Source organism: Rattus rattus, chromosome 5 (assembly GCF_011064425.1).
Source record: "Rattus rattus isolate New Zealand chromosome 5, Rrattus_CSIRO_v1, whole genome shotgun sequence".
In the NCBI taxonomy this organism is placed as follows: Eukaryota; Metazoa; Chordata; class Mammalia; order Rodentia; family Muridae; genus Rattus; species Rattus rattus.
The window spans coordinates 57,581,892-57,642,839 of record NC_046158.1 but is presented as its reverse complement, the minus strand read 5'-3'; the positions used below and the strand labels follow the sequence as shown (position 1 = coordinate 57,642,839).

Sequence of the window (60,948 nt, the reverse complement as noted above, 5' to 3'; positions counted from 1 at the left end):
TTAACAACCTCTCCTGTTCATCGTTCACTTTCAAATTGATCACAAATCCCTCTTATTTCTTTTACCTAATAAAGCTTCCAAATATTCTTCTATTGACTGTTTATAAGTTTCCCCTTCAATATTTATGTGTGCTTCGCCATTTTTCATTGACTTAATTTATATAACTTTTGGCTTTGTTGTCTTATCTGACACCAAATAATTGTAAATCAGGCATAGTTTATTTATTAATCAAATGGCTCCCTAGCCGCCATCTGTTGTTGATTTCCTACAAAGTAGACACACTTCCTTCCGAAAACATTGAAGTCACAAACCGCTGGTAATGATCATTTTAGAGATAAAAATTCCATAAACTCAAGTCAGCCACTGACATTCCCTAAGTGCCATTGAGCCGGGGCAGAGGATTAAAGCCGTATCCTACTGTGTGCTCTCGGAAGTACAGACTGACTTTAGCTGCCTAATATTGACAGCAGGGGGGTGGAGAGGGGTGGGGAAGGCTGGGTAAATCAGGACCGGTCTAGTGACGTCCGGCTTTGTTGTAGGGTTTGCCTCTGTGCTCCCGCTGTCTTCTGACACTGCAATCCCTCTGCTCAAAGATTTTCCTCAGAAGGGGCACAGTGGTTGGGCCTCCGCAGGACTTCCCACGTACAATGCTCTGAAAGCCAAGGGGCGGCCAGGGGTGGAAACAGGAGACTTCTGGAAGGCGTAGCCTGGGAGGGATCTGTTTTCTATTTTCTCCTCTGTATTGAACTCATCTGGATGAGAACCGTTTTCCTGTTTACTATTATCATTACCTGTGTGGGGTATTTTGCTTGCGCGTTTATTTCCCCTGTTAGATGAAACCGCCCGTGGGAAGAGTTAGATAATAAATGCAAGTTTCAGCGAGAAAACTCTGGGGGTGGGGCGGAATCCAAGTGCTTTAAAGTAGGCTCCACTGTTCGGCTTGAGAAAAAGAAAAACTCAAAAGTTCTAATTCTACAGGGCAGAGAAAAACTCGGAAGGAAGCAGGGAGGGAAGGAAAGAAGGAAAAAAAACTCCTTTTCATGTTTCTGTGGGTCTATTTTTTTTTCGTGCATTGTTTTTTTTTTTTTTCCCCTTTGTGAAGGTCATTTTCTCCACAGTTATTCCAATTACAGACCCCTGGAGTCATTAGCCCTCGCTGGATAGGGCCCTGCCATTGCTCTCAAGAGGCTGCGGTCTCTGCGACGTAGACATTTAAAGTGACTTTGCTCGCGCCTCCCAGCCCGACTTTCTGCAGGCGGAGGTGCGCTCCGGTTTCCTGGGAGGAAATAGCTGCGGGGAGCCAGGGACAGCGTGGGCTCGCAGGGCGGGATCGAGGGGTGTGCATCTCTGTGGTGCGTTGAGATCGCTTCTCCCGTGGGGACCAAGGGTTCGTCTATGGAGCTGGAGCCAGGAGCGGCGTGGGAAAAGTGCGCGACTCCTGTCGGGAGCTGCCTGGGGCTACAGCATCACAGCTAGACAGGGTCTCACACTCGAGTCCTCTGAAAACTCACTGCCTTCTCGGAAGGAGGAGCCGGGGGGCAGGGGACCGCGGGGCGGAACTCTTGTCAGCCGAGGTGGGAAGGCGCAGCTGCTAGCCAAGGCTCTGACCTCCTCTGAGCTCCTCCGGTCGCTCGCAGGATCTTCCCGACCCTGCAGGACTTGGCAAACTCCAACCTCCGCTCCCATTAGTTCCCCCACCCCCATCAAATCTCCTCCCTCAGGGTCCCCCATCCATCTCACTCTGCAGAATTTATCGCTGCTTCCAACACCTTTTTGTAACACCCCAGAACTCCGAGTTCCCTTAACTGAATTTGACTTTTGTTTTTATTTCTCCCTGGCTTCCTCTTCTGCCCCCTCATCTGATTGATGTGCGAAGGCTGATGTCTCTGCCAGAGCGAGAGGAATAAATAGATGCTGCCTCGTCTAGAGGCTTAGACTCTCGGGAAGAGCAGCCAGCGGAGCAAGGCACCGAGCTCCGCCAGGCTCGTGGACCGGACCTGGGAGGACTTGGATCCAAGAGTACTGTGGTTGTCCCGGGGGACGGCTGCTCACCCCTCCGGATCGCAGGAGGAGAATCCAGAACGCGCCTCTCGCGTCCATCGCCCGGCTGCGCCCTGCCCCATCCATCCTGCGGGGACCATGGTCTGCCGCGGCCCGGGACGGATGCTGCTACGATGGGCCGGGCTGTTGGTCCTGGCTGCTCTCTGCCTGTTCCAGATGCCCGGAGCCCAGGCAGCAGCCTGCGAGCCTGTCCGCATCCCCCTGTGCAAGTCCCTACCCTGGAACATGACCAAGATGCCCAACCACCTGCACCACAGTACCCAGGCTAACGCCATCCTGGCCATCGAACAATTCGAAGGGCTGCTGGGCACCCACTGCAGCCCGGATCTTCTCTTCTTCCTCTGTGCCATGTACGCACCCATTTGCACCATCGACTTCCAGCACGAGCCCATCAAGCCCTGCAAGTCCGTGTGTGAGCGCGCCCGACAGGGCTGCGAGCCCATCCTCATCAAGTACCGCCACTCGTGGCCGGAGAGCTTGGCCTGCGAGGAGCTGCCGGTGTACGACCGCGGCGTGTGCATCTCTCCGGAGGCCATCGTCACCGCGGACGGAGCCGGTGAGTCCCGGACTTTACCCGACCTCTGAGGAGAAGTTAGTCGTTTGCCTTTATCCTCTCGCTCGCTCTTTGCTCTTCTGAGCACTTAACTTTCCTCCTCTGTTGACTTTTATCATTCTTCCAGACAAACTTAGTGTCTTCCAACAGGTGATCTGATCCACCCATTGGTTCCCTGTTCTTCACACCAAACCTCCAAAGAGGCTCTCCTTCCCTTCCCACTCTTTGCATGTGGGAATTAGCTGCAGTACACTTAACGACATCTAACTTTCTGCTCTGTTTCTTGGTGGATTCTTTTGCAGTCTGGACCATAGGGTTGCTATATCTTTAGTTGTTTTCACGGCTTACAATTGGATGGAGGGAGACATTAGGAAAATAAAAACCCTCATTTTCTTCTAATCACTAAAAGTGCTAAGATACTTTCAGTAAACATCTGACACAGAGATCTGTTAGTGACCTGTGTTTGCTCAGAGCCCAATCTCGTCAGTTACCATCACCTTTCAACAAAGCCCACCCCCTTCCACAAAATAGGTGGTAATTCCAGTCCAGTCAGAAACAGCTATGAAATATTATTTCTATGCCCTGCTAATTAACTTCTGCTGCTCACGTCAGTCAAATAGCCAGGGAACTGAAATAGCAGGCCCTTTTCACATGCCCACGTGCCTTCCAGTAATTCTGTATATGGCATATGGGTGAGCGGAGTTATATTTGGCCATGTCATCTTCATAGCCTTATATAAACTTTGCTTTTAATCTCAATCCCACCGATGCTCTCTGTGCATACACGACCCACACATTCCCACTTTTCCCACTGTAAATCTGTATTATAGTTCTATGTTTAATGGATTTAATCACAATTCATTTTCTCACAGATGTTTGGTCTATTTGTGACATTCATAACTTCCAGAATCCCCCTTCCCCCTACATACACACAACTCAGTCCAGTTCAGTGTGGCATATTTTCAATACACTCAACATTTCCCCACTAGGTAACCCAAGACTCAGATTGTATCCTTCATGCTCTTAAAGAGAAAGCTTGAACAAACAAAGTAGTGACCCTCCCTCAGTACCTCCCAGGATCAACTGTTCTTAGTGTGTTTCCCTTGGTTCGCCCATCTCTGTTCCTTTCCTTCAGTTTCTCAGCTTGCTCAAGCCAGGCTCCTGTCCTCAGTCTACAGTTAACGAATCAACAGGGCTGACTCATTAACTGAAAAATGACACATTAACTAAGAGAGGGTCAAGGGAAAGGCAGGGATAGTTGAAAACCAAGACACACAGACAGATCTCACATCTTTCTCAAGGTCAATATACTTAGAGTATTACCACGAATATAGGTACTGTCTTCTTAATATCAATGACGAATCAAAAGCTCGTTTATAAGGCAACCTGGAAGAAATGCATTCTGTTTACTGTTGGGCAAAAGGGAACTCTGAGCCCTTGTACTGACTGACTGACTGACGTCCCAGGCCCTGAAAACACTGCTGTTTGTTACAGCTCAATGCTGTTGCTATCCTGGCTTGACAGACACTGTTAAAGTCATCTCTGGACAAGCATTAGGAGCAATGCACTCCACACTGAAATGCATGCTCCCCTTAGAAGACCCAAGCCTAGAGGAGGACCTGGAAGGGGTGAGTTTTGGCAAGGCTAAGAGTTCTTGAAGGCCATAGTGAATTTGGATAGAAAGCAGCTCATTTTGAGTCCCTGAGTTACCTGTCCCCTCGGGCCAAAAATGACACAATTGGTCTCCCTGAAGCACTCAAATAGACAGCTCTCCACTCCCAGGGAATGATTGTTGAGAGTCTCTGCAGTTCTGGAGCATTTGTTTTTCTGACAGCAGTGCTGGAAGCCAAGGGCCTTGTGCAGGAGGTAGTCAGCGTGCTGCCACCTCTCGGTTACCACAGGAAACAGAAACCATGAGCTAAGGACGAGGTTGGCTTAAGAGGTCACCTGGCTTCCAGTCTGTTGAAAATTACACATTTCCTCTGTTCGGTGAAACTGCCAGACACTGGAATTACTTAATATGGTGACATGGGGCTGGAGAGATGGTTCAGTGGTTAAGAGCATCGACTGCTCTTCTAGAGGACCTTGGTTTGATTCCTAGTAAACACAGGGGAGATTAATAACATCTATGACTCTTGTTCTGGGAGATTTAATGCCCTCTTCTGGCCGCCATGAGTACTGCACACATGTGGTGCACAGATACACCCAAACTTAAGAGTGCAGAACCAGATGCTGTATATCCACTCAAACTGCATGGGCACTGCATACATGTGGTGCACAGACATATAAGCAGGCAAAACACCCATGTACATACAGGTATCACCATTTTAATTAATTTATTCTTTGGTTTATTTGGATATGATAGTTTACAAAACAGAGTTTGTCTGTTTCCCCTTCAGGTATAAGCAGAATTCCTGTGTCTTAGGACAAGATCCTATCTAACCAGATATGAAAGTGAGATCTCTCTTTAAAGAGTGGTACAACCATTGGGTCCCCAATGGAGGACTTAGAGAATGGACTGAAGGAGCTGAAGGGATTTGTAACCCTATAGGAAGAACAACAATATCAACCAACCAGACTCCCCAGAGCTCCCAGGACTAAACCACCAACCAAGGAGTACACATGGAGGAACCCATGGCTCCAGCTGCATGTGTAGCAGAGGATGGGTCTTGTTGGGCACCAATGAGAGGAGAGACCCTTGGTCCTGCCAAGGCTGGAACCCCAGTGTAGGAGAATGTCAGGATGGGGAGGTGGGAAGGAGTGGGTAGGTGGGTGGGGAAACACCTTCATAGAAGCAGGGGGAGGGAGGATGGGATAGGGGATTTTCGGAGGGGAAACCAGGAAAGGGGATAATATTTGAAATGTAAATAAAGAAAATATTCAATAAAAGGAAAGGAAAGAAAAAAGAGAATAAAATATTACCATTATTAAAAGAAAATAAACAGGCATACAACATTCAGGGTGAAAAATTGGCATCAAACATGTAAGTCAAACACTTTAGTTATTTATATTTTCTTTTAAAAAAAGAGTGATACAGGAGAAGCCGTGGCAGGACAATATGGCGGGTGACGTTAAGATTCCACGCTGTACCTTTACAGGTTGTTACAAATGTTCTTAAGGGATGGATGGTACTGGGCTTTGTATGTTTAGGTGGGCAATTATATCTTACCAGTTGGGTCAAAGGAAAAAAAAAGAGTGGTACAACCATTCCCATTCCTGTATCAAGAGGATTTTAGTTCATTCACACCATTCATGGTTATCTGTTTGCACCTGAGATACTGTGACTCAGCAAATAAGCTTAGGGCGTTTAACAGAGCCAAGTCTCAGTGAAACAAACACACTGACGCTCCAAATCATTTTTTACTTCCAAAACACTAAGAATGGACTTAAAGAATATGTGGCACGTAAACGATCACTAGTAATTTCATATTAAGTTATTTGTGTCTTTTGTGTTTACTGTACAGTGTGGCTTTGAGCACTGCTGTTTGGGAAGAGCTCAGTTTGGCCACTTTGCCAGTTCGTTGAGACTCTTGGGCAGGTCTGTGGTATGAACCAGGTGCTGAGTCTCTACACCAGCCCACGTCGGACGCTCGCTACGGAGGAATGGCATAGCCTCTTCAACCCTTACCTGTTAGTAAAGGCACAAGTGTTTGCGTCTTAGGGGCACGGTGAAGACTAGACGCTGTGTGAGCCGACTGGCTGAGTCGGACCTGGGCAGAGAATCACTGAACAAATCCCTGATATTATTTTTCCTATTTTTATTGCTGCTTTCTCAACTTGACCAACGCTTCCTTTTCCTTTGTGTTTTTGAACTTGCTAAACGCAGCAGACACAGCCTCTTACTGCATTATCCCTGGAGATAATTTTACACGTGGATCTAACTGGGGAAGCAAGTTTTATCTTTCAGGAACGCAGAAAATTAGTATTCCACTTCATATAAATCAAGCTAGAACTCAGGTTAAGGAGCTTACTCCTATGGGACTAATAGAAAGAAAAGAGTGAGTTCGATGTCTGTTAACTAGAAATAGTTTGTTAGGGGAAGAGACCCGCAAGCCTCTGCCCCTCCCCGAGGACTTATAAGCAGCCAATGGGGGGTGGGCAAAGGTAGGGGTGGAGGGTGGAGGCGCCCTTTCTTTGTTATCACAGGTTGTGATAGGCAGGCAGGGGAGACACATTTTCTCCAGTAGTGGGGATGCCCCACAGTGCTATAAGTAATCCTAATTAACGTCACTGGTTCATCAAAAAGAAAAAAGAGTCAGTATTTTTAAAAAGTTTAAAGATGTATTGAATGTGTGAGAGAAATGGTAGGGTGTTTCACAGCGGTTTCTAGGACTCCTACAGCTTGCTAGGCCAAGGGCTCCATAATCACCCTGCTATTGCTGGCTTCCCGTTAGGACCAATATCCCCGCCCCCACCAAGTTCTTGTGCAACATATTCTTCGGGCTCTGGCCTGGCAGAGTCCTGCTACCTTTCACATGCAGAAATGGCTGCTTAATCAACTCTCCCTCTCCAAGGACCAGGCTGCCTTTGCTCTAGTGTTAGCCCTGGTTTACAAATATTTGAGGGGTCAAACGCCGAGAAGGAAGGATCCAAATGAGAACATCAGATGGAAAGAAGTGAAAATTTAAAGTTAAGACCGAAGAGAAAAACATAATTCTAAGGATCTTTCATCATGTCCATACCAAAAAAGCAGTCTGCCTGGCTTGGAGAGAGAACCTGTATTATTAATTTTATTTAGAGATAACCCAGCTGTCAGTGCTAGCGAAATCTTAGACTGTCCCTAGACTATTTTTTTTAAAGAATTATGTATTTTACGTTTATGAGTAGTGCACCATAGCTGTCTTCAGACACAGCTGCAGAGGGCATCGGATCCCATTACAGATGATTGTGAGCCACCATGTGGTTGCTGGGAATTGAACTCAGGACCTCTGGAAGAGCAGTCAGTGCTCTTAACCACTGAGCCATCTCTCCAGCCCTAAACTATTATTTTAGTCAGTCACTTCTTGTCTTCTTTTTACCGAACTTTGAAATAATTATTTGAAGAGCAACTTTGACCATGCTCTTTCTGGTCTTTGTCTTTCTGGCGGGTGTTTAAAAGGACACAAGAGCCTCTGTGTAGACAAGTATTGAATGATGGGGCACTAACTTCAGTATACAAACTTAAGGATCATCACAGCTTTGGAGCTGCAAGCCCTTAGTCAGTTTTGCCCTTCATTTTGTATGACATTAGCATTGGCCAGCATTGGTGTACACCAAGGGGAATGAATGATTGGTACTTGGTAAAAGACATGCTCAACAGCAACCACACCAGGGAGAGAGGACCTGCAGTCTTAGGACTTTAGTGTTGACAGAATAAAAGCTCAGCACATACCATGCTCTAGGTGTTGCCGCACGAGATGTACACTTGCGTTCTCATCACAGCTACAAGCTGAGTATTTTTACTCCCAGCTACAGGAGAGAATGGACAGGCACACAGAGAAGTGACTTGTCAAGTTGACTCAGTGCGTGAGAAGACAAGGGTTCAGACCAGAGTCTGTTCTACACTACCCATCTTCCTTTGCTAAGGAAAGGGGTGTTGATCTTTTTGGAGAATCTGTGTCTTTTGTTCGTGAGGTTAAAGTTAAAGGAGTGAAGTATGTGCCTTGTGTTGGCACTTGGCTTAAAAGAATAAAAGGACATCCAGGACAATGGGTCCCAAGTGATAAGGAATGGCTGTTGGTTGCACTGCTGAGATAGGAGAGAATGTCCATTCCAGATTCATCTAAGGAAGGTCCCTCAGCCTCAGTGCGCCCCAGAGCTCCCTATTCTTCGCCTGTGTGCTTTTAGCTGTTGCAAGCCTTCAGTCTCACAATTATCTAGGTTTAGGGCCCTGCCTTGATTCTGTCTCTTTTCTCATCCCTGGTGCTCAAGTGCTACTACTCTATTCAGAATCAGATTTCCGTCCTTCTCTGTCTGTCATTCTGTTCCGGTTCACTGCACCCCATGAGGATTACAACAGTGCAGCCATGGCCGGCTCCTTGCCTGCAGTATTCCTCTTTCCTCTTCTGGCCCCACGGTTGTTTAGGAACAGTGTATCTATTGCCAACTTCCGACCCAGTCTCCTCTCCCTCTCTCTGTAGACTCACTCTTTGCTTGTCCCATCTCAATTCCAGCCATGTTGGGGGACGTGCGGGCCCCTTTGCAGCGATGTTCTCACACAGGCTCTCCCTGAAGTCTGCTCTGTCGCTACAAACTCTCGAGATATGGAATCTAGCAATCACACAGTGCCTACCATTTGGATCCAGGACAGGTTTGATGGCAGAATTTCAGATTTTGACTATGTAAAAAAAAAAATGATTGGAAACATTTGCATTTCTCTCATACAATTTTAACAATTGAATCCTTAGTGTTAAAAAAGGTATAGAAACATGCGTGGCGATAAGAGGTTAAAATAAGGAAAATCTTCTCCTTGGCTACCCTGTTTCAAATGAGTTCTTGTTTCCCCCAAGAAGCTTTATTTTTTTTATTTCATATAAACCTTAAATGCCTGATGTTTTAAATGTGGACTAATACAATTTATTAGTCTTGAGGGAGATTATTTAATACAAACCGTGTGCATTTTTTTCTCATCATTCTTCATGAATGGAAACATTGCATTTTGCTTTAAAACTTGGACACATTTATCATGAATAAGATTGAATAAGATAAACGTCATCAAGTTAATGGTTCATGTTTTGGTTGAGTCAAGGGCTGGTAAACTAGTATTTGTTGTCTTTCATCTATCTGGAGACCTCGATTTTTTTTTTATACTGCTTTTTTGCATGTTAGCTGACAGCCACATATGTAGCTCACAGGTAGAGCCCTGTTTAGCATGTAGGAATCCCTGGGTTCAATCCAGGACACCGCAAACCCTTCCTCATTTATGTTTTATTGGAAGGATGAGGACAGAGAAAGAATGCTGATTTTGTTAGGTTAAGTAGAGGCATTGGGCTCACTTAGCATTAAGGGTTAATACTTTCATATAAGACCCTTATATGAAAGTGTGAGTTGAGTACCAGCGAGAATCCGTGGTTAGTAACTGTGTCTCTCAGCAGGGGTACGCAGTGCAATTCATCAGAGGCTGCTCTCCTAATTAGAACACAGAAGGCCATTATCATTACCACTTTCTGAGGTTACAGCATCGTGAGAGGAACCAAGGGTGAATCCCAATTATTGCCACATCTATTAATTGTACTGGCTTGAGAGATCTACAGGCGCTAGGCTTCCTTTGTGCTGAAGTATTTAGTCCTCATTTAACAAAGGGCCTGGAGTTCTTTCTGGATTTCCCATAGACACTGTGTCAGGAGAGTATGACACAAGCCATCCATTGAAAAGGTATGCTTGGTTCTACCTGTCACAAAGTCACACACATTGGGTCAGCGCCTAATGTTTATGTGGGTTACAACATTCATTTGCAGCATTTATGAAATTCAAGAACACATTATTAAGTGCTAAAGGTTTGCTCACGGGTGAGGACGACTCATGACCAGTAGCTGTCAATCACGGCTGAGAAAGGACCTCCTCCTTATTCAACCCCCAATAGAGGGGCTGCCTCACAGCCCTAATAAGCGACCATTTCCTGGAGACAGCGGATTCTTGCCCAAGTCAGGCTGTACAGAATTACACCTTATAGTTGACATCCTGAAGTGATCACTGTTCTCATTCTTTCTTTTTTCTGCCGCTTTCCAGATTTTCCTATGGATTCGAGCACTGGACACTGCAGAGGGACAAGCAGTGGTGAGTACATTGTCTGTTCCTGGCTTTCATTTGTGGTGCAGTCAATTTTTGATACGGTCTTAATACTCAAGTTTTATTTGCAGATACTTGTGTCCCGCTTTAAAAATAAACATGAAAATGAATTCAGTATCTATGCTGACTTAATTTTTTGTGTTAGCATATTAAAGTCGACCTCTTGGTTTATAGTTTGGTTTACAAAAATGCTGATGAATATATAGATTGATGTAAACATGGTTTTTCAGGATACAGAATAATTCTGTTGTCTCTTCCCATACTCCTTCATGTATAATCTTTCACAATTACAAGTTTCGCCTGCTTTTAAGCACTAGCCATTCTCTGGCACTATCATGTCCTTTGGGGATTGTCACCTAGATAGAATCCAGGGAGTTAGCCTCAGTGGTAAGGTATATAATCTTTTGATCTGCCAATCTGTTTCCATACAACCTGCAACCTGGGGTTTCCAACTACTCCTGTTTCTTGCAACCCAAACCTTAAGTCATCCTAAAGCAATGCTAATAGGAATGGCTATGTCAAGTGAGCCTAAAACTCTGATGAAGGAGACCTCTCCTCTCTGATTAGGGACCCAGTGGTGCTAAGAGACAGGCAGATCCTGTTGTTTGGTTCATAACCACCTTCTTCTTGGCACCAGATGAAGTCGTCATCTCCAGAAATGAACTGCAGAGAGGGAGAAATAATGTCCTAGATTTCTAGCAAGGATCAAAGTGGGGTGCTCCAAGGAACTGAATAGTACTGGTGATATTGGAAAGAGAGAGCGAGAGTGAGAGCGAGAGAGGGAGAGAGCGAGAGAGAGAGAAGCTTGGGAAATGACCTTGCATGATTGCAAAATGCCAGACTCACCCCTGGCTATGTGTTAATTTGATTAAATAGTGTTCCACAGACTGAAGAATTAACTATGGGTTATACGTCACCTTGCATGCCTGGATTGGATCTAAACACTGTTGAGAGTACAGAAAAGCCTACAGTTGTGTGTTGGTAGTACAAAACTGAAAAGTCACATATGTGGTTTTGTTTTGCCCTGAGACAAGGTCTCCTTTCCTAGTCCTGCTGTTGTTTATGTTTGAGCATTCCTGAGTAACTGCTTCACGCCTTCTGCTCAGGCTTTGTTCAGTGAGAGAGAAAGAACGGGCCTAATTATCCCATCTACCACACAGTAAACCTTTTAATAAAGTGCAAAAAAGAACAAAACCCATAAGCGGGTGCATTTGTTTTTTTAGCATTGCCTCATAAAGACCACACAGCAGGATTTTTGATGTTAGAGAGTTCTAGAAGCCTCTGCATCACTGCCACTTTTACATTTCTTCACCACATAGCTTCTAGGCAGGGCTCTGCCAATCACAGATTAGTTTGGCCTGGTCTTGAAGTTTGCATGGATGAATCCTCCCCTTCCCTCTCCCCACCCCCTGTGCATGGTGGCTTTCTTCACACTTCTTGACACACGTGACAGCTTTAGTTCTCATTGATAACGCTGTCCATCACTGTGCAATTCTTCCCGCTCTCACTGGATATTAGGATTGCTTCCTATTCCAGCTACTGTGTCTAAATGCTGCCCAGTTTCTACATAGTTGGTTTTTTTCTGGTAATTTTCACTGATTTTGGTCACTGTGCCTGCCAGGTACTCATAAGAGAAAGGGAAACATATTTATCAATGCATGACTAAGTTAGGAATAAAGATTTTTACTGAACTGACCACATCCATTGAGTATTATAATTAAGTTGGAAAGTGTCTGACCTTAGATGCTGTCCATCAAAAGTAGCCCATTTACCTTATGTAAAAGTAACTGATTTTAAATTGTTTAGAATTTTTGAGGATTAAAGCTTTATTTAGTATCTAAATGCAAATTATATATAACGCAGAGTGCAGGGTGGGAGAGGGTAGGTGGAGCCCCAGCCATTGCTCGGATTAGCATTGTATGCTCATTTCAGTGGCCATGGCTGACACAAAGGTGCCACCACCACCACATCATGATTTCCCAATGTCTCATATCATCTCACAACCCTTCACCCTGATCCCAAGACGGGAAAACGTACTGAAGAGTCGCCCACCCAAACCCACACCGGACTCCATGACAAAGCTGGTTCTCATCTTGCTAAAGCAGCTGGGTTGCTGAGGCCCCAGAAGGACCCGTGGCCACCCACATCTTGCTTTCCAGAGGGTGCTCATCCCCATGCTTATTTAGAAGATCTTGAGTTCTGGGGATACAGTGAGGAACATGTTCTGTCACACAAAAGTAGCCAGACATTCTTGGTGTCTGTGCTACTCTGAGAACCACTCATTCTGTTGTATTTGTGGGAAACAAACTAAAAAGCCCACTTGTTGAGTAATGCAATTGGTCAGTCAGAATTTCTTGTCAAGGGTGTGTGTGTGTGTGTGTGTGTGTGTGTGTGTGTGTGTGTGTGTCTGAAAGTTATGGTTAGAGTTTCAGTGTGTCAATGAACAAAGACCTCAATAACACAAACAATATACAAAGATGGGTCCATTTGGAGCAGGGTATGGTGATGCACACCTTTAATTTCAGCTGTCCTGAGGCAGAAACAGTGCTCTCGAGGCAGAGCCAAATGAAATCTCTGAGTTCCAGGCCAGCCTGGTCTGCAGAGTGGGTTCTAGGAGAGTCAGGACTACACAGAGAAACCCTGTCTCAAAAACGAAAACAAAAACCCAAACATACAAACACTCCCGAACAACAACAACAACAACAACAACAACAACAACAACAACAACAGCAGCAGCAGCAGCAGCAACACAAAACTAGCTCCACTTTTGAAACCTCAGAACAAGTGGAGTGTTCTTGGAATCAGAGTTTTCTGTTCCTTTTCCCAAAAATGTTTTCCTGTTGGCTGGTATAATGGGGACAAGGAAAATAAGAAAATAAGAGAGTTCATGCTGATGGGGGGGGGGGCGCACATTGACACAGTCACATGTTTCAAAAGTAGATGCAGTTTGCTCACACTCAGAATTTTATCCTTTGGAGAAAGGTCGCAGCTGAAAAGGCTCACAATAAAGCAGGAAATGAGGAAGGCCCAAAACCATTAGAACCGCCATCCTGACCCCCTTCCAAAATGTCAAGCTGTTTCTGTCTGGAATTTGGGGAAGACATTCTTTCCCTCCAATTAGTTTATTTGTTGCCGTAACACTTAACTTTTTTCCCCCTCTTCTGTTTCGGAGATAATGACTCTGAACAGTTTCCAATTTTGAGTGTATTTTACTGTGGTAAATCCGCTATCATAAAAGAAAGACATGTTCTGTATTTCACAGCATGGGATGTGAGTCCCATCCATCAGGATAGAAAATTAAGAGGGATGTTTAATTCCTTCAAGGAAAGGGCATGGCTTTTGTTCATTTGGTTTTTTTTAGTTTAATTTTGTTTTTTGAGGTAGGGTCTGTGTGACCCAGGCTGGCCTCGAACTCCCTATGCTTCCGAAGATGAGCATGAGCTTCTGATCCTGCTGCCTTCACCTCCCGAGCTCTGGGATGGCAGCTGGCGCCACCACACTTGGGTTTAAGCATTGCTGGAGAGGAAGCCAGGGCTCTGTGTGTGCTCACAAGCACTTTAACAACTACGCTACAGTTCCAGGCCAGTGTGTTGGTCTTTGGAAATAAACCAAAAATAATCCTCTTTTTCCATGTATGATGACAACCAATTTATGAACATTTACACTAAAAAAACACACATTCTCCCCTACCCCCAGGGAGGCAATAGCTGACAAATTCTGATGTACTGTGTGGACACGACCAAACTTCACTGGTCTTTTTTTCCCCAATATGAATATCAGCTTGCACTGGCCTCTGCTCTCCTTTCTACAAACACTTGCTGGCTTCAGAGGCTGAACTAACCAGTCACAACTAGGGGAAATTAGCAAGGCTAAATAGTACTTTTTGTGGCTGTACCGTAGTTTATAATCTCAGGCCTTTCCCCAACCTACCTGTCACACATGGGAGCTGTCACTTGGAACCAACTCTTTCTTTCACATTCTCTTCCTTGAACTGTTAGCAAAACTGTCTTAGTGATTCTGGCCCCCAGGCACAGGCACTTCTGAAGGATCTCATGCTTGGGCCCTCTTCTCTCTCTCTCTCTCTTCATGAGGGTTTCTTCCTGGTGGAACTCATCTGTCTACAGAGGTTCTTAGTCCCATCTCTGACTGTGGTTCTGTTCACTCTCCCAGGAAGAACGGCATATTTCCGTTTCCACCCATCATATTTGTGTTTCAAACATAGTTGATTCGACAACAACGACCTTTTAATAAAAAACTACCACCTTGAAGGATGTGGCTTCATCTCCTTCCTAGGCTCCCTGCAGGAGAGTGTCAGTGTTGGTTTAGTCTATCCATCCTCCCACTCTTCAAAAATGTAATGGAAACTCGTTTCTCCCAGACCCACTGCATATCAGGGGCGTGAGATAAAGTGGCCAGCGGATGGCCATTTCCCTGCTCTTCTCCCTCGAGTCTGGACTTGTCACTGAGCAGACATGACCTTGTCACAGCAGTGGGGCCCATTGTGCCTTTTCGCTCTTTAACTTTAAGGACATTATAAAACAGTTGCATCGGCTCATGTTTTAGAGAATCTGAATGATTCTTAGAGCCAAAAAAAGCCTTGTGAAGAGCCATTTATTTAAATATTGCCGAAACTCTAGTCTTGAAGAAATAAATGGAATTTCCTCTTACTAGTGACGCAATGTTAGTCCTTGCAGTCTTAAGCAATTTCCTTTTAAGAGCACAAATCATTATGAACTGAGTCCTTTATTACAAAATTCCAGGTTTGTTTTTATAGCTGAGTTTGACCCCGTGCTACTTTTGTTTTTCCAAACTTTTTTGTTACCTAAGTTCAGCAGTCAACTTCGTCATGTTTTCCCTGAGTCAAAATAAAACTTTATATGTGTGTGTGTGAGTATGTGTGAGTATGTGTGAGTGTGTGTGTGTGTGTGTGTGTGTGAGTGTGTGTGTGTATGACGTTGACTTCATATATATATATATATATATTCATTTGACTGATGCATATATTTAGGAAATTCATATTATTTTAAATATCCAGTGTCCAATGAATTGTAGCTAAAGTACTTTATTTTGCGGAAAAATGAAAGGGTTGCCTTTGAATTTTAGGTTAATGGTATTTTCAAAGGTTTAGTTTACTTACAGTAAAATGAACCGGTGTCTAGTGTGTGCTGCCTTGAGTTTTGACAATGTCTACACCCATGCAGTCCTCACTGAGGCCGGGACAAAGAGCATTATTGTTGTCTTTAGAGACTTCCCATTCTAGACTAGTAGGGTTCTAAGTTTCATTACATGGTTAGAGCCATTACATCTTTGGCTCCCTGCACACGATCAACAGTGCAGCCGTGTCGGATGCCCTTGGCAGCTTTGCTTACTGTAGTGTTTGTGACATTTGCTTACTATAGTGTTTGTGACATTTGTCAACTCAGTTTCATTGCTTTCCATGTACAGTGCACCTTCAAACGGTATGACACCAGCAAAATTAGAAGCTTCTAGCCATTCAGCTATTGTGCCCAGCTTAATGGACTTACCGGTTTCTGATTCTTCAGGAACTGTTATTACAATACCTCCTCACACTCCCTCCCCTCACTTCCTGTTTTATTACTGAGACCAGACAACTAGGATTCTGATGGCTGCTTTTAATGTCCTAGGAGCAATAAGACTCCAGAGATTTTTTTTTTTTCCATCAAGCATCCTTGTGATGTCAGCGTGAGGGAGTATGGTTGCCTGAGAGGGTAGGCTCTCTGGATGTCTTCCTGTCTCCTTGTTTCTAGAAGGGTAGTGGGATGAACCTTCTGAAGTGCAAATTATTTCTAGGCCATTCTCTTTCGGAAAGCTGCCCAAACAAATCTGACATCTGCCCCGTCGTTGTGTTCTGTTTGGATGGTTTGTGACTGAGCTGAAGAGCCAACATCTTAACTTCTACCCACGTCCTTAGGGATCTGTCCCACTGCCACCATTCTCTCTCACAGGCAGGCTAGATTCTGCCACGTAGCCATGGTTCTGACTTTGTAAACTTAATTTCAAGTGTTCCACTCTTTAGCAACTTCCGCTCTTCCTTCTAGATGATTTGTTCTGAAACTGTAGCTGTTGGTTTTTCTTAATCCTTTGTTACTGGCTGCCCATCAATTGCATGTTTTATCTGTCCAGCCTCTGACTTCTTTATTTAAGTGAGAGTTTACTGTTTATGAGAATACATGGTTTTCTTGAAAATATCTTCAATTCTTTCTCTCTCTCTCTCTCTCTCTCTCTCTCTCTCTCTCTCTCTCTCTTTGGTGGCAAATTCTTAACACGATTCTTTGATGGAATGACTCACTCAAATTTGTGACCCACTTCAGGAAAGAAACTTTATTGAAGAAGCGATTTGTGAGCCCGTTTTATCCTCTACACAGACTGTCCGTCATTTAAAACATCAGTTCCGTGCCTTTTCCTCGTACCCCACAGCTGTGTCCCTCTCCTCATGCCCCACAGCTGACATCATTCCATCCTTCAAGGAGGGAGTAAAAGCTGTTGAACGGATGGCTCTCTCCCCCCCCACTCCACCCCCACACATCCATCATCCAGCGACTGTCAATACCTTCTGTCCTTACCTCTTGTGTGGTGGACGAGTGTCTGGCTTTCAAAGCCCTGTTCTCCATCTTTTTTCCCAGAACCCTGTCATCTCCTTGCCAATTAAATTCAATGGACCTTTTTATTTCTTAACTCACTTCAGCTTTGAGGGTCATTTGCCATAAAGATCGCCCTCTTCCCCCTTAGGATTTCCTGTTTTTCTGCTTTTGTGACTCCATCGCCTGCTGTGTTTCCTCCCACATCTCTTAATGATGCTTCTCCTCTGTCTCCTATTTCTTTCTCTCTTTTCTCCCTCTTTCTCTCTGTCTTTGTCTTTTCCTTTCCTTCCCCTTCGTTCTTTTTTTCTTTCTTCCCTCCCTCCCTCCAAATTAGCAAGAAGTATTTCGTGACTGGCTGACCGTAACTCACCTTTCTAGATTCATATTTGAAGGCCACTTCCGCAGAGGACTGTAAGAGCCAAAGCCGTTTAGGCCGCTGGGTTATGCATCGAATACACGTGATGCGATTCTTTTTCATGACACGTGCACAGAGTTGCAGATTGTCTTATGTGTTGTTATTTTGTACCTTCCTCCCTGGCCATGTTGCCCATCAGGTGTCCTATAGTCCCGGGACAGAGCCTAGAATGTGGCGTGCCAAGTAAATATTAGCACCGCAAATTAATGAACACATCATTGGCTGAAAGGCTTCCATAGGTGTTTCGTTTCTTTTTTCCACTTCATATCTAGGGAGGCATGGCTGTCACAGGGATATGAAGTAAAGGACACTGTCTTTTCTACAGCAGGAAGACACAGGCATGGAGTGGTAGATATTTCCAGATGTCTAGAACTATGTAAGACAGGGCCACGAACCCTACTTCGAGGCAGTCGGAAGTATATGAAGGCCTGAACTGAGGGTGTAGATCTTCAGATTGTATGAATTTATTTTGTGAATCTTTAAAAGTTTGCTGTGGCCTTCTAAGTGTCTTAGAGTATAAGGGAGGGGACACGTGTGTTTTAGGTCAGATGCAAGGATATGCACTTCTGGCACAAACTGAAACACACCCTGATCTCATCAAAGTGGTCAGTTATGAGAGGGCAATAGCAATGTAACACACAGAATCATATTTCCTCCCTTTTCCCATATCCTTTGGTCATAAGTCCAAAGTATAGACTGGAGAGACTTTCTGAGTAAGATCAGATAAATATCTACTCGAAGATAGAGTCTTCCAAAGTCATAATTGGTTTATGGGCTGTTGACATCCAGTGAAGTTAATTATAGTCTTGCAGCTGTGTGTGAGATCAAAATGAGTTCAAACAAAGGTCAGGACGCATTAGAAAGTTGTATCACACTTAAGCTTGGTCTCAGACAAGGTTGTATTAAACAGCAAAAACCCAGTCAGTGACAAATTTTATAATTGTCTCAGTTCTTTGGAATTGTTTAGAGCTCTTTAACCCTTATAAAAATAACATTCTGCGTGTTTCCAATAAGTGTGGCTACTGTCGTGATCAAAGTGGCTTATGCTTACCAGAGCCTCACTGTAGAGACAGCAGGCAGTGCAGTAGCTCAGATACTGCCTAGTAACTTGAGGTATCTCTGTGCTGGGGATGGAATTCAGGGCCTTACCTATGCTAGCTCTGCCTCTGAGTTGGTTTATCTAGGTCTGTTTCTGAAGAGTGTTGGGCACGTTTGGTTTTCTCGTTTGTATAAGGGTGACACACTCGTGTTCACACTAGCATAATCAATATTTCTCGCAGCTCAGCTGGAAGAGATGAATGAACAACTGAGAGAACAGGAAGAGTGGCCTTGGCAGAGCCCTCGTCATGGCCACTCATGAATGAGTGCTGCTCCCCATCTCACACTCTGGGGTATTGTGTTTAATTCTACACTGTGAAGGGAACAAACTTCTAACATCGAAACTGTCCACATTTGAAGACTGTCTTAATTTGGGTTTTATGGCTGTGGAGAGACACCATGGCCAAGGCAACTCTTACAAAAGCAAACATTCAATTGGGGCTGGCCTACAGTCTCAGAGGTTTAGTCCTTTATCATCACGGCGGGAAGCATGGCAGCCTGCAGGCAGAGGTGGTGCTGGAGGAGCCAGGAGATTCTGATTCCACATTTCGCTGAGTTTGAGCGTGGGAGACCTCAAAGCTCTGCCTCTACACCGACACACTTCCTCCTACAAGGTCACACCTATCCCAGTAAGGCCACACCTTCTGACAGTGCCACTTCCTATGACCAAGCAATGAAACACAGAGTCTAAGGGGGCAAAACCAATTCAAAGTGCACAAAGACTTTCTCTTCACTTCAGTTTTAAAAATAAAAATCAGCTCCTTTAATGAAAACGTTCCTTAAACTAAACCGCCAAGGCAGCCTATAATTCTTTTATAAGATTTTATCCTCGATATATAATGTCTTGATGCAAAGTCCAGGATTATATTTCATCTTGCTATCACTATATTAGTTGGTCAACTTAGAACCCAAGACTTTGCGTTCTTGTCTCACCAGGAAGCTGGGAGGGGAGGAACACTAACAGTTGCACTAGCAGTGGTAATCCTATGGGCTCGGTAAAAAGTCCAAGTATAAAGAAATCAAACTGTTGATAGAAAAAACCAAAAACAAATGGTCACAGCTTTATTTATGGTGGTGGACACCAAAAGTAGCAATGGATGGTGCATGCAGGTTCTCTTTCTTTGGGTTTTTGTTTTTTTTCCTAGTTCTTAGGCTTCGTGGACATAAGGGTGAATTTGCACACATGTGTGCACCTGTATGCGTGTGTGTGTGTGTGTGTGTGTGTGTGTATGTGTGTGTGTATGTGTGTGACCTAGAAGAGAGATAATACCTTGAGTTTATTAATGTAAGGTATAAATATGTTTGGATTAAATGATCACATGTAAGTGAAAGGAAATTATACATTTGTGCTTGGTGGATGTAAAATTCAACTTATACAATATTGAACTATTAGATAATCAAATTATATATAGGAATTTACTTATAGCGAAAGCTAGCTAAGAATTGGGGCAGAAAGGTCCATATTTTTATGTGGTGTGACAAATTCCCCTGGTGACGGACCCGTAAGAGTAATGAGTGTGCTGAAGAGGAGAAACTTCTGGCCCCAAGGATGATGAGGCCCAGCTCATTAGATTTTAGGGAATAATCTACATAGAGGTGGTTGTACACATCGCTATGTAAATGTCCTCATGAAATATTCCTAAATCATTTCACAATGCAATGAAAAAGTATCTCTACCTCGTAAGTGTGATGTAATGCTTTTGTTTATGCTTCAGACAAAGTTACATGGAGAGCAATATCACATTAGCGTCAATTCAGTGACACTAGCTATATAGTTTTTGACTAAACTTTTAAAAATTAAAACACAAACAATTTCCAAAGATTAGAGATGTATAGCTAATTTATGAACATATTATTATTTTTACTTTTTTTTTTAATGCCTGGGACCAAATCCAAGAGCGTCGATAGCTTGTTAAGCATTCTAGTACTCAGCTACAATCTTAGTCCCTGCAGGCACTATGGTGACACATGTGTGCTTCTAAGTAGAGAAACAACAAATGTATATCTTTATGGTGATAATTTGTAAATTCAAGCTGTAGCATTTTTTCTTCAGAAATATTCTAATGTTTAGGAAACCTTTATAAAATATTTAAGATTGCAACATATCAGAAAAAAAATCAACAAGCTAACAAGGCAAGAAGTCCTAGGTTATATTTCCTTTTCTTTAAAAGAGAACACAAACATTTTAGTAATAGGAGCTTTATTTTTGAAGTAGTTGTCTTTATAAAATCCGATTGTTCTCTCTCTCTCTCTCTCTCTCTTTCTCTCTCTCTCTCCTTCCCTCACTCCCTTCCTCCCCCAATCTCTCCCTCTCTCTGTGTGTGTTTCTGTGTGTTTGTGTATTTCTGTCTCTTTCTCTCTGTCCTGTCTGTCTCTGTCTGTCTGTCTCTCTGTCTCTCTGTCTCTCTGTCTCTCTCTCTCTCTCTCTGTGTGTGTGTGTGTGTGTGTGTGTGCGTGTGTGTGTGTGTGTGTGATGTGTGTGAGTGAGGGTTCCGGGCATTGAACTCAGCCCCTTTACTTGCCGAGTCATCTTGTGTACCATGGAGTGGTCCTCTTCAAAGTGTCCACGGACCCTGGTACTAGCCATTGTTTACTGGACTGAGCTCCTACAGAAATCTGCTGAAAATCACTTGCAGAACAAAGGAAGGACAAAGCCACGTGCAGTGTTGAGACATTGCCATGACCACCACGACAATCACTACTGTGATGGTGCCAGGAGAAACACTTACCTCTGTGAAATCTGGCAGGCAGGGTACATCTAGCCTTTGGACTGCTGGTGCTCCTGCATAGGTTTAATTGACGTAAAATTAATTTTGATTAGAAAATACAAGAGGCAGGCAAGATGACTTATCAGGCAAAGGCTCCAGCTGCCCGGCCTTTTGCCTTGAGTGTGATCCCAGACCCTACCTGGTAGAAAGAGACTTCTGCAAGTTTTCCTTTGACCTACACTCACAAGCTGTGGTGTGTGTGCACTCCCACAGTACACATAGATACACATACATGCACACAGAACAAAAAAATTATAATTAAAAATTTTAAAAATGGAACTGGAGAGATGGCGGCTCCACACTAAGAGCGCTGGCTGTTTCTCCAGAGGTCCCAGGTTTGATCGCCTGCATCTCCACGGCAGCTCACAACCATTAATTTCAGCTCCAGAGGATCCAGTGCCTCCAAAAGCAGACATGCAGGCAAAATACCCATGCTTACAAAATAATAAATATGATGGCAAATGGCCAGCACAGAAGTCTGCTCTTTACTGGTCCCCAAACTAACATAACACAGTTTTTAAACAGAACGACAAGACATTAGCTTGCTTTCTCCAATTCATGTGCTCTGTGTCGCCGTGTGGGAAACCCTTATTATTTAATTCAGGGGAGCTTTCTCAGGGGTATTAACTTGAAGAAACCTTTACTAATCAGATGTCTTTTAAGAAAATTGTGTTATTTCTTTTTATATAGACTTTGCTGACAATTCGTATGCTTACAATATGTGAGTGCATGTGTGTGTGTGTGTGTGTGTGTGTGTGTGTGTGTGTGTGTGTGTGTGTCTTATTTTCAGAAGTTTGGTTCATTATTGTCATCCAGGAAGCATGGCAGCATACAGGGAGGCATGGTGCTGGAGAAAGAATTGAGAGTTCTACATCTCGATCTGAAGGCAGCCAAGAGGAAACTGTGAGCCACTCTGGGCATAGCTTGAGCATACAAGATCTCAAACTTCTCCTCCACAGTGACGTGCTCCTCCAGCAAGGCCACACCTACTCCAATATGGTCACACTTACTAATGGTGTTACTCCCTATGGCTAAGCATTCAAGAACATGAGTCTTTGGCGGCCATTCCTATTCAAACTACGAGATAAGCCTATAAATTATAACTGAGGTACATCCCCAACTCCAGCTTCTCAACTAAGTAATTTTGGAAGAATGTCATTTCCATAGAAGGCTTAAAAATACACTCTTGAAGATGTGAACTTATCTACAAATGAAAGATTTTGAGATAGTCAGAGATTCTATGACATTCATCTCTACTAGGTAAAAATGTGTTCAGGTCACCACTCACAAATATCTTTTACAATATAGTTTTACTATTAATATTTATATTTTTAAATTATCATATAATTACATCGCTTCGCCCCTTCCCTCTTCTCCCTCTAATCCTTCTCATATACTTGTATAATCCCCTTATTTCTCAAATTCATGACCTCTTTTTCTTTAATTGTTGATATATATACATATATATGTATATATATATATGTCATCACACACACATGCATGCATTCCTAGATATAGAACTACAACCTGCTCAGTCTGTGTAATATTTCTTATACGCAAATTATTTCAGTGCTTATGACTATTGTAGATATTTTTAATATATGGGATTTACATTTACAAAAGATGTAGTTTTTCTCCAACAAGCACAGAAGCACCATTTCATGCGATGGCAGATGTTTTACCAGTGGAAGAGGCTCACTGGCTTATGGCACTTCCAGTTTATCTCCTTGAGTAGCTTTCTGATCCAGGAACTAATGTGTGAAGAAATGCCAAGGAATTTATAAAAAGTGGACATACAGCAAGTGGTCCTCCACAGGGCCACACTAGCTACCGAGTTGTCTTGCAGTGAGCCAACATTTTACTTCTGAAAGCACTAAGTACATCTCGTTCAGAAGTCTGGGGTCCTGGTTAGCTCAAGCAGGATGATGAACAAGTAGTGTTCCCTCAGGATTTGGATGGGAGAGACTGGGGACTCTCCTCAGAGCCTACTGATGTGGAGGAACAGGCTGTGTAGATAGAAGGAACAGCAAGATAGTTCCAGGAGGAAAAGATCAGACACAGAGACCCCTCTCACCACCAAGTTCATATGGAGTCTTCCTTAAAGCACATAGGTGAACGAGAGACTGCTAATATAGCATTTACCATTTCATCTCTTTCAGAACGTTGCAAATGTAAGCCTGTCAGAGCTACACAGAAGACCTATTTCCGGAACAATTACAACTATGGTAAGGATACTGTTACCGTCCATTCATAGGTGTATATAACACGCACACCCTTGCATGCGCATAAATGGGTAATTTAAAAGTGAGGCTTAAAAACAAAGGACACGGGGTTGGGGATTTGGCTCAGTGGTAGAGAGCTTGCCTAGCAACCGCAAGGCCCTGGGTTCGGTCCCCAGCTCCGAAAAAAAAGAAAGAAAAAAAAAAAAACCAAAAAAAACAAAAAACAAAAAACAAAAAACAAAGGACACTTGCAAGTGTTGTTTCCAGTTTCAGCTAATTAAAATGCATCATGGTGGCAAAGTTCTTCTCAAATGTATGATTGTGAGAGCATCAGTTTGTTTGCTTGTTTATTTGTTTGTTTAAACCATAGCATTGAGCACCCAGAGATCAGTTTCAAGGTAGAAGTTCTTGTCTCTGTCTTGGTACCTGGATTCCAGCTGTGCTCCACAAGAATGACCCAAAGGACACTGAGAAAAAGTACTTAATAGTTGTTGATGTTCATCTAAGGGAATACTTTGCTCTTTAACGGGATCCAATGTAACATTTTAACAAGCTAACTGCTAACTGAAGAGCCTCCTCTACAAATAGAGCTGACTGATTTAATGGGAGGGCGCTGTCTCTCCCAGGGACCATTTCAGAAACTTTCCACGTAGTGTCTCATTTCGTTTTTTTCAACTGCTCACGACCACTCTTCTCACCCAGGCTTTATGAGTGATGATTATTGAACAAAGCTGCCCCTTCTTTCATTATGTATAATGTACTCTTGGGTATTTTTATACTTCAGTGAATGTCAATCATTGTTAGGCACATGAGAAGCAGTCACTGGTGTTCCTCTGCTGGTAAGATAGGTCTGCTCAGTGCTTCTGTTTTCCACAGATTTTTTTTTTTTAAATATAATTGTTTTTCAAGTAGCGGCTGAATAGTCCTTATCCAAAATGCCAGGGACCAGAAGTATTTAGGATTAGTAGACTACCATTTTGTGTTTTGGAATATTTGTGGATGCATAGGAATATTCTTGGAAATATTCTTGGGAATGGGACTCAAGTTCAAGCACGAAATTTGTGTATCACTGACAGTTCCTGAAGGTAATTACTGGGACATCTCTAGTTGAACTGTGACCTGTCACATGGAGTCAGGGTGGAATTTTCCATTTGTAGCACTGTGTTGGGTTTGGTAGTAGGAACATTCAGCCTGTGAGTGAGACCGACAAGGTCATGCCATACTCTGATCCCGAGTTAATGACTAAATATGGATTAGAGACTTCTAAAGTTAACTATGCTGTGAAAATGAGAATTTTGTTTTTATGTGCCTTATTTTTAGAAGACGGAGGGTGTGTAACGATTTAACTCAACTTCTAGAGCAGTGGTTCTCAGCCTGTGGGTCACCATCCCCTGGGGGTCAAATGATGCTTTCACAGGGGTTGCTTAAGACCACAGAAAAACACAGATATTTACATTACAATTCATAACAGTAGCAAAATTAGTTATTAAGGAGCAATGAAGATAATTTATATTACAGAGGTCATCACAACATGAAGAGCTGTATTCAAGGATCCCAACATTAAGAAGGTTAAGAACTACTGTTCTAGAATTTGGGGTCTTAGAAGGAGAGAAGTAACCATGACAGTAATGCTTGCAAATGCAACTTATTAGAGAGCATAAAAGAAGAGTAGGCGAGTCTGAATGCAATTTCTTTTCCAAATTTTTCTTCAGTGGAATACATTTTTATGTTTTGCTTATAATTTATTTGTTTTTAGACAGGGACTCTGCACTTGAAAGGCTAGCCTAGCATGGGCTCTGTAGCTCTGTTGTCTCTGAACTTGTAACCTCAGCCTCTCCAGCACTAGAGAGTTGTGGGCATGAGCTTACCAGATCACCTGACTGCCTATCTTAAGCAGGATCACTCTTGGCTAGTGAGGGACAGACAGACATCTCAGGGAGGGACAAATGTCCCCCAGCTGAAAAGTTTAGTTTATCTAAGAATCAAATGCCTAGCTACTTATCTACTTCCTTTTGCAAACTGCCACGACTGCAGGGGGAAGGAGCTCTTCGGTTTCAGTAGGCTAGCCTTTTAAGATTTATAAAGGCTGTGGGAACTTTTAAATATAGCTATGATAAAAGGTAAAAACATAATTTCATACCGGGGCTTGGCAGTGTTGGTGGAGGACTTGCCCAGCATTCACGGAACTCTGGGTCAGATCATCCACATCATGAAAAATCGTTTTTGTAGTTCAATGTTATCCCTTGCTATACAACAAGTTGGAGGCCAGCCTAGGATACATGACAGCCTGTCTTCAAACAAACAGCAGCAACCACCACACCCACCCACACCCACACACACACACACACACACACACACACACACACACACACACACACGCACACATGCATGCACTGGTGCACACACACTAAAAATACTAGCAATAAAAAATTATTTCAAAGAGATAGAGTTGTCTTTATTTCTCTTTACTTAGTACTTTTAACTTCGCCTAGCTTCCTTGTTAACAAAGTAGCTGGCGGTACTCTTACCATTAAAGGTTGAACTAGTAATCATCACAACATTAGGAAGAATCTTTAGAGAAGGTAGCTGAGTGAGCATTACACTTGACAGAAAGGAGGAGCTTTGTCTAGCACTCCATCTGTAGTCCCTCCCAGCACTTGGGAATAAGGCCGAGAGGATCAAGAGTTCAAGGCCAGCTAAGACTGCATTGCAAGTTCAAGGTCCGCCTAGATTTCCCTAATCACTATTGGAAAAAAAAAGAAAAGAAAGAGTAAAAAAAGGAGGTGGGGACAAAATATTCTCTTTGTCAGCCAGACACTACGGCTACCCATGATTTAAAGACTGGTTTTTGGTTGGGACTTACAGATTTTTAGGAGAAAATAGACCCTCCAATGCTTAACTAGAAGGCAAACTAAAGAAAGGAAAATATTTTTGTTTCAAAATAAATTGATTTTTACTGTATGTATTTGCATGTATCTATGAGAAAACGAGGTACAGGCAGGAACAACTGCTAATTCATATGAAACCTCTGCCTCATTCTTGACCAATTCAGTAAAAAAATGTGAGTTTTAGCAAAATTACTTGAATAATAAAGTAGGTGTTGTGGAGAGGTATTTTTTTTGGAGGAGGTACATGTGCTAAAAATTCCTAATGAAAATAGTGGATGCACCGGGTAAATAAATCACTCGCTGAGAACATTTGCACAGCTCCCTAATCGCTAATGGCTGATGGATACTGGGAAGCACATTCATTTAAGCCAGGACTCACATAAATATGTCTGCAGACTGGCCTTCGGAACTGGCCAGTCTGGAGGAAAATGTTATCTCTTGTCAAAATACAGGGCCGTGGGAACAGGGAAGCACAGGGACGCCACTGGCTAGTCACGCCAGGCAGGGCCACCTGGGCAGTTAGACTTTGCCTGAAATAAACTCTCACACTTGTGTTGCAACAAGTTCTCTGAAGACTGAAAAACTCCTGAATAAAAATAAGGCTTTATCCTAAAGTTTACCAATTTTGGTAACTGAATTTCTGTCCTGTAGATTGCTGTGCCCGTAGGCCATTAGGTTATGACGATAAAGTTAGGACGATGGTGGAGAATGGATTTCCAGCTGGTTTTACGTTTTGGTGGAGGGATTTTATAATCCCGTATAATCCTGAACACCTAAAATACCTGGGGGGCATCTGCAAGTGGGAGTTTGTCCAATCCTGTCTTCAGAGCTTTCCCAAAGTGGACTCTCTCAGATATGTTGTGTTTCCTCTGTGGACATTGAATTCATGTGACAGAGCTTCCTGAGCAATTGTTGGCTTTTTATTAAATAACTTGTTCTTATCTTTCTTTCTTTAAAAAGTAAAAATTTCCTGTAAAAATGTTTACTTAACAGAAGTAGATACCCACACAACGTGACTCTTCAAAAAGAGGCGCAGGAGAACAGAAGAAATGCACCTTCTAGGTTCTGAGTGCGTTTGTTTGACTTTGCAACAGAGGGCAATTTGCCTTTGTGTTGAAAAGTGAAGCTGATGCCTGTAGGGAGAGCTGGGGTCACTACTTGCATTGGGAGTGGGAGAGGGCGATTGATGCAGTTGGCATGCTAGAACATTGTCCATGACACAGCAGGGGCACGGGCTAGCAGAGTAGCTGAGCGTAAGGCAGATGGAGGAGACACGGTCTAATGGACAGCTTTTGTTCAAGAAAAAAGCTCAGTATACGAAAGGAGATACGAACTGTAACATTGGTGTGAAGGAGGGAAAGTGCCAATGTCGATGGTGAGATGAGGAGAGGGAGGTGAATGATGGAGTAGGTGGTTTGGGAACAAGACTGAGCCGTAGCAGGGAAGAGAGCCCGCCTTGAGAAAACTGATCAGTTGAATAATCAAAAAACAAAGCATCAAGGTGAGTCTAGGCCTTTCCATGGGGAAGATTGGTTTGAGCTAACACCTACTGGCAGCAATCGGTGCACATGCATAGCCGCACATCCAAAGTGAAGCCTTGTAGGGGAATTATAACAGATTACCCAATCAACTCTGATTACCTAAATGGATTCATGGAAATCAAACGTGTATACACACGTGTGTGTATCATCACTAATGTATGCATACACAGATACATACACAAATTAGCAGGGAATCAGGGCTGAGCACGAAGGCCAGTATAGTGTTTAGTTTCTCTAAAAGAAAATGTCTACCTGGCATTCCCTTTCTAACCATTGAGCATAAAATTGAGAGGAACTGGCTAGGAAAAAAGCCTACTGGCTTTTTGTTTTGTTCTGTTTTGAATGGTGTGCCTACTGTGTGTCATCGTATAAACCAAATTTACTTTCTTTTATCCAGTCATCCGGGCTAAAGTTAAAGAGGTAAAGATGAAATGTCATGACGTGACCGCCGTTGTGGAGGTGAAGGAAATCCTAAAGGCATCACTGGTAAACATTCCAAGGGATACGGTCAACCTGTACACCACCTCTGGCTGCCTCTGCCCTCCCCTCAATGTTAATGAGGAGTATGTCATCATGGGGTACGAAGATGAAGAACGCTCCAGGTAACTTTCCCCTGAAGGAACCCGGGAATTTGTTTTCCTTCCTAGCCAGTACATTTCTTTTTACACATCTTGCTGGGCTTTTCTTGTCTTAGGCTCTTTCTACTTTCTTGGGAACTATCATTATATATTTTACTTTTATACATTGGATAGAAAAAGGATATGAATGCTCATAGACTTATGGGTATAGATTTTTCTAGAAAGAAGGATCATAGATCTATTTATTTCTAAAGGGGTTCATGATTCCTAAATGGTTAAGACTGTTCTCAACTCTCTGGCTTTCCTACAATAAACATATTTAGTTTCTCTTGCCACCAATTCTTCGAATTTTTTTCAATTATATACTCTGGTTTTTCAAAAGCTGTCATTTGATTTTTAAAATGCAGGTTACTCTTGGTAGAAGGCTCTATCGCTGAGAAGTGGAAGGATCGGCTTGGTAAGAAAGTCAAGGTAAGCTTGGATTTTATGTTCAAAGTAGAACTGGGGCTGGGACTGAGCAACCGTGCTGTATGTTCTGAAGAAAAATTCTGTCTGGCCATATAAACCATAGAAAATCTTCTCTTACACAAATTAGTTGCCCTCAACTACATGAGAATATCAAGACCTGATATGCATATATATACATATATATACATAAACACACACATATACACGTACATGAATATTCTGAGAACTGAGATTATCTTTATTGTCTATTCACTTATGGAATGAATTTCCTCTACGTGTATCAGAGCTCTAACTATGGTTGCCTTAACTTCTTGGGAAACCTCGTGTAGCTGGCCAACCATGACAGGCTGGCTTCATGCAAGCGTTCGGGCGCCAGCCTCTGACAGCTTATTGCTCTGCCATGGAGGCTATCGTTTCCATCTTCTTGTTCAGTAGAAGTCACCCAGGGCTGTTCTGTCACCAACATCATAGGCCATTCCAGGCAGAAAGAAGCGAGGAGGTCAACATAGGTTTTCAAGAACTCTGTGAGGAAACTTTATCATGGAACTCTTGATCAGAACAGGGGCAGTTCTATCTCCACTTGGGAAAGCAGGAAATAGGGGTTTTTACTGCTTCTAAACAAATTGCTCTTCTCTGAGAAGGAGAAAAAAAAAAACTAGTGCTGAATAGAAAAATACCTCGGTGTCCAGTGTGCAGACACGGACTTTTATGAATGAGATGCTGCCACAGTCATAAGTGCAGAAGAGATCTCACCAAACTGGGTGCTTAAAACAGTGATGTGGGTTTAATATTTTATATTATGATCCTAGACCATATGTATGTATGTATGTATGTATGTATGTATGTATGTATGTATGTATTTGATGTAGTACATTACTCAGTAGAAAAGGTTTTGCATTTCTTATTATTACACTAGCACATCTTCCTCAAAGAGAAGAATGCCTGGGGAAATACAAAGGAGGCAGAAAAATATCCAAGGGTGTGGACTGGGGATGGGGTTGGGAGGGAGAACTGTACCAAACATAATACATCCTCTTCTGAGAGCTGAGGGCTCAGGCAGCATTTCCAGGGTAAATTAAACACCCTTAGGCAGTTGATCTTGTTACGTCTGGTACTCAGCGTAGCAGACACATGTGAGTCGAAGTGACCCACAGAAATGTGGAGGGCATGACTTCATAGATAAAAAAACCGATCACTACTGACTTCCTTTGTCTCCAGGGTTTTTAGTCGGGAGTGAGGTGCAGTTCAAATGCTGACTGTGAGTGTTTTTTGTTCACATCTCTCGCCAGTTAACCTGGTGTTTAATTATTAGTGGGGGAGTGGATCTTCTTCAGAATAATAATAATAACTGGGACGTCTTTCCAGACTTTCAAGTCTGTTTTCCGCTTCTGAGTGCAGAACAGGGATTTGTCCTAAAGTCCTGTACCAGTCACTGGAAGAGTTTCAGCACCTCTGCTGCTGTGCATAGCAAGCCTCCCTGGTTATGTTTCCCTGGGCTGCACGGCTTGTCCTGTTTTGTAGCGTGGTGAATTTACTTCCTTCAGGGAAGTCATAGTTTTTATGAGATCACTGGTGTTCTCAGATTGAATTTAAACTCACTAATGGAAAACAATAAACCAATGACTTGAATAATTGTCTCTGTTGTTTTGAGACACTGTCTTGCTATGTAGCTCTGGCTGGACTGATAATTTTTCAATTTAGCACAGGCTGGACTGGTACCTATGATGTAGCATAGGCTGGCCTCAAACTCTCTGTGGTCCTCCTGTACTGGTGTTCTTATTACAGTAATATATCACTGCTCCCAGTTCTCTTCTGAGGTGTCTCTTTTTAAAAAGATTCTTAGATTTTTATTTCCTATGTATGAGTGTTGTCTGTTTGTATGTCTGTGTGTAAGTGCTCGTGCCCAAGAAGCCCAGAAGAGGGTGTGGGATCCCTAGGAACTGGAGTTATAAATATTTGTGAGCTGTCATTTGGGTGCTGGGAGCCTCTGGGTCTCTGCAAGATTGGCAAGTGTTCCTTTGTTTTGTTTGTTGGGTTTAGACAGTTCCGTGTAGCTCCTAGAACTTGCTCTGTAGACCACGCTGTCCTCAGACTCAGAGCTGTGCCTGCTTCTGCCTCCAAGTTCTGGGACTAAAGGTGCTCAGCCACTGCCACCACTACCACCTGGCTCCAGCGAGGGTCCTTGACCGCTAAGCTGTCTCTCCAGGCCCATTGGGCCAATTGTTAGTTCATGTTTATGCTCTGAGACAGAAGTTTAAGAAGAAAATCATTAGCATACTTACTATAGCTTTTCAGTTAACTCAGGAATGTTTGAAAGAGTCTTAAGGAGGACGTTAGTTTTTAAGTTCAATCAAAGTTGCTCTTTATAGCTGCTCTTTCTCTGAATAAACAACCTTCTAACCATTGATTGATTGTCTATGTTTCACGTCAGCCCATTGTGCAAGGTATTCGAATTACATTGGAGAGAGTTAAGAATCAGATTTTTTAAAATATAAAAGCAATATTATTGTGCAATGAAGTCAGCTAATACGATGATTAATATGACGATATACTTTAATAGAAAAGCTACTAATAACCACAAACGTGCTGCACACTTGGTAATCCTTCCATCTCAGAATAATCCCATGATCAGTTATTAATCTCAATACAGAAACAATAAAAACACTGATTACGTTCACAACCTTTGTATGGTTAAGTTGGGGGATAGAATCAGAACGTGGGCCACCTGGCATTAGCTTCTTGCTACTTAAAGTGAGGTCATTGACTCAGCAGCCCCTGGGTCATCTGAGAGCTCCTGAGCTGTGGAAATCATGGACCCCGTTCAGAGCTGATTAACAGGAAGCTGTTCTCAGCATGGGCCTCCGATGATTTCTATGTTCACTGAAGTTTGTTGAGTACAGATGCACTTATCACTCCGTACACTTTCACCGTGTAACCTCCATTCAATTGTATACAAGTATTGACATGCATTTGAAATACAAGTTAAATTCGACTTTTCTTACTTTTTTTAAATGCATGCAACAACAACAATCAAAAACCCACAATTGCATGCATTATAAAACCCGTGGCTGGGGTTGGGGATTTAGCTCAGTGGTAGAGCACTTGCCTAGCAAGCACAAGGCCCTGGGTTCGGTCCTCAGCTCCGAAAACAAAACAAAACAAAACAAACAAACAAACAAAAACCCGTGGCTGGGCAGTATCTTATAGTTTTGGTGTAATTGGCAAATACTAGGAAAATATTTTAGAGACACCATTTTTCCTTTCTGTTTCCACCATTTAAAACAGCTAACTTTGTGTGTGTGTGTGTGTGTGTGTGTGTGTGTGTGTGTGTGTGTGTGTGTACATGTTCACATATGCGCTTTGCATACTGGCGGATGTGAACGTGGTGGCTGGAAGTCACTGGTAGGTGTTGTGTCCATGTGTGTATATGTGTTCACACACATGCACTTGTGCATGTTGGTGGATGTGCATATGGAAGTCACTGTGAAGGGTCTTGCTCAATTGCTCTCTACCTCACTTTTGGAGACAAGGTCTTTCCCTCAAACAGATGCTCACTGATAGCTAGACTCTCTGACTACGGAACTCCAGGGACCAGCCTGTTTTTGCACCCTGGCTTGCTGTCCCCTCGGCACTGACTCTATAGATGGATACCACTCCACTCGGCTTTTACCCAGATGCTGGGTACCAAACACATGTACCAACTCCCGGACCACTCAACTAGTTTTTAAAAGGTCATGTTGCTTTAGTCTTAAGAAAATGATGAGAAATAGCCCTTCTCTCAAACTGTCAACATAAATCTTCCACTTGAATATACATTCAGAAAGTACAGATCCTGTTGACTTTTGTATCATTTACAGACATGGAATTTTAGTTCTACATTTCGGTACGATGGCATCCTTGAATATCTTATAGATGAGACGGTCTCCTTTGTGGTTTTTGAAATCAGAGCGTTGTGTTTACGCAGCATCGCTGTTATCCTTGGATAGAGGTTTTGTACTTTTGGAAAAGTAGCCAAACACTTTAGAGGTCTGACTCTGGACTCTCCCTCCGTTGATAGCATCATAGAAATTAAGCCCCAAATGCTGTGTCCATGTGACTGTTCTCTCTTTTACATTTCGCAGCGCTGGGATATGAAACTCCGTCATCTTGGACTGGGTAAAACTGATGCTAGCGATTCCACTCAGAATCAGAAGTCTGGCAGGAACGCTAATCCCCGGCCAGCGCGCAGCTGAATCCTGAAATGTAAAAGGCCACACCTACGGACTCCCTCCTAAGACTGGCGCTGCTGGACTAGCAAAGGAACACCGCACGGTTGCACTCGCGACCTCCAGTTTACCACAGACACCGCGTGCCAACTGATGTTACTTCCGGTTCCTTTTCTCCTGCTTCTTAATAGCCTGGAGTTAGATTCTTCTATATGTTCTATATCCTGTTTCACCAACCATGTGGGAACTGTTCTTTTGCAACCAGAATAATAAATTAAATATGTTGATGCTAAGGTCTCTGTCCTGGCGTCCCGGGTTTTAATTTGGTGTTCTGTACCCCGATTGAGATGCAGTATTTGATGTAAAGAGAGAATTCTGGTAATATCTCAAGAACTAGATATGGCTGTAAAGCAGACTCTGCGGCTGTCCTTGAAGCCTTGTGTTTGTATGCCTTTGGGCATTTCCCTCATGCTGTGAAAGTTCTAAATGTTTATAAAGGTAGACTGGCAGTTTGAAATCAGACACTGCACAAGCGGAGCGGGGCAACACCGGGAAGCATTTATGAGGAAATGCCACACAGCATGAATTATTTTCAAGATTGGCAGGCAGCAAAATAAATAGTGTTAGGAGCCAAGAAAAGAATATTTTGCCTGGTTAAGGGGCACACTGGAGTCAGTAGCCCTTGAGCCGCTGACAACAGTGCTCTTCTGGCAAAGTCTTTTGATTTGTTCATAAATGTATTAACGGACATTAGGGAAAAGCTTATAGCTAGACTTCTGTTGTTATCACTGTAGTTCTGCTTCCTTCTAAATAAAGCTCATTGTTGGACGCCCCACCTCCATTCAGAAATAAATTTGGCTCGCTGTATGGACCAGGAAAAGAAAGCATTGAAGTATGCATGTGTGCACCAGGGTGTTATTTTAAAGAGATATGCAACTCTATAAAAGACTATAGCTTACAGGACAGTGAAATGTGCACGTTTGTTTTCTTTTTTATTCTTCTTTTTGCTTTGGGCTTGTGATTTTGGTTTTTGGTGTGTCTGTCTGTATTTTTGGGGGTGGGTGGTTTAAGCCATCGCACATCCAAGTCGAACTAGATGAGTAGACTAGGCTCATGGCCTAGACCTTATGAATTGAATTTGTGCTGTTTAATGCTCCGTCAAAATGTCTAATAAAAAGAATTATGGTTGTCGGGAGAGACAACAACAACAAAAATGTTTTTCTTACTCAAGCTGCAGTGAAACCCCCGACGGCCCATGGGGTACTCATGGTGCCCTTTCTTCCTTCCTGCAGTGGGGATCTTTAGAGCATGTGCCAATCACCTAAAAGTCTCATTCCTCGTAGCTTACGCATGTGGTAGTAGTGGATCCAAATTCCTAAGGTACGGCGTGCTGAAAATAAAGCATGTATGAAACAAACGATGCTGTGTGTCCTTCTGTACGAACAACCAGACAAGGATGAAATTCATTCCTGAGCAGACCTTTCCAGTGTTGGTAATTAATACCTCATCTAAATTCTTTTCTTTTAGAAGCAAAAAACCATCCTCGCTTTCCAGTGAGCCCTAAACACCAATATTTTCCCCCAACCTTAGAACCAGACTCCCATGTTTGCCTGTAGGAGGACAGCACAGGCTTGGATCTGCTGTGGTTGCTTTCAGGTACCTTGTACTGTGTTCTCTGGTGCTGGGACAGGGGTGTCTTTTCCTAGGTGTGTTGTTATCCCTTTAAGGAGAATTTTGTGTGACTTGGTATTGAGGAGTGCTGCTCTGGGGATGCTGAGGTACGGAGTTGGGGGAGGGAAGGGCAGCACTGTGGATGGATGCTGGCCTCCAATCTCTCCCCAGGGTACTTGTCTTGGCTGTGGGCTCCCAGGATGAACACAACCATCCCATTCTGTTTCCTCAGGGCTTCCACAGCAACCCTGCAGAAAGGGCAGGACTTGGTAACAGGAGACTTGAAGGAGCTGGCATCTGGACTCCCTAACATGCCATCAGTGTTTCCAGGGCATACTTGAAGCTATTTTAAGTAATGAAAATTTTACTGTTTGTTTGTTTATTTCTTTCTTTTTTTTTATGGTCCTGAAGGTAGAACCAGGCCCTGTGGGTGCTCGATATCTATCTATCTCCATTTCTATCTCCATATCTATCTCCATTTCTATCTCCATTGCCATCTGTGTCTGCCTACATCAAGCTGCAGCCTCAGCCAGTGATAAAATATCCTTATATAAATGAAAACCTATATGGAGGTGTTCTGTTTAGATGAATAAATGGGAAAATATATTAGTTTTCAGTGTAGGAATTTCCCATGTAATAGATGTAAATTCATACACAGTTGCATTCACAGATAAAGGGGGTAGTCTCTGAGGTTAAGCAGAGGTTTTTTTTGTTGTTGTTTGTTTGTTTTTTAAAAGAAGCATTTATTTATTTCATGTTTGTGAGTACACTGTAGCTGTCTTCGGACACACCAGAAGAGGGCATTGGATCCTGTTACAGATGGTTGTGAGCCACCATGTGGTTGCTGGGAATTGAACTCAAGACCTCTGGAAGAGCAGTTAAGATGCTCTTAACCTCTGAGCCATCTCTCCAGCCCCTAAGGAGAGCTTTTACTATCTTCCGTTTCAATCACCTTGTTTGGTCTTGGTTGTCTGTAGGGGACTTGTCATTTCAACATTTTGAATGGGACAACACCTGTGAACTAGGTACATGGCCATTTTTAAGTTTGGTAGCTTTGACATCTTCACTAACAAACTGTGCAGACATCTTGGAGGGAGGAATGATTTTCTCAGGACAGGCAGGTTTCTATGCAGACTGGAAAACCATTTCTGCTCCACCATTGTCATACATGTGTCACTAGTGCCTCTCTGCAGGTCCTTTATGCCCCCATGGAAAGCCACTAAAAGCTGGGAGGCGGTGGTGCACTCCTCTAATCTCAGCACTGGGTGGGCAGAGGCAGGCAGAGCTCTGAGCTTGAGGCTAGCTTGCTCTTCATAATTAGGTCCAAGATAGCCAGGGGCAACATGGGGAAGCTCCATGTTGAAAAACAAGCAAAAAACAAAACAAAAAGCCGCTACAAATTCAACATCCATGCTTGTCAGTAAACCTGGAGGCCTTAAATTTTAATTTTCTTGAGAAAATTTTGCTCACCTTCGGGATTTTAGTTTTCTTAACCCAGCCTGCTGAAGGAACCAGAGAAAAACAAGCAGCAAATGTGTGTTCTCTTCTTCATGGATCCCTGAGTGTGTGACTGCGTTGTGTTGCGTGTAATCTGACCCAGTGCCATATGGTACGCCGAGCATTGGGGGTGGGGCGGGACAACCCCGTGTCTTTCCACATCTGGAACCCGTTACGGAGCCACACGAAAGAGTTACGATGGCTGTGAGTAAATAGCTCTGCTTACAGCCTTCTGCAAGAAATTATTTGCTATTACATTTCAACAGTAAAATGACTTCTTAAAAAGCATTTCAAGGCTGGTAATTGTTTAGCCCTATGGATTTTTAACATTTTAATACAGGGAAAACAAAAGAAGCACTAAGGAAGAAGGTAAAAACCAAACCCCAGACTTTTAGGAGTGTGTCACTGAAATGCAGTCCGGAGAATTAAAGTCTATGGCTCCCAGCTGCATCCCAGTCACCAATAACAAAAATAATGCACTCCTCATACCTTTGATGGGGCTCTCCTCGGGGTCCTGTCTAACAGTGGGGAGAAGTTACACAAAACACTCACACATGTCCTGTTGGTGCCTTAAAAGTTTATGGCGTGATTCCCACTTCATAGATGAATGGAAGATCCAGCACTTCAGACATTTGTAAGCGGCAGAGAGGGGCCGGGGAATCTCTTCGTCTTATTTCCCAAGTTGTGCGTTTCCTGCTGTAGTAAAATGTAAATGTACCTTAATATCGTTTTCGATAAGCACAGTGCAAAGCAAGTGGAAGATCGCCTGATGCTGTCGGAAAAGCTACACCATGTTGTCCCAATGTTACCCCGAAATACTGTCATCGTGCCTATTCAGGTGTGCCCCACACCCCACCCTGAAGTAAAAGTTTTAGTGGAATTCTTCTAGTCCTGGATAATCAGATAAATAAGTCAAGTGATTCCTTTTAACTTTGGTAGCTTAAACACACATGATTTTGAGTTGGAAAGTGGCTATCTTTCTGTTTTCCCTTGAATGTGGAATAGGTCTGAAGTCCCAAGTCTTTGCCAAGGCTCAGAGAAAGGCTGAAGTCAAGGATGATGGTTGCTAAGGTAGAGAACTCAGTGGCTGTTTTCCCTAAGGGAGGCACTGTCATACCCTAAGCAGATTATTACCTTTAACCCTTGAACACCCAGGGCCCTCATAATCTAAAAGGAAACTGTTCTCCATGGCCTGCTTTCCCAGATTGTCATTCCTGAAGCATTTTTATTATGACAGAGTCAACATGTCATTGTACAACAGCGATGTTGTTCTCGGGACAAAATGCAAACACCAAGTTTCTGCTTGGCGGGCATTGCAAGCTTGAACTGTTGTCCCACAGAGGAAAGCATGGGATATACTTCAGGCCAGTTTGTCTAAAAGGAAAGGAAGTGTGGACTGTCAAGGAGGCTGATGCGGAAATGAAGGGACTTGAGGATAAGAAGTTTGCACTAACCCCAGGGACAGGAGGGTGATATGTCGCCCACTATACAGTGGCACTGTAGTCAGGTGTTTGCATAGATGTGGGGTGGATGTTGTCACTTAGGTCTGGGCGAGATGGGTGGGTAGGAAGCATGGGATAGCTCAGCAATGTTAGTCTGTGAGATAGGGAACGGAACAGTCCATCACACTGAATGGTGGATGAAACTCAGAAATAAAGCCGATTGGATTCATTCTAATGCCCATTCTACATTGTTTAGGTGTTTCTATGGAAACCATAGCTTCTTGGAGGTTGCAACCCTGTGTATCTGTAACCAGAATTCATGAGGGAACAGTTGAAAAGGAATAATGATTTATTTTAGCTTCGTTTCAGATATTCAGTCTCTGATCTCGGCTTCATTGACTCTGGGTCCATTGTGAGACAGAACATCATGGTGGGATCGTGTGAGGGGGAGAGGGTGTTCACTTCATAGTAGACAGGAAGTACAGAGAGTATTACTGTCAACGGCCCACCTCTAGTGACTCACCTCTTCCAGCTACCTCCTCCTCCTAAAGTTTTCAGAATGTTTCAAAATGCCATCCTCAGCTAGGGGCATGAGCTACGTGAACTGTAGGACCCGATCAACCCTACATCCAGGAGGTTCCACTCACGAAGACATGGGGATGGAGATCAATGCAATAAGCAAGAGGTTTAATAATCAGTACACTGGGGTGACCCTTTACTCGGGACAGAGGTGACCCTGAAGAACAAAGTCCCACACCCTTTATACTTTTTCAGGGAATAGGCTTTAGGTTAAAGCATGAGTTGGTTATTTCTCATTGGTGGGGCCTATTACTTTTTGAATTCATTGGAGGCCACCTGTTGTCCTTTGAATTCATTGGAGGCCCTCGGTGGGGAAATATCTTTGGCATGCAGAGGGGGTGGTGAAGGACCCTGCTAAGGGTGGTTAGCTCATTTCCTGGAACAGGGTGTTATCCTAAATTCCACCTGGCCTTTGCCTAAGGCAGCCTTTGTCCTTAAGTTTGAATCTTACAGAAGGTGTGGGGGACATTTTATATTCAAACAACAGCTGAAAACCAGTATTTGAGGTAAGAAGAATTCCAGAAGAACTCAGCAAAAGAAGAAACCGACCCCAACAAAATCTTAGCTAGAAATCTTTCTCTAGGACATAGAGTTTGAATCTATGAGGGCCTCAATGAGAATCACAAAGGCCCGAGGACAACATACCAGCGGAGACTACATTGTCTGGTCAGCCACTCATGGCTCCCTGCCAGACCCCCTTCTGCTTGTCCACTTATTACTTGGTTGATAAAGTTAAATAAATGACTACATCAATATGTTAAGAACAGCTGAAAGATCAACTATGAAGCAAATATTGAAAACTAATGTTCTTTAAATTCATCGATTAATAGTCATCTAGCTCATTTAAGTGCTTTTAGATCCCCAGATCCAGCAGTCTGGATCTGATCTTGTCTACACAATTCCAGAATGAAAGCTGCCAAGCCTCCTCTTTCCTTGGAGAGAACACTTGAAAACATGTAATCAAGACTTTTATGGAACAAGTTGAGGAAGCTCAGGAGTCAGGTACCTAGATTTAAGTTTCTAGTTTGCTACTGTCAGGCTACCTCGAGGGCTGGTGAATCAGGAGTGGAGGAGACTGAGCAGGACCTTGTCGATGCTTAGTAAGTACTGAGATTATCGTGTGACTCCCAAATAGCTGAGAGGTTCACAGTGCCTGAACAAGGTTCTAGCAAATGCTTACTGCGTCTGAAGAGAATAAAATTCCCCGGGAGATATTACCCGGCTACCCTGAGTTCTCTCCTGCATCTTTAGGTTCTTCTCAGTTCACTCTCTAGCTGATTACTGAATGTATATTCCTTTCCTCCCTGCCAGGAAGATGTTCTTAAAAAGCAAAAGTAAACCTGGAGATGGTGGTGCATGCTTTAATCCAAGCACACAGGAGGTAGAGGCCGGTGGAGGCTAGTTCTGAGTTCGAGGCCAGTCTGTCTGTGTAGGGAGATCCAGGGCAGCCAGAGCTCCACAGAGAAACTTTGCCTCAAAAAACAAAACAAAAAGCTGCGGGAGAAAGTGTGAATACTACAAGGAGCTGGAGGGATGGCCCTATGGGTAGAGGTGCTTACTGCTCTGACAGAGGACCGGGGTTCAGTTCCTAGTACCCACAAGGTAGCGCACAATCTCCAGAACTCCAGTTCCTGTGGATCTGACATCCTCCTCTTCTGGTCTTGGATGGTTCCTGTTTGCACAGGGTGCATAGAAACTCATGGAGACTCACATACATTTGTACACACTTTTTAAAAACTGAAAAAAAGAAAAAAAGAAAAGGAAAAAGAAAAATCTAAAAAAACCAAAACAAAAAACAAAACAAGCAAACAAAAAATACCGAGTATGCTGGTTAGCTTTCATTGTCAACACAAATCATGAGGAGAGGGACCCTCGGTTGATAAACTGCCTCTATAAACTGGGTTCTGGGCAACCCTTAATTAGTGATGGAGCAACAAGTCCATCACTTACCAAAGGGAAAGTAGTACCACCTTGGGCAGGTTGTCCTGGGTTCTGTAAGAAAGCAGGCTGAGTAAGCCAATGAGCACTCGGCCTAGCTCCTGTCTCTAGGTTTGAGTTTCTGCCCTCATTTCCCTCAATGGACTGTGACTCGATATAAGTCAATTAAATTTTTTCCTCTTCAAGTTGCTTTTGGTCATGGCATTGCACCACAGCAATAGAAACCCTAATAAGACAATCAGCCAATCCACTTTCTCAATGTTACTGTAACAGTTGGGCTTTCCGGGAGAGCCCCTTTCCATACCCTGGGGCAACCAGCAGAGAGCATTTAGAAAGAAAGATACATGTTTCCCACAAGAGCTGAACTTTTGTTAGAGTTGTTTCTAGATGTTTTTCATCTTCTAGGCAGTTGCAGAAGCACTAAAAGTATATTGAAACAAAGTGTTTATGTTCCAAATGAGTACAGACTGTATTCTGGGATACACACTTGAAGAAGGCTCTCAAAAGACGGGCAGCTCTTACTTCATTGGAAAATAAAACTAACTCATAAAGCACTTGAGCTAGTCTATATTGGAAAAACAGATGACAACTGAACAGTGGGCTGAGAAGGGAACAACCTAAGCGGGGGTAAGGGGGTGAGGGTGGGGCTGGCAAATTTTTCCACAAAGAGTCCCACACAAAACACTGAAGGTTTTTGTAGGTCATCCGGTCTGCTGTTGCAAGAAATCAGTTCTGGCACTGATGTTCAAAATCAGACACACTGGTAACCAACGTGTGAACAAGCAAGGCTGTGGTCCAATAAAACTTATTTTCAGAAATGTCAGGGGCCAGGATTTAGCAGACTAGTTTTGATTTGTTTCTTTTGTGCGTCTAGTCAAATGCTTTGCGCCTTATTTTATTGTTCTTTGGATTTAACAAAATCAACGATTTGGATGGCATAAAAAAAAATTGCTACTGAAAAAAGTTAGCTCAGACTTAAGTGAGGGTTTGCTTAAAGTCTTAGCATTATAGATTCAGTTTGGGTTCACTAAAAATTCCTAAACATGGGGGTCTGTGGATGTGCCGACTCATTGTTTTGTCTGCATCTATTGTCTTATTAAGGAAGGGGCTGAAAGAATAGAGGTTTCCCTAGAGTATTACGGTTTCTGGAAGAGAAAAAAAAATGAGATTGAAGAAAAGAAAATGGGACTGCTTAGCCCTCCATCTGCTTAAGCAACTATTCCTAATAACCATTTGTCACCCAATTGTATTTTGTTCCTATGGGGGGAATATACTTTGTTTTTGTTTGCAGTGATTAGGGATGGGACCATCTAGGCTAGCTGCAAACCTAGGCAAGACCCAGTCATTGAGCCACACCCTAGATAGAAAGCACATGTTTTAGGGATAAAGTTTTATTGCAACAAGACTCATGTCCACAGAGGGTGCCAGAAGCTAAAGTCTCTACAAGAGTCAGGAACAGAGGGCAAAGCTGTTTTTGTAAATCCTTAAAGGTCTTGCTTTCCTTTCATTCATGTCCTCCCTCTCATGTGCTCTAGTTTGATCGAGATCTGGTACCCAGGGTCTTATGCTGATGTCTTGGTGTTTGTATATGAGTGTGTGTGTATACAGAAGCCAGAGGAGGACATTAGGTGACTTGCATTGTCTCACTGTCTGCTTTATTCCCTTAAGACAGGGTCTGTACCTCAGCCCAAAGCTAGGCTGTTGGTCTACAAGCTCTTGTCTCTTCCTTCCAGGGCAGTAGTGTTGCAATCTCCTGTGTGGCCATAGGATCTGAGCTTGGTCCTCCTGCACTTATCCACAGAACCATCTGTCTAGCTTCCACCACTCATTTTTAAAGTTGGCATGTCAGGGATAGTGAAAAAAATGATAATAATTATGTCAATATTTCCATTATTTTGTTTGGTTTTGTTTTGTTTTTGCAGTGTAGTGTTAGGGATCAAACCCAGGTCCTTATGCATGCTGGGAGTTGTCAGCTTTTAAAACCTCTTTCACTCTCTGCCCTTTTTTAAGTTGCTGAAGTTTAAAAGAGAATTTAGGAAGTCCCTGGAGCACTACACCCCTCTGTGCATTTAACCCATTCACAGTGAGCTTGATTTACAACTGCCTTTCTTGCTTGATGGATCCCACATGCCCTGTAATTTAAACATCTTAATTTGCTCTCGCTGGAGTGCCCTTTTATTTGGATGTAAATTGATCCTGAAACAGCTTCCAATCAGAAGTTTGTGTTTGATATACTGTAGCTCAGAGTTATATATGGTCGTTCTGAGCTTCATTCTGTCAAGGGTAGGACTGAGGGTCAATTGCTGCTCTAATTCACCTAGCTCAGGTTAACTTGACCATAAAATACACACTTTGGCGGAATGTTTAACTTGTCACAAATAAATAAATGGTAGAAATCCTGAACCACTCTATAATGAAATGTGTTCCGTGCAGACAAATACAAAAGAACCTGAGTTTATAATTGTTTTTGTTAAGGATTTTAGCAGTTGGTTGGGAAACAAACAAGAATTTTGTAGCACGCTCAGCCTGAAACACTACTAAGTCTTCTCTTTCAAGTTAACCAAACACAAAGAATATAGACCAGAGTTTACCTGTCCCACTGGCAAAGGATATGCTAGATACAATGATGGTCACTTGTAGCTAATTCTAGAATTTAATAATAATCCCTGCTGTGAGCAATGCACACTGTGGGTTTTAGCACAAGAAAAATGTGAAATTATGTGAAAAAAATTGCTGAAGTTATAAAAGTTAAATTGTTGCTGTTGCTGTTGTTGTTGTTGCTGCTGCTGCTGCTGCTGTTGTTGTTGCTGCTGTTGTTGCTTTTGAGACAGATTCTCACTGTGTAGCTCAGGCTGTCCTCAAACTTGTGATCCCCTTGTTTCAAATTCCTAAGTGCTAGGAGAAAAAAAATTATTGTTCTTATTTGGGTTTCCTTTTTTTTCTGTCTGTTTCCCTTTTTTTTTTTTTTTTTTGAGATAGGATCTCATGCAGCCTGGGCTGGCCTCAAATTTGAGATCGACATTGAACTTTCACTCTTCTTCAACAGAGAGAATTCCTACGAACAGGCATGTTTCGAAACAGTTCCTCAGTCTTGATAGGACAGTTAGAATGAGTTAAGAAAGAAGTTAATGTAGCAAGGACCTCAGAACTGATATGGGCCTTTAATGGCTTTGCTGCATACTGTGGCGGGGCACGGAGGTGTATTATTGTGTGAGTTACAGGGAGGTGTTGGAAGTTGAGATTACTGTGAGGACTGCCTTGGAACCTGTCAGAACCAAGAAACCAATTTGAACAGTGGGAATGTAGGGGAGAGCACAGCCCCACACTCTGCCATCCCTGAAGTGCACTGAGCAGTGTGAGCTGGGCTCACCAAGCCAGTCAGGAGTGGGAAAATAGAGACCCCCACTGCAACACCCTACGACAAAGAAGCAGGGTGACTCGTGGGGATGACTATGGATTACAAAAATGGCTGGGTAAGGTGGAACAAGTGATGAGAACTGGAACAAGTGATGAGAACTTTACATCACCCTAGCTGCCACACTACTGACATGCCTGGCAAGACGTGCCTGATGACACAATAGCGGCTTAATTGTTATGAGTGTGATCGTTTGTTTTCTGATTGACTTCAAGACTTGTTTCCCAGGAGGAAATTGTTATGTTTGGTGCTGTGAGTCAGGGCAGAGACCTATGACTGGGACCATCTCAGGCCCTAATGTAGAAGCTATTATTTTCATTTTGCTAAACAGAAGAGATGTTTATACCGTAATATGTCACATGCTTACATTGAAGCACATTACAATGTAACAAATTGCCCTCTAAACACCCATAGATGTTGTGGTTTTAGAGGAAACTTCTTGCCTTGTGGCCAGTTACTAAGGAGATTTAAATCATCCAAACAGCTGAGAGTGACTCTTGCTGTGGCCCAAGGATCAACCACAAATGGAAAACAATCAGATATTTGTATTACTCCTTCCAATGTTCAGAAAATGGGAGAGAGGACAGAGAAAATGCCAGAACTAGAGGAAGGGATGGGATGCTCTATTAAACTGTTTCCTCTTGATTGAAATACTTCTTCTTTGTGGGAGTAGGGAGGCTCATAAGACTTAGGGAGCTCTGAAACTTATGGCCCATGAGGCCCCTCCCCAACTTGAGAACATTTCTAGGACGAGGATACTCCTGGGTAAAACTGTACTGCAAGTTGTTCAGAGGATGCCCCTTCAGGAGTTGCCCTGTATACAGGCATGGGCTTTGAGGATGCAGCTGCATTTGAGCTATGCAGACTCTATAGGAATCTCCTACTGTATTAGTTACTTTTTAAATCCTGTGACAGATACTTGACAAGATACAATTTAAGGAAGAAGATTTCCCCTTGTTTCACAGTTTTAAGAGGCTGCAATAACTCAAGCAGGGAAGGCAGGAGGTGAGAATCTGAGGTGACTGCTTACATTGTAGCTCATTCAGGAAACAGAGGAGGTGAATTTTGGGTTCTGTTCTGTTCCTCCTCTTCCCTCTTTTTATTCCATGGTCATAAGCCATAGTCAATGGGTGGTTCCAGGATAAGTGTATTCTGCCTCTAATTTATTTCACAGCTTTCAGAAAATTCTAATTTGGTTGTGATAAATGTGAGAGGTTTAGTGGGCAGGAAGAAACGGTGGGTTAGATTAGCCTAGTAGCAGTTTGTGTGAAAGGGGGTAGAGATGTCAAGGTAGAGTTTTCCTCCTCAGTTATATACCTTTCTGAAAATACCCTCGAAGACATGATAAAAGGTATGTCTCCATGAGGACTCTAAACCCAGTAAAGACAATCATGAAGCTAATCCTTAGATCCATGGCCGTGTTAGTAACGTCAATATCTCAGTGGTTCACCAAACTTGACTTAAGTGAAACAGTTTCTATGGTCTGTCACAGGTGCCCTGTCTAGGTTGAAAAGACATGTATTTATTCTTGTCTCCTCAAGAAATGTCAGGCTTGGGGCTGGAGAGATGGCTCAGCGGTTAAGAGCACCCGACTACTCTTCCAGAGGTCCTGAGTTCAATTCCCAGCAACCACATGGTGGCTCACAACCATCTGTAAAGAGGTCCGATGCCCTCTTCTGGTGTATCTGAAGACAGCTACAGTGTACTTATATATAATAAATAAATAAATCTTTAAAAAAAAAAAAAAAAAAATGTCAGGCTATAGCTAGCTACTTGGAAGAGCTATAGAGTGGATGGGACTGGGAGAGAGAGAGAGATAAAGGGCCACACTAGCTGTGTTAGGGAGTTGCTTTTTATGTCAAAATGGGGCACTGTGATCTCAGCCCATGAAAAGATGTGATCAGGTTTATGTTTTACAAGCTCATCTAGACTTTACAGGGGCCTCACTGTGGGGTGAAGGCATGTTTAGATAAAGGAGATGGTGGTGGTATTTCAAGGGAGCGGTGGTGGTGGCTGGCTTGGCTAGCAGCAGTGGGGTGGAAGGAGATGGACAGATGTGAGTCAGATAGACTGGGATAGGAGAACTAACTGATGGGTTATGTACCATGTTGGGAAGTGAAAAGAGTTAAAGATGATTTGAGTCACCAAATGTGAGGCATTGGGTTGACTGCAGTGTTACCTCCATTCGGTGGACAGTCGTGAGAAAGACCTAGAGAAAGAAAAAAAAAATTGAGCCCTGAAGGGGGAGGGGAAACTTCTGCCTTCCTATTTCCCTTCAAGTTTAACTGAAAAATTCTGATGTGGTTGTGATAGCTTTGAAAGATGTAGTTATTCTGTTATAGGTGCAGGCATCAGAGAGACAAATCTTCAGAAACCTAGCAGTCAGCATTTGTAAAATACATATAGTTTTTACTTATCTTACTATCAGAGTCTCACCTGACAGTCTGAGTCAGAACAGTGCCTGCAAAGTGGAGAAATCAGACTGAACTGGAAAGGTCTTTCAGTGGAACTGTGGAATTTTTGAAAGATAGGGGTTGGGCATAAGCAGGGGTTGGGCCAATCACACAGGATGAAGCTGATCTGGGAACATCTAGGAGGGCATTCGCTAATATCATATTGATGTGGATTTATATGCAAATATATCAGTGACATCTCTTTGAAAGTGATACACAACAGGATTAAGGGTTTAGACATGACGCTGAATCATTTAATCCCACTTGAGTGTGCAGGAATGAGTGAGGTATGTGAAATGTGTGTGCACAGCTCTCTTAACACAGCAGACGTCACCTTTATGATCTGAGTGCCCTGAAGAAACAACTATGTAGCTAACACTAAATCGTTCCAGTCAACGAAGGGATTTGTTTGTCAAGCACGCACGAGCTGTACCAACCTGTGTGTCCAGGTTAACGCTTTGACTTTTCAAGGTTCCAGCTGGGAAACGTTTCTCTGGAGTTAAAGTCTTATTATTGTTAGTTCTGAGAAACAAGTAAGAGACACACTGACTAATCTCGAAGTCTAATTTCTTTCAAGTCTGACTGAAAGTTAAGTATCACATGTAATCAAGCAGCCTAGGGGGTAGAGAACTCTGACACATGCTCAGGATAGTGAATAAAGTGTTAGTGATGGTTCCAATGTGCAGGAAAATGAAAATATTATACACAGGGAAAGAGATGTTTATTATGCCGTACTCCAGAATCTAAAAAAAAAAAACTTCGTGTAGGTTTCCCCAGGGAACACAGATCAATGTACGCAGTCTCTATTTGCAAATGCAATAAAAAGGTGTATATTTGAAAACAATGTCTATGCTGGACTTTTATTGAAGAACTAGGATAGGGATGGAAATCTTGAGGCTGCAAGTGTTCAAGGATCTGGGGATACGACTTGTAACTGCAACAAGAATACTGGGTTCAGCTTGGCATTCGACACTACAACATTTCTCTCCGTGGATTATGCTTTCCTCTGATTCTTTTCTATTCTTTGATGAATTAGTCATCTATGAGTTCCAAAAAAAAAAGTTATTGTGTGTGCAAGATATGTGATATGAGGTGTGTGTGTGTGTGTGTGTGTGTGTGTGTGTGTGTGCGCGCGCGCGCGCCATGGCACAGTTGTAGCGGTCTGAGGACAGCATCTGTGTTGGCTCCCTCTTCCCCTTCCCATGGGTTCTGAGGACTGAACTTGGGTCACCAGTCTGCGCAGCAAACTCCTCCCACTGAGCCATCTCTCCAGCTCCATCTACGGGTTTTTGTGTCTTATCTTTGTACAATGCCCCACCTGTCATAACTTCTGAAATGTTTATTTTGAAATCTAGCAGTATTTGACTTGATGTCTAGTCCAAGAACAAAAAAAAAAAAGAGAGAGAAATGTAAAAAAAATAATAATAATAAAAAAAGATAAAGCACCCAAGCAGAGCAGGGAAGTGATGTCAGCTCCAGAAGCAAACACACATTAACATTGTTTAATATTTAATATTAGAACTGCATGCTAATGGTGTGAAAAAACTTAGGGGAAGACAGGGAAGTGTATCACTGTGATAACAATAAAATAAAGTGGTTCAGGAGACATTAACAGCATTGGAAAGAAAAGCAATGAAGCTTTTAAGTTGGGCCTGGACTTAGATGTCTTAGAATTAGACTTAAATTTAGAATCTCAGATGTGTGAGCTAAATAGGGCAGGCAGATAGATGGCTGCTTCTCTGTCAACTACTACTGAGGTTACGTCCTGTATTGTCTCTGCCTCCGACCTGCATGCATCTTCTATGCTGTCCAAATTCTAAGTCAATTAAAAGTAAATATTTGTACCTTGGAAATCAATAATGCTAAGGACTCCAACTTGGAATCGGGTTTTCTCTTTCTATCACGTGACTGGCTACCGGGGATCCAGCTCAAACTTCCCAGGCTTGGAGGTACGTTTCTCTACTCACTGAGCCATCTAGCCAGCCTAAGGTCTTTATCTCATTGTTACCGTTTTAGCTACTGTTAAAGCTTGAAGGCAGAGAAAATTAACAAATTTTCATTACCTACACATGAAAAAAAATGGCTTAAGTTTGTGACTTGCCACAAGATGAAATGAAATTTGGGAAAATGACTCAGATTTCTCTGTCTTTTGTGCTCTTTAGTAAGTGTGTAAGATAAATGCATCCGGCTAATTTTGCTTCTCTGTTAATAAAATTAATTGCATGTGAAGTCTTGTTGACCTGCCTGGTAGTGCATATTTGCTTTGGTCTGCTAATTGAATTGTCAACAGTAAACACAGGAAAGGAGGCACTTAAAGCTACCTTTTGGGGCCCCAAAACTTTCCCTTCAAGGCCGCCTGCTGTTTCTCCCAACTAAGCATGAAAAGCAATTAGAGAGGTCTTGTAGAAAGGCGGTCTGCTAAATCAATGGTAAGCTGTATGTTGGAACTCACAAAAGACACACAAAAGGCTTGCAGATCTTCTCAGGACCAAACCCTGAGCAGTGGCGCTTAAGAATGTGTGACCCAGCTAATAGAAAAGCACTTAGCCAAAAGTTAAATGGCCCTGCTGCCTTTTGCTCTATAAACTGGTGTCTAGCCGTAAGCCTGAGAACTCTGGCTGCGGGCTTATTTACCGAGGCAGAAACACAATGAACCAGATAGGAACAAGCCTAATGACTCCTCCAGTCCTGGGCCAACTGTTAATGAAGAACTCTACTGAATGAATACATAGGTCTTTGTTCTAATTGTGGTGGCAGAAAGGTTACTAAGTTCCCACATGTGAGGGCACAAAAGATACTTTGCTAATGTTACTGCGGTGGGACACCAGAGGATGGGAAAGGGCTACCAGATTGCCTACATTTAAACTAGGGTAAAAAAATGAAATAAAACCTACACTGGTTCACAGTCGCGTGTGCTGACATTACATAAACTTAAGTTACTGGTTCTGAAAATGAAGCTATCCCGTCATTACCAATAGCTTGTAATTTTGACCTATACTTTATTACTTTACAAAATTATAGACTGTCTAGGCTCTGAAGGACACCTCGCTTTTGAGTGTTACTGAAATAATTCAGAGGATAACTTACCTATGAGATTTCTTACACTCCTAACATTGATCACTGGTGGTTGAATGCATGCAACAGAGTCTGGGTTAACTCAGGACAGATCATGAAAAATTGCCTATAAAAAAAAAAGAAAGAAAGAAAGAAAAGAAAAGTTTATTTAAAGTTGCCAGTCAACATTTTCTTGAAAATAAGATACAGAAATATTGAAAGCAAAAACTCGAAGGCTGCTTAAAAATAGAAGTTACTTTAAAATTATTCCTCACAAAAATAGACAGTGTAAACAATTTACTACGATTTTTATTGTGTCGTATGGAAAACTGTAAACTGAACAGAGTTTTAAAAATAATATTTTATAGAAGCTAGAATTTGTGTGGAGTGTACATGCATGCACTTGTATATACATTATTTCTTAGAAAGTGAAAATATTTTTATTCACTTGACTTCAGTTCAGTTCTGTTTAAGACCGTGGAGTGACGTGGTATAGTTCTCTAAGTTTTGAAGGATTACGTGTGCTCCTTCAGTGCCTGTGCTGCAGACAGCACCATTCTTTGTTCTGCCAAGTAAAAAGCAGCTCTAATGAGAGCTTCCGTGTCTGTTTTAGGTAAATCATGAATATGCCTGGCCACTTGTTTTCTTCTTCTTACAGAAAACTAATTATTTTTTAGCCTAATTAAGGTCTATATCATACAGCATGTTGATTTCAGTTGGGGGACTGTGCCAACAAAAATGGATTGGAGTTTCCTTTCCAGTGCCAAATGATTGCAACCCCGTCTTCTTATTCCCACAGAACCGATAAACATGGTAACCAAACTGCACCGCGACTTGCACTCCACGGAGCACTTCTGCATTTAATCATTCGATCCCAGTAAAACACAGTGACTCAGTAGGAGATTATAAGCTTAACTAAAAAAAAAAAAAACATTTCTACTTCTCTTTTACACAAATCATTTCGATTTCATCCTTCCTTATAAAAACATGATGGCAAGATCATATGGTATTCAAAACTCGTCCTTTGATGTTACTGTCCCGATTCATGATTTGGAGTAGCCGTAAAAGCTGAGAGATCAAATTCATTTCAAAGCCTCCCTGACTCGGAAAATGCCCCTGTTCTATCGTGCATGGTCAAAGGTTTGCTTTTCATGTCAGAACAAAGCTGGTTGCTTTCCTGGGTCCCCTTAGACCTCAGTGAAGGCCGTGTAATATTTGCAAGTACTTCTGAAAATATTCAGAGACAAAATGAAGTTAGCAGAGGAGAGAAGCTCGGCCAGCTCAAGGCATTGCCTCTGGGTGTTTGTCTTCAATTAGAGCCCTGTTAAAGGTTAGGCTGAAATTCCCCAGCAGTGGTGTTCCATGTAAAATAAAATATTGCCAGCTGCGGTCAATTATTTGATTTCCCTGTGAAACTTAAGACTCATGTAATCACCGTTAATATGGTAAAAATTGATGAAGTGTGACATACTATATAATTTACTGATTGCAATAGCCCTCAGGTACCAGCTCAGAGTACATCTACTGATTAGTTTACAGACCAGGAAGGCAGGATTGACCCGCATATTTAAAATTTTGCTTTATACTACATTACAGATGCTTGTTGAAAAGACCTGTGATTTAGCCACTTGACAGAAAAGTATCAACTCTTAAATTTTTATAAAAATATTTGTGTGAAGAGTTCTTAATAGAATAAGAAAAGTTTTTGATAGAACAGAAATGAATAAAACAGGGCTCAAAGCTGTACAATGATTTCAGCTTTAAAAATCCTATAGAACATATGCACACACACACACACACACACACACACACACACACACACACTTCTGCAAATCCACACATTGGTTCAAGAATTGCATTTAGCCATCTGAATATGATATGGGAAAGTCGTACGGAGGAAGTGTATTAAAACTAGAAATAAAAGCTAAATCAAGTGCCCACAAAATGAGGGGCCTGAGATCCCAGACGTTATTTTCACAACTTGTGCCAAGAAAGTAATTCCCTTGGCGTATGTCTGAAAAGCATTCTTGGGGATGTAAACACCCGTGTTATCTCTGGTGAGGGCAATTAAGACAAGGCTGTATACACTGCGTGGTCTGGAGGCTAAACTCAGGAGCACGCCATAAATCTGCTGCTTTCAGCATTCTTATCTACAAAGTAGGAGGAATGACCTTTTGAGAGGGACTGTTCTACAAGCAAGCAAGGTAATGCTTAGAAAGCACAGAACACCCCATTTGGCCATGACCGGAAACTCAATAGGTGTCACCCGTTTCTATCTTCCAAAATGTCTATACTTTGTGCTTAAATTTTTTATTATTGCTGTTGTTATTATTATCAGTATTACATAATGTATGGTTACACATTGTGTAATATTATACATATTATGTAGTTATGTGTGCATGCCGTGATACATATATGCACAGGTCAGAGACAACTTGTGGGTATTCTCTTTTTCAACTATGTGGGTCCCGGATACTGAACTCAAGTCATCAAACTTGTCAGCTTTTACACACTGTGCTATCACTCTTTGTGTTTTTCTAATGTTTCCTGTAACCTGTAAATTTTAATTTTTGAATACAATATGTAATGAATATTTTAAAAGTGATTTTGTGAGCACAAACTATCATTGGCATGAATCAAAGTCTGGAACATATCTCTGGGGTCTTCTGTTATTGGAATTGGACCAGAGCCACACGGGTAACGATACACACAGAGTTAAGTGAGGATGGGAATGAGTCTGAGAGTTGGGGAAGGTTGAAAGCTAGATGGCCTAGAACCATGAGAGTCATGGCCCTTTAAGCATTGTTTCACAGTACCTGGCTTCTTCTCTCTGTGGAGATCATGGGCTCTCCTTGTGTAATTGCTCTCCCTTACACACAGCCACTGTGTGGGTGTTTCTAGTCTTTTTCTGTTTTTGGTTTCCTTCATGGGGTGATGTTGACATCTTTCTGCCTTATTCTCCTGCCACAACTGTGCCCAGTGAGTGAAAGGATAATAATCAGTCTTCTGTATTGTGTTCCATGCTGATAAGGTATAGACCTGGCCTAAAAGAGACCACAAAACTCTCTCCTATGTTGGCCATAAGTTGAAGAGGAGACTTTGGATTCCCTGTATTAGTAATTGGCTGGAATCCCTGGATCATAAAGAGTTTAGATTGGAATAGTCAGATATTCTAGAAGATACAAATTCTACATATTCAAAATATAAGGGCTAAATGAGATTAGCATGACTATGAAAACCAATGGATCAGAGAGGCCAAGATACAGGAGATTCAGGGCCAGGCTTTTCCCAGCAGAACCATCTTATATAAAGCTGTTCCTGGGGCTTTGACCCCTTGGATAGTGAAAAACAAAGAAACAAACAAACAAGCCAGCAACCACAAAACAAAATCCCAAAGCAAACTGATGGTTATATATTAAGAATGTGACAAAACACAGAAACAGTTTTAGGTAGGAGTCAAATAATAGAGCAGATTAAAAAACAATGTGAGGTTATAATCATTGAGTACCAACCTAGAGCAAAGTTACAACTAGATTTAAGATAGGGCTTATCCTTGTATTAAAGGTGCTAGCTACCTTTTTCTTGTTTGAAGAGAAGTTTTAAGGGTTTATTTTGTTGTTTGTTTTTACTTTTGCCTATTAGCAGTTTTTAAGGTATAAATGGCATATTTGCAATGCTCTTTTAAAATATTACCTTATTTCTGTGAGGATTTTACATCTATGTATGTGCACCACGTGCATGCCTGCTTCCACAGAGGCTAGAAGACGGTGTCAGATCCCCCGGACTGGAGATACAAATGATTCTGAGCCGTCATGTGGGTGGGTGCTGGGAACGGAACCTGGAACCTCTGAAGAGCAACGATTGCTCTTAACTTTGGAGCCAGCTCTCCAGCCCATTAAGGTATTTCCAAGGCTTTGAAAGCTCAGAAGGTCAAGGTCTATTTTAGAGACTCACTTTGGGGTCATCCTGAGAAGGAACAGCAAACAAAATAGCTATGTCCTTCAAACAACTCATTGACCAGCCTTACTTTAGCTGTTGTAACAATACCTGTCCTAGACATTCACATGCTGCCTATTTTAGCTGAAGAATATAGTTCAGGATTGTCCTCAACTGTTGGGCAAATACTGCCACACTCCCATGTTACTAGGGCAACTCCCAAAGCTGAGGCTGACCGTAATTCCTTTGGCTTCCGGGATTCCCATCAGCACTGATTACAATACAAGTCCACTTAGTAAGGGTTCTGAGTTATTAAGGCAGAGAACAAAACCCTGTTATTGGGAAAGCAATTAGCACCTTTACCTGTGTATCAAGAGTCATGGTAGGGGGCTGGAGAGATGGCTCAGCGGTTAAGAGCGCTGGCTGCTCTTCCAGAGGTCCTGAGTTCAATTCCCAGCAACCACATGGTGGCTCTCAACCATCTGTAATGGAATCTGATGCCCTCTTCTGGTGTTACAGTATACCCATATAAGATCAATCAACCAAACAATCAATCAATCAATCAATCTTAAAGGGGGGTGGGTGCTGGAGAGATGGCTCAGCAGTTAAGACAACTGACCGCTCTTCCAGAGGTCCTGAGTTTAATTCCCAGCAACCACATGGTGTCTGATGCCCTCTTCTGGTGTGTCTGAAGATAGAGACAGTGTCCTCACATACATAAAATTAAATTAAATTAAATTAAATTTTAAAAAATCTTAAAAAAAAAAAACCCAAAAGAGTCACCATAGGTTCTGTGCTGATTATCTGAGGTCTCTTGAGTGGGCTTTAGCAAGGGAACACTGGAGGGTACCAGTCTTTAAGGTAAGTCATCAGTGGAGCTGAAAGCCCATCCTCTGTTAGGAGCATAGGGAGTCATCCAGTACCTTGATCTTCCTCTGCAGAGAGGGCAGTGTCTGTTTTCCTAGTGCTCACAGAGGGAGCTGTCTCATGCTCTCTATGTGCTGTTCTGTCTGGGTGGGTTTCTTTTGTTTGTTCTGTCTTTTGGTCAACTTGACAAACCTAAATAGAGAAAATGGCCCCTGTAGGCAAGTTTGCAGGGTATTTTCTTAATTAATGATTGATTTGGAGGGCCCAGTTCTCTGTGGGCAGTGCCACCCTTGGGCAGGTGGTCCTGAGTTTGATAAGAAAGTAGACTGAGCAAGTCAGCAATCGGTCTTCCTCCATTGTCTCTGCTTCAGTTCCTGTTTGAGTTCCTGCCCTGAGTTCCCTCAGTGCTGCAGCGTGACCTGAGAATTATAAGATAAAATTACCCCAGGTTGCTTTTGGTCATGGTGTTTTCTTACGGCCACAGAAACCCTAACTACGGCACATGCCATTACTGCATTTTATATCCCATGTCTTGCTGGCACTCGCTTGGACTTTCTGTGATGTGCTCAGCCTCTCTGGTTTTGTTCTCACGTCTCTCTTTTTTTGTCCTTAAATTTTAAAACGTTTCCAAGCAGAGTTGAGGGTCTCTGTGAGTTCAGAGCCAGACTGGTTTACATAGAAAGACCCTGTATCAAAGAAGCACAAAGAAACCAGTTAATTAATTAAAAATTGCTTGTTTTCTGTGTATGGCTGTTTTGTCTGCAGATGTCTGGGCATGGCTTGCATGCTTGGTGACTGCAGAGGTAAGAAGAGGACACAAGATCCCTGGGACTGGAGTTACAGGCAGTCGTGAGTGAGCCAACTTATGAGTACTGGGAATTGAACCACGTCCTTCTAGAACAGCAGCCAGTATTCTCAGCAGCTGATCCATCTCTCCAGGCCCTTAAATCATTTCTACTTCCCCTTTAGAACAACCTTTTAGGACAATACTACCACCAAAATTCTTCCTCATCAGAAGACTTTACCTTAAAAAAAAAACCTTATCAAAGATATATTTTGTGTCTGCAATTTTTTTATATCTTCTTTTCTTAATTGATGGTTTCTTTATACATTTTTCTTTTAAAACATTGGAAAACATTTACAAATTCAAATGAGGACCTAAGGAATATTTCAGAAACAGACAAAACATAGACATTGTATTTTAAACATCTCACAACTATAAATGCAGGGGAAAAAACCTATTACCAGAAAATATTTTTGTTTTCTCTTCCCACCAAATTTGAGAAGAATTGAGTTCGTTAAGAATTTGAGTTCTACTGTAAGAGGCACTTGGAAAATGTCTTAAAGTTTTAAAGGATTTATCTCTCACTTGCGCAAAGGGAAGGAGAAATTCTGGCATTTTTTCTAACTTGGTTCATCTGTCTCATGGTAGAACACCACAGCCAAGCCAACTTCGAAATAAAAAGCTTATCTTGGAGGGCAGTTCCAGAAGGCTAGCAGTCTAGTATGTTGGGGGAGCATGGCGGTAAGCCATGGGCATGCTGGCAGAAGCGGAACGCTGAGGGTTTTACATCGTGAACTGCAAGCACAAGGCAGAAACAATGAACTGGAAATGGCACAAGTCATTAAACCTTTAAAATCTACCTCCAGTGACAGACTTCCTCCACAAGGCCACGCCTCCTAAGTCTTTCCAAATAGTACCACCAGCTGGGGACTGAGCGGCCTACTTAGGTTCCAGGAACATCAAGCCTCCCAGGATGGCTATGGCTAATCATCCATGGGGCCAGGCTATGGGCTGGAGCAGAAGCAGTCATGGCCTGCCAGTCGGTTTATTCCCTAGAGCAACAGGGTTCCTGCAGAACACTTGCAGACAGAACTGAAATAACGGATCAATCAGGTATCGTGCTGACTAAAGTCATTCCGTTGCACATATCCCTTGCCTTGTGTTTTCATTTCTTTGCTTTGCTCTTTAATCATTACTGTCTCTATAGCTGGCTTATTGGGACTAGCGGCCCAGGTAGACCGGGCTGCCAGAGTCAAGACTTTTTGTTTTAAAAATCATTGGCTAATTTAACTGTTTTAATTCTGTGACTCTTCACCTATAGGTCAGTTTGGTACCATGCAAACAAGATAAAAACAGCCCCATATAGACGATCAAGATACATTTAAAAAGCACAAATTTTGTAGCTTTTATTTAGTCTCACCACTTTAAGTTAAACCGTTGATCCCAACAAATCTGCATTAACTGGTTTGTTAAGAGTTTGAGTTCTACTGTAAGAGGGATAATTTCCCCCATAGTGTTAAATAATCCTTAACCCAAAATCTGAAACGTATCTGAAACACAAAATCAAGAACTATTTTAAATTTATTCTTTGCCAAACTCATATACATACAATGTATCATTTTTATTTTTATTAATGTGTGTGTGTGAGAGAGAGAGAAGAGAGAGAGAGAGAGAGAGAGAACAGATGTGGGTCTAGAGTTTCATGGTGCTGTGAATCAGAGTTTGGATGCTAGGAACCAAACTCCAGTCCTTTTGGAAAATCATCACATGCTCTTTCCCGCTCAGCCATCTTTGTCTCCCCAATACAATGTATCTTGATCACATCCACTTGTAACATGCCCCCCCTCGACTTCCTCTGGATTCCCCAGATATGCACCCCTCTGAAGCACTGTCATGACCTTCTCATCAGTGTTCTCTCTCTCTCTCTCTCTCTCTCTCTCTCTCTCTCTCTCTCTCTCTCTCTCTCTCTCTCTCTCCTCCCCCTCTCTCTCCTTCTCTCTCTCTCTCTCTCTCTCTCTCTCTTTCTCTCTCTCTCTCTCTCTCTCTCTCTCTCTCTCTCTCCCCACCTCTCTCCCCACCTAGTCCAAATCTACAAATGCCAATTTAAAAGCTAACTTAGGATGTCTGAGATCCCACTACCTCCCACTGTATGCACACAAGCCACCCTACCCACAAGCACATCCCTAAGGAAACATTCCTCCTCCTCCTCCAGCCATCAATTGCCAACAGCTGGTCAGATGGGTAGAGCCTCCTGAGACTCCACCCCCACCCATGCTGAAATCATTCACCACCTTGAGCTCATGTAGGTTTTGTTCAGGCAGCTCCAGTTGCAGGGAGTTGCTGAGTGCTGCAGTGGTGTCACGCCTGGAAGACAGCTTTCACCACACCCCAGACATCTTCCTGTTCTCATGTTTCTTCCTGCGTCCTCTTCCATGGTGTTCCGGAGCCTTGTGTAGGTTGATGTAAATGTCTTACTTAGGGCTGAGCACTCAATAGTCACTTATGCTTGGCCTTCGACCCATTCCGAGTCTCTGAACTGACTGGGGCACACTAAAAAAGAAGCTTCTCTGACAAAGGTTGAAACAGCACTAACCTGTGCCTATAAGCCTAAGTATTTAGGAGGCAGTTTGAAAGCATCAATGATATGACTCACATAAATACATTAAAAACATTTGTATAGGGGGTTGGGGATTTAGCTCAGTGGTAAAGCGCTTGCCCTGGGTTCGGTCCTCAGCTGGGGGGACGGGGGACGGGAGGGGGCACGACGACATTAGTAGCCAGCCTAATTACTGAGAAGATTCTGTGCAGGTCGAACAGGCATTAACAGCTTGGTTTAAAATGATCTTGTTCCATTTTGTACTCTTGATGAAATCAGACACATGCAGGCAGTGACTCATACTTAGTGACACAATTGCAATTTAAAAAAATTTTCCTAGAGTTGTGACATATTAGTTATCTCTCTTTTTGTTAAGACATTATATCCACTCCCTCCCCTTATATACAGATAGGCTGACCAGAACTCCCTCTCCTTACATATACAGATAGGTTGACCAGAATTCTGAACGCTACTGCTTGTTGAGATTGTACCCCTTCAATCTCATTGTGAAAAGGAAATTTAACAGAAACTTTGCAAACTCACCCTCCACCTACACCCACTATTTTATATAGATCACAAACTTGATAATAATCTTACATTTCACACTCAGGCACATATAATGCCTGCCCCATCTAATTAAGTTATATAATTAAAAAGAAATATTTTAAAAATCTTACATGTATCATTTATATTAAAATATGGAAAACAAATTCACAGTAGTTCTTCTGATAAAGGGATTTTTTAAGGTACATTATTTAGTAGTATTTTGATTAACAAAGTATTTTGTGTTCTTTTATTTTTATTACCTTGACTATAAAAATTGAAATAAAATTTTAATTTTGTCCTAAAATCTGTTTTCGAAGAAAATTCTTATAAAATTGATGTAGACAATGTTAAATTTTGTAGCTTAATAAAACTTTTACGATTCTGTAAATATTGTTTCTAGCAAACAAGTAGCATTTCAAGGTTTTATAACACATACTTAATAGCCCCAATAATCTTACTAGATTTTACCGTCTTACTAGATTTTTAAGAAGTTAAGAGTACCTGCGTTTGAGACTGAAGGAACACCCATTCAGAGCCTGCCCCACATGTGGCCCATATATATACAGCCACCCAATTAGACAAGATGGATGAAGCAAAGAAGTGCAGAAATGTAGATCGCTCCTGAGAGACACAGCCAGAATACAGCAAATACAGAGGCGAATGTCAGCAGCAAACCACAGAACTGAGAATGGGACCCCCGTTGAAGGAATCAGAGAAAGGACTGAAAGAGCTGAAGGGGCTCGAGACCCCATATGTACAACAATGCCAAGCAACCAGAGCTTCCAGGGACTAAGCCACTACCTAAAGACTATACATGGACTGACCCTGGACTCCAACCTCATAGGTAACAATGAATATCCTAGTAAGAGCACCAGTGGAAGGGGAAGCCCTGGGTCCTGCTAATACTGAACCCCAGTGAACTAGACTGTTGGGGGGGAGGCGGCAATGGGGGGGAGGGTGGGGAGGGAACACCCATAAGGAAGGGGAGGGGAGGGGATGTTTGCCCGGAAACCGGGAAAGGAATAACACTCGAAATGTATATAAGAAATATTCAAGTTAATAAAAAAAAAAAAAAAAAAAATAAACTACCTTGCTCAGCCAAAAAAAAAAAAAAAAAAGAGTACCTGCATTTATGAGGCAGCATGCATTTATTCCATGCTTTCTTAGACACAGGGACATAACAGTTACATTAAAACAATTCTTATGAATCTATTTGACACAATCATACAAATAAATATATAACTAGTAAAACAAAATAAGAAAAACCATAACTTTAGATATCTAGGTCAATATCTTTAAAAGACACAAAATTACTTTAGGACTCCAGAAGGCCACCTTTGCTCTTATGTCTGTTAGTCAGTCTCATTGCACATCTTATAAAGTTTTTTAAAGTAGTAGTAACAGGGTTTGTCCTCTTCCTTTTCTGGGAAGAGAGAAAGTCTACCTTCCAATGCTATGCCTCTGGGTCTTTACACATTGGCTATGCCTGTGGGTGGTATTTGGTGCGTCCTGGTTTCTATATTGTGATGTCTGAGACCTATCTAGGCATCCCTTGGTGGCCGAGCCTCTTCAATGGTGCCCATGGCTCTGTTCCCGGTTTCTCTGAGTCTTTCAGAGCTTGGTAGTTGAACAAGAAGAAGATGGTGTTCAACAGCCTAGTCTCTTTGGTCTAAGGTCCATCTGAGCTTCTGTGGAGGAGGGGCCAGACTGGCTACCCAAATGTTGGTCCTGAAGGGGAGCAAGGATCCGTCCTGGTGAATTTGCTGAAAGCGTCAGGGAGCCTGTTAGAAGTGGAGCGGTATTTTCTTTCCTTCCACAGGTAATCCTGCTCATCTTAGAGTCAACACGCGTCTTACTACATTGTTCATCCTTGTAGTGAGACCCCATCATCATCCTGTACATGAGCTCCTGACGGAGTGATCCAATCTCAGGCAGTGAGTTCTGCTCTGCAAGAGTTGAAATCCAGGCAGCCGATAGTCTTTTGAGTAAATGGTTTCCCTGCATGCCATCTAGCTTCCTGCCAAACCAAGGTCCAGCAAACAGGATGAGTATAGGTCCTCCGGTGTAAGATTATATGCTAGAGATAAGATCTGAGAGTGACTAGTAAATCAGGACAGGCGCTGTGCTTTAGAAGGGGCTGTGGTGAGCTATCCTGCCCCAGGATAGGCGCAATGAAGACTCCTCCCCTAACTTGAGTTCTCTTCTTGCTACACTGCAGGCAAGAAGTTGGGGGCTGGGAGACAATGCAGATTCTCAAAGAGCAGCTTTAACTTTCAAATGCTAATGCCTCCAACGGCTTCCTTGCTACTTACTTCCTTTTTCATTTATTTATTTATTCACTTTACCTCACAATTGCAGCCTCTCCTCCCTCCTCTCCTCCCACTCCCACCCTAACAACCTTCCTCCCCTCCATTACCTCTTCCCTTTCTCCTCACAGAAGGGGAAGTCCCTATGGGTACCAACCCACCCTGGCACATCAAGTCTTAGCAAGACTAAGCTCATTCTTTTCCAAGGAGGCCAGACAAGGCAGCCCAGCTAGGGGAAAGGGATCCAAAGGCAGGTAGCACCACTGGTCACATCTTCCTGCGTCTGCTGATAGGTATTAATCATTTGAAACTTCATGTAAGTGTGTCCACCTTCTCCATAGCTGCTTCTAGGCTCTGCAGGTTGGTAGCTCGTGGGAGCAGAGTTTCAGTCCCGCTTCTGAAAATCCTGTTGCAGGTCTACTACCCCAGCACCCTAACACTGGCATTTTAACAGATCTGTTAAATGTCTGCGGTCAGTCCTCAATTGCCTTTCTAGTATCTCCATCAACTTTGTTTACCTAGGGTTTGGGGTCTAAGTACCAAGACAAAACTGAGTGCTTCTGGAACTCTCAGTAGATAGTTTTGTGGTGGAGGTCCATTCCAGAGCTCTCTAGAACATCATGAGCAAAAATAGCAGATGTGTGTTCTCTTTGAGGACTACCATCTGGCTCTCCCATCCTCCCTCCATGCTCAGTTTCT

The 60,948-nt window shown here is 42.6% G+C and overlaps 1 protein-coding gene across 1 annotated transcript; it reads left to right on the top strand.

Moving 5' to 3' along the window:
- Positions 1–1,893: 1,893 nt before the first annotated feature.
- Frzb (frizzled related protein) lies at positions 1,894–34,577 on the top strand. Its single transcript, XM_032903562.1, has 6 exons — positions 1,894–2,617; positions 10,321–10,368; positions 23,423–23,488; positions 28,312–28,516; positions 28,900–28,963; positions 33,082–34,577. The coding sequence occupies exons 1-6, from the start codon at positions 2,140–2,142 to the stop codon at positions 33,190–33,192; spliced, it is 972 nt and encodes a 323-aa protein (XP_032759453.1). The 5' UTR covers positions 1,894–2,139; the 3' UTR covers positions 33,193–34,577.
- Positions 34,578–60,948: the final 26,371 nt, after the last annotated feature.

Coding starts and splice junctions, on each gene's coding strand:
- Frzb (XM_032903562.1), top strand. CDS start 2,140: ATGGTCTGCCGCGGCCCGGGACGGATGCTGCTACGATGGGCCGGGCTG. Junction 10,369..23,422: donor CTGCAGAGGGACAAGCAGTG/GTGAGTACATTG, acceptor CATCTCTTTCAG/AACGTTGCAAATGTAAGCCT. Junction 28,517..28,899: donor GAAGATGAAGAACGCTCCAG/GTAACTTTCCCC, acceptor TTTAAAATGCAG/GTTACTCTTGGTAGAAGGCT.